Here is a 72,089-nt window from a genome sequence, read left to right as displayed (position 1 = left end):
AGGCTGCTGAAGCTAGTTACATTGTGCATGTATGTAGGAACTGTAAGACTATATGTGAATGGTTTCTTCCTGCCTAGGAAAGAGCCAAAATAACCTGGGATGGATCCCATTACACTGTTCTGAACCTGGGAATGCTCCCGAAAAGAGCAATTTGGCTGTATCTGCCCACTTCCCCCTTCCCTTCCTTGTGACCCTTTCCCACCTTCTATAGTACCCACTGTAACTTATTACTGTCATCACAGGTCTGTTTCTGCTTAGCTAGTTACTACTTGTGAAAAACGAAAAAATTACAATAAAAACTGCTTGAAACACTGGAGATATAGACTGCACATGGCAAAAGGAAGCAAGATTTTGGCTGAAATCGCCCCTCACCTCTTTCAAAATGCTCTTTTAATGAAATAAATTTGCTAGTGAATAATATGATGAAATATAAAGCTAGTCAAGGAAAAAATGTACTTCTATAACTTTTAAATAGGCAAGTTTAGCTTTTACATCATGCAGAGGGGTGCTATTCACTTGAATGAGTCTTAACCTTTCTTCAGGGTGGTGAAGCATGTAGTGGAAGAACTTGGTGTTACCTTTGATCATGTTAATTATCGGGGCAAGGTTTTATCTTTATGTATGTTCAAAACAGACAAAAAGAAAATAAAGGAAGATATTGATCTTTTAAAACTTCTTTTATGTATTATAGCATTGCAATTAGATAGAACCCTGCTGTTAAAGACTTGGCAGTTGACAAAAATATTTTAGTTAAAAGGCAATTGACAAAAAAAACAGCAGGTGAGGGTCCACTAGCCACTTGGATGTATGAGTATCTGAGGCATTTACTTTCTTGTGATTCATTCAGTATTACGGCAGACTTGGGAACTGAACCCAGATGTCTTGATTTCCAATCTTGTAGCGGAAAAGTTGGCTTTGTTTTGCATCTGTTTATCCCTTTTAATAAGTTTTCCTGTCATCATAATGTTCCTGGGGAATAACAGAAATCAGATCTATGTGATAATGTCCAAGAGCTACAAGTTTCTACAAAATCATTGGTGCGTTGGCCTTCAGAGTCAAAGAGGATATTGCTGTCTGTTATGTTTTCTGTGTGCCAGTGTGACTGCAAATCCCAGTGTGTACATGGCACCATTTCTCACCACATCTACTCGTGACATAAAGGGAGATCAGAGCTTCAGTCTGCTCAACCTTTCTTCGCTTTTCCTGCTGCCTCTTTTCCTGCGGCTCACTATGCTATTTTAAAATAAGCTGCTCCGAACTGAAATGAAGTTTCATGTGGCCTGGCTGCTATCAGTCCTTCTCCATGGTATGCAACAAATTTGGTAGAGCTATCCTTTCAAAGCCCTCATTTGATTTGAAGCTTGATGCCATCCAACTTCCTCACTCTAATAAATAAACCAAAAGCTTCCCTGGCTCTCCTGACACCTTTCACCAGCTACCCATCTAAGACAGGGCATCCAGGAGTCTACCACTGCAGTAACAGCCTTTGACCTTTTTGCTGTGCTTTGTCCACTGGGAGTATTTGTTCTTTGTATTAGCTTAAACAGGATAAGCTGACATGATGGTAATGTTGATGATTTCATCTTCAAATCCTGGTGACATTTCTTCACTTTTGAATGATTAAAGTGTAAAAAACCACACCTTGTAAACTCTGTATCTTCTCATCATGTTTTTTTTAAAATTCCTCTGCAAATTATTGTAGAGTGACGACTAATAAATTTTAGAGGAAAAGGACACAAAACAACACTTTGAGATTCTTAGGAACAATTAATTCCACTTGATAGGCACAAAGACAAAGGATTTTCACTATTGCTTTGAAGTAGCACTGTGCCTTTTAATTCCATAATCTGGGCAATTTGGTGTTCTATGCACCCCAAATTCACTGCTTGCATCCCTTTGAAGCACACAGCAACAAGACCCTTAAAGCATCAGAAAGACCAAGACCCTTCCCGAGACCGTGCGGACTTCAGACTTGAGTTCTACTCCCCTTTCTTTCCTCAACCTCTTACCTAGCTTTTGCCATCTTAAGCATCTGGTTTTTTTCATCCACATTTTCTTTCCTGTCCATTGAAATGGAAATCTCTCTGTGTCAGGGTCTAACTGACATGTCCTAGGCAGTGGTCTCATCTGGACTGCAGACTGACATCACGGCAGATCAAAGCAGACCATTGACTCATTGGTCATAGGCCTGTCACAAGTGGAACCCTTTATTTCTATTGATGGGCTTATTCTTCAGAAGTGGTCACTAACTAAACTGGGGAATATTTTTCAGCAGGAGGTTTCAACATACAAGATACTTCAACTATTCACTATTTTTTATTACAATATTCATGATTTATAACATGTGACTGGTTACTCAATCAAGTGTACTATCACAAGTTCCTGCCTGGATGAGAGATCTTCTTTAAAGAAAATAAGAAATAAGGAGTCTATTCCACAATTTATATATAATTTGTCTATCTTATTTTGATCAAATACTCCCACCTTTCCTATCTCCTGTCCACCTCTCTTAACACCAGATGGCACACTGAAACAAGCGGTGTCCATATCCTTCAAACAGTTGGAAACACTATGTGGCCTCCTGCAGAAATCAGGGCAGACTATTTCTGACAAAATACAACTTGTACCATATCTGGTAAAGTGTGTGTGACTTTTAAATACAATCAAAGATGAAAAGAAGGGATACAGCAGACATTTCAACACATATATATGTTTAATATTTTTATTTTTGGCATTGCTCAGCCTTGACATTTGGAAGGAAAACTTTGAACATACATTGCAAAAATTACTCTCTAGTTCTTTCTGGTATCATTGCAGAATCTCTAAACTGGGTCTAGTATTTACATAGAATCATAGAATCATCATAGAATCATAGAATCATAGAATGTTTTTGGGGGAAGGGACCTCAAAGATCATCTAGTTCCAACCCCCCTGCCATGGGCAGGGACACCCTCCACTAGACCAGGTTGCCCAAAGCCCCATCCAACCTGGCCTTGAACACTTCCAGGGATGGGGCATCCACAGCTTCTCTGGGCAGCCTGTTCCAGTGCCTCACCACCCTCACAGGGAAGAATTTCTTCCTAACATCTAATCTAAATCTACCTTCTTTTAGTTTAAACCCATTACCCCTTGTCCTGTCACTACACTCCCTGATAAACAGTCCCTCTCCAACATCTGGCAGTACATCTGACAGTACCTTTAAAAACTCCTTGTATATTCAGGCTTTTTTCTTTCATAAGTAGCTGAATTCATGAAGTCCCTGTCAGCTATATCACTCTGAATTTCTAAATCTTCCCTAATTACTACTCCTGACACTTCTGCTAGAAACATTTCTCTCTGTAATACATGTTTATGCTTCTGTGCTGCACTGGGATTTTTGACTGAAGTTTCTTTAAAGTATATTCTTAAACACAATGAGTTTCACACAGGGCATAAGGGGGTTTTATTATTAAGTTAATGATGGTAGTATTAAACACCTAAATATTAAAGTATTATTTGGAATGCCACATTGTGGGGGTTTTTTTGGTAAATACTACTCACAAAAAAGCCTGGATTTCAGTTTCTCTGTTTTATATAGACTAACTATAAGGAAAGGAGCAAAAGAATGTTCTTACATTAAACACAGAATATTTTACAGTAGTATCACTTTCAATATTGAGTTCATGCATAATAGGGCATGTAATCTAATAAATGTTTTGTTTAATGGAGGATAATGTAAAACAGATAGAAATAATGTCCTCTGTCTATTGTCAAGCATTTAAATTGGATCTCTACTTGTTGTTATATCTTAGGGTCTATGCCTCTAATGCTTATCCAAAGCACATCTCAAGTTTCATGTACTTTCTCTTTTCTTCCTATAGCCTTCCTCCTCCTCCTCCTCCATCCAATCCTTCAGTCTTTTTATCCTTGTCTTCAGCCAATTCCCACCCATTCTCCTCCTCTGCAGCAATCCGCCTGCTCTGGCTTCAACCCAAGTGAGTAATGAGCTGAAAAATCTCCTCTGCAAGCCCTGTTTTCCCAGGAATCTTTTCCTGGCTATTCTCCTCCCTAGCATTCTCCACAGTCATCTTCCTGAAATTTATGTGATGCCTCAAATTGCCTTTTGATAGTGAGGGTTGAAATTGGAAAACATTTCTGCAGAGAGACAGATCTGCACAAAATGGGATATAAAACACTTAACACGTCATCCTTGCATTTCCTTCCTCTTTCATCTCTAAGCCCTGTTGAAGAAACCTATTACATTATACTATATAATGACTATAGATGTTATAATTTGGACAATTATAAACCTACAAGCCCTACAAAATCTATCAGAAATCATATCCTGGCCTTCTCTGAGTATTGTCCATGCTTGCTTTTTTTTTTTTTTTCCCCCCTCTGTGAAAGTGATTGAATTTTCCTAGCCACAGACAAGCTAAAGTGGCTACAACTCCATTTATACTGAGGTATAAACTCACTTCTCTTACTAAACCCACAGTGACAGGACTAAATTCTCAAAAAGATTAGCCAGTTAAGGTTTTCTTAAGAGTGAAAATGCCACTGGATTTTTTTTTTTTTTTTTTGAGAGAAGTAATATTTATTTAAAAATTAAATGGAAAATCATTACCACCCCATTCAACCTCACTTGGCAAATGGTAACAAAAATGCCCGAACCAAACAAACTGGAACATTTGCAATGTATCTGTATATTAAATAAGAATCTCTATAGTGATATGAGTCAGAGTCAGGATTTAAATTCATATTTAGTGTTTTTAAAGACAACCAATGCATTTTTTTAATTTTGTGGTAAAAAACATCTTTGCAAGTTTCACAGTTTCTCCTTGCATAACAATGTCACTGCAAATCTGGGATCTGGTCTAATATCATTAATGCCAGTGGGAAAACTCCAGCTATATTTAGTGGAAACAGATTCAGCCCCAAAATTCCGTTTAGCCTTGTCTACAAGCCGCCATCAGTAGGCTACTCATTTATTTCAGTTTATTCTAATTTTCAGTATTTTTTCACATCAGTCTTAGTAACTTTTCTGTAATTCTCAGGCTATACCGATGAGATAAGGTTGCAAAGAGAAGCTCTCTTACACCATTAATAAGCATATCAAATTGTGCATCTGTAATTTTTGCAGCCATATTGATGGATGTATGCTGGCAAACGAGGAATGTTGGTGGCTGATGAAAGGTCAATGTAAAAGGATGGTAAAATAAAAATTATAGGAAAAAAAGCCTATAAGGAAGAAAAGCTTTTTTTGTTAGGGAAATAATATCAATCTCAAAGATAGAAGACGGGCTTGTGAAGAAACTTAGGAAGTAGCAATTGTTTTTCCAAATATGACAAAGGCTGTGCCATGCAGCATGGCATATGGTGTGACCAAGATATTCCAACTCTATCATCCAGATATTGAAAGCACTAGTCCTTACACTTGCCTGTTTGCTGTATGTAAAATATGACTTCCAGTAAGTCTGTAGCAGTAAATGACATACAAGAAGTTATGGGGACCATATATTTATTTTGTGAAACACTGTTTAACACATATCACCTTTCACCCTAGAGGTGAATTAACTGGTAAGAGGAAGAGAAGAAGAAGAAGGTGAAGTATAAAGCAAGGATAAAACAATCTCAGTTGCGCTTTGGGAGTTTTTTTTTAATTTTAAAAAATCATAAATAAATAGATATAAATATATATGATGGCGGTGTGTGTGAAATAGTATATTCACACTCTAAGGCTGGGCTGCTTTTGCCTTTCACTGTAAACTCAAAGTGGCTCACTTAATTTCCTAGAAAATTTCTTCACTTATGTGAATATTTCCAAGCAGAAATACACTCATTTTCCAGGGAAAGTAAAAGGATCTGTAATCAAAACCAGACGTATTTCTGAAAGGAAACTGGCTCATTTTTAGAATGAAAATATGTCTTGCGTTAGGGAAGTGTGATCATTCTTGATTTTGTGACTTCCACAAAGCAAAAACTCCAAACCCCCAAATCCTATTTGTGAAACAGAAAGAATAGGAATTTCTATACTGGATCAAACCAGAGGCCTGGGTAGTTCAATATCCTGTTTGTCACTACCCGAGAGAGCAGCTTCAGAAGAAAGCATGAGAACTCCCCCAGGGAGCTCGTTTGACACAATCTATCCCCCCCGCCCCCCGGATAATTTCTAAGGGTAATTCTAACTTCTAAAGTTGGAAAATGATATAAGCTCTTAAATTAAGAGCTTTAGTATAAGTTTCAGAAATTTAATATAACTTACAAGACTTCTATTGAAGGTCTTTTTGTACACTTCTGCTATCATAAGGTTGTAAGTCACCCTTGCTTAATTTGTTAGTAGTGAAATATGTGTGGGCACATATATTATTTTAAGATTTGTAAGAAAAAGTTGCCAGAAATTAATCATCTCAATATCTGCAAGTAATTAAAGCATTTTGTTCATTTCTATTGATGGCTCTGAAATAAGGAGGGGAAAAAAAGAAAAAAAGGGGAAAAAATTAAGAAAAGGGAGAACAATGTTCCCTGGTCAACAGTTAAGCAATTAAACCAACCCCCATGTAGCGACGGTGCAGCTATGTGATGCACGAATGCGTGGGGATGGTGAACAGTTGTGCCATAGGGCAGAGACGAAATGCTGCTCCGTGGGACGGGGAGATGCTGCGTCACTGCTCTGGCAATTGCAAACTGAAGAACATCAGCAACCGGCAGTGAAGCATTAACCGCGACGGCCTACCTGCAAGTGGCCTGATGCTAATGTGAAATGGCAGCTGAGAGCAGCTCCATACAACTTTCTCAGCCTCCCTAAGTAATTGGTAACCTCTGAACCCTGCTCACATGAGTAGCTTGGGGAGAGCTGCTCCTAGTTGGGCAGAGAGGTCAAGCCAAAGCCTGATTGTCTGGACCTTCAAACATGTGACCTTCTTCCTCAAAACTTTCTTTCTCACACCTAAAGATCATGCCACTGGCCCCCAGAACTGCACTTTGATCCATGCTTGGAGCTCTCTGTTTACCTTGTGTATTAAGCCCAGGCAAATGTTCTTGAACTGTACAGTATCAATTTTTTCCCAGGTCCTTTTAGTTTGGGCAAAGAGAAACTAGCCTGCCTTAGCAAACTTCTCCCTTACTTAGTGCTGACCTTGGACTTCTGCAGAACTGACGGTACTACTAATCTAATCCTGATGTCTGCAATGAGGTTTAACACTTGGAACATCTAAATGAAGTTTAACAGGAGCAATTTACTGAACTTTTAGGTCCAACATTTTTCTGGGGTATATTCTGCCTTTTGATTGAATATGACAGTATGTCCTGATTAGGCCAGTGTTGTGAAAAGTGGAGTCAAAGCCTTATTTCTGGAGGCTACCAAGTACTACGGCCTTCCCAATCACACTGAGCCTTGGACCATGCAAGCACTGAAGCTTTGCCAGGGCTCTTGAGAGGTCAAATCAAGTCTTTGTTTTTTAAACAGAAAAGTAAAAGAATGGAAGTCAATCACTACTCAGTTTTTATGGGCTTTAAATATTTTTTATTTGGAAAAAATATCCAAATATTCTAATAGCAGCACATAATGATTATTCTTTGCTTCCACTACCAACATTTTCTGGAAATACACCTCACTGGCTGATCATACTCCTATGTCCCAGATAAAGCTTTCGCTACATGTTTTTCACTAGCAGAAGTTCTCTTGTTGCCCAGCATCCTCAGCTCTGGCTCATGTTAAATATCTAATTTCCTTTAATAATTAAGAAGACAGTTTGGAGGCAATTATTGCTATTTCCTTCCTACCTATTCGTCTGCTCTACTATCAGTTTATTTTCCTGCATTTTGATTTCTCTTTTGGTGGAAATCATTTTCAAAGTAGGCCACTAATAAACTGGCAATGGTCCTGCTCAGAGTGGTATTAGGAATGACCATTCTGGCATTCTCTGATGCTGAATTTCACATAGCACTCACTGGCAAGCCCTAAAATTGTTGCAAGTTTTACCAGTACAAAAGGACATCCTGATACTCCAAAAATTTGGTACTCACTTAACCTAGTCAAATTCTTTTACAGTTTAGAAAGCCAGCTGCCTTGCAGTGACCGTCAATTTTATTGTACAAATCAATTTGTCTCCACTGACGGAAAATAATTGCAAAGCAAACAAATTATCCATGCTACATTGAACCCTATTCACTCCGGGGACGTGGAGCTTACAGCTTGAGAAGATTTTCCTCTGCCTGGCTCAAAAATAGAGCTTTCTATTAAAAAACCCCCGACAAAACATTAAAAAATCTTGCTGCTCTTACTCTTACTGCTGCTGGAAAACTTCAGTATATTAATTTTGCATTTGTCTAGGCATTAAGATGCCATTATGTGGAACTTTTCTGAGTATATTCGAACCCGAGTCTATGCTAGGGCTTTACATACTAGATTTTTAGTACAAAGAGCACTGTTGTTGAAAGTGCAGGATTTGGAAGCTGCTGAAGGCTTATAAAGTCACTCAGGATCTTATGTAAAAGCACAGTCCAGAGGCTTTTTATATAGGCCAATATCCACAGAGGGATTTAAACTCCTGAATAGACTGTAGGGTTGGAGTGCGTTTACTCAAATTTCACTCCTCCAAACCACCACCCTCTTTTCATCTGCCACTGGAAACATTTACATTCTGTCAACACGCCTAATGCCCCAGCAGTTCTGCTCCTGCAAACCCCCAAAGTGCCTCCGCTCAGGGTGCGGGTCTGGCTGCCCTGCTTGGAAGATGGAGACATCAGCCCTGTCTGTGCAAAGCGTGGGTGCAGGTGTCGTTTCCCAGCAAACACCTACCAGCAACTAGGGTTCCCCAGTAAAGGTGGACAGCCCCTGGAGCTGGTCCCAGCTGGACAGCCCTTACTTGAGCAATGCCATGCTCCTTCTTTCCCCATCTGACATTACAAATATTTAAGTATTCTGGTGAGAAGTAGAACAAAGTTAACTCCTCCTTAGGAAGACTGTGAAATAGGTTTCATCAACTCCTCCATGTCCCTGTGAAACCTCCCTGAGGACAGGGTAGCTTCCAAGGTGGTGGTTCCAGCCAGCTCCTGGGGGGGTTGAGATGAAGCCAGCACCACATCCCAATAAGACTTTGAAAAAAGAGGGAGCTACTTTTAGGGAAAGGTCTGCTCCTAAGCCCCAAGGAGAAGGAGGCACTTCATCCAGCTGGGAAAGTCATACAGATGCCAGAAGAAATACCTTGTGCCTTCAGCACTCCCTAAGGAGTCGGTAAGTCCATGATTAAAATTTTGTTGCCTTTGGGAGTCAAGGTCACAGTATCTAATGTAAGTGCAGCTCACTATCCTAACTGAAGATGCCCAGCTTCAAACCATACAGTCTTTACAGGTTCTTGCCCCAAAATCAGTAAGAAGAGATCTCAGTGCCAGGCCTTGCAGTGCCTTCCAATATCCAGTGGGAAAAAAATTATATCAAGTGACAATAATAACAACAACAATAATAATAATATATTTACTTCCACCTGCTTAGATTTCAGGTGCTGAGGGCAAATCTCTTAATTTGAAATATTTTCCAATTCTAGCTCTGTGGGGCTATTTATAACCAACATACAGTGGTATGGCAGAAAAAAAACTGGGTACTTTCAGCATTCTCTGCTATCAGAAAATTTCAAAATAAATAGGAACGCTTTACCTATTTTTAAATAAAAATGAGGGCTATATAAGCAGGCCTACTGCTGGTGTTTCCAGTCTGTCCCAAACATCACCTGGGTGGTAACTTCTTGTCCCAGTAAACCAGTCTTTGAGGCTGCATTTCATTCCAAATGTAACTATTTCATTTCACTGCCTCAGCATTTCAAATAGAGATGCCATCTGGTAAGAGATACAGCAGTAAGCTGCATTTTTTCCCAAAGATAACATTGAATACAGTGTTTGATGAAATACATCCCACATTGCTTCTGGTTTTTAAAGGTGGGGTTTCTAAGAAATGAGTCCTGTGGTGTCATTCTAAATGAATATTAAAGCCTACTGGACTGTCTGTTTATCATTTAGTGGAAAATTTTAGCAAAATTTGTCAACTTGTATTGATATAAATTTGTTGGGGGTAGGTTGGAAGAGATCTCAAATTTTCTAAATTGTGGAAATAGGCACTCATTATTAGAAACAACTTGTAAAATTACCTCCGCTGAGGAAATAGTTACAGTAAAAACCCTACTTCTTTTTTGACGCTGTAAAACCTACATGAAAGAAAAGCCTTAGGAAAGCTCTAAATGCACAAAATGGGGCATGGACTGGGGTAGAGCTTCCTTCTTCTTAGGTGTCAAAACCAACAAACCTTTAGACAAACAGCAGCGAGAAGCCAGACTTCCTCAGTTCCAATGTTCATCAACCATCTCAAGCTACTTACCAGACATAAAAGAAAAAGAGACGCCAAGAAGTCAGTGGAGGAAGTTACAAAATACTTGGTAGCATACAGCCTAAATTCTTTAACGACATTTTTAGTAAATGTTCTTGCTGCCAAATGCAGTTTGCTTCACCATCAGATCTGTCTCCATTAATAATGAGTAACTCCACTTCAAAATTATTCCTGTAAAGCACTTTCTTAATAGCAGACATCAGCGTTGTGCATTGCTGCAGAAGTCAGTAGAACTTGATTTCTGTGAATGTATGGAGTTCTTTATCTGAACATTTGCAATTTAAAAGATCACTGAGAACTATGAGAATTCCCAACAGAAATCCATCCCAAGAGAGAAGCTAATGTCAAATCGCTGGAAACACATTTCTGTGATCCTGACCTGGGAAGAACATTGCCCAATCTAATCTATGATGGGAAAATATTTGAAACGGGGACAAATTTCTCATTGACCTCCTCTTTCCCCACTGAGCTTGCATTCTTCACCTCCACTTCATAATTTTTCACGGAACTAGAAGAACAGCACGTATTTTCTCCATATGTTTCTGCTTAACCTCTAGTTGCATTTGCAGAGAGGTTAACTTTCCAAATAAGAAGGGGCAAGAATATAAGCTCCACATTTGTATAAGAAATAAGAAGGGGCAAGAGTATAAGCATACAGATGCTTGCAGGAGTAGAAAGCCTGAAAAAAGGGAAAGATTTTCTGGAATAGACTTTTCAGGAGATTTCCAGGAGATCCTTCAACTGCTCCCCAAATAAAGTGAAATATTTTTGCCTATCTCAATCATGTGTCACTTTACATCTACTTTCTGCTAAAATTATGTGAAGTTTTGGAAATTAATATTCTGGAGGGAAAAAAAAATGCATGAGGAAAAAAATAGACAAAAGGATTTGTTTCACCCACTCATTAACATCCCAAGAATGGTCTGTGAACCACCTTTATTATCACTGTAAGCTAATACTAAATATTACATGTTACTGATTAAATATCATAGAATAAACTTGGCTCTTACTGGGCATTTTAGATGAATTTCTGTTTAAACATCAGATACTTCTCTCTCTCTTTCTGCATCTCATTTATCTGCTAAACACTAAAAACATTAATTATGTGGTTATCATAACATCATTATGTAAAATGAACCAAGAGGAGCACTAAACTCAATCATGTGTAAAGTAAACAAACCGCAAACAGGCAGATGGCACATTTGGGACCTGACTCTGCCCTGTGAAGTCATTTACTGTTTTAAAACTGAAAGAGCAATGTCTGCATGGTCTTTGTCACTGTTTTAGCAAAATCATTTCAAAACCACCTTTTTGCTCAAACTGGTACAACCCTGCTTGCAATAGCCATGCTTCACAGGCTCTGTACATAAATTTATGAAGCATGGTTTTCAGACCTATGCTGATTTAACATTCAGGTAACTCCTTTACCTTTAATGTCTTTCCTTCCAATTCCCACCTGCAACTCTGAGGGATAAGGAAGCCCATTGCACTCACTTAATATTTCATTAAGTGCATTTTAAGTCCATGGTATAACCACGCACTGCTACTGGGAGGACAAAAGGAAACACTGTATTAAGATAATATTGATTCATTTAACCAGCATAAGATGAAGAAAAGGTCAAACTGGGGCAAAGCTGGTGCAAACAAATACATCCCTGGCAGTTAACTGTTGTGATTCAGCTACCGACAACTGCAGGAAGGGCATGGGAAGAGACTCAACAGTGCTCACTAAAGTGTGCCATTAGTCTGTTCTTTGGAGTCATCAGACTGCCTCGAGTTGGGTTTTGTCCCCTAGGCAATCATCACAATTAATTGGGCATGCAATTTATCATAGACTAATTAAGTGGCTTCTACTGCATTTATCACTGCTTGTAAAGTGAAGGAGCTCATTCTGGCTTTTTATTTGTATGACTGGCAAGGCAGTTTAAAGCACATGGATGAATCACTTCTAGATGGGTGTTAGATTCCCAACAACCGAGCACCCTTGGACCCAGGAGAGAACGGCAGTCCACCCCAGCGGTCTGGGGCAGATGCGTTTGCATTTGCAAGACTATTAGGTTGGTTTCTGCAGGAAAAGACCTCGATACGCTTATGGGAGCGTGGGCGTGTGTATGTGCATGCATGCTCATGTGATTATCTCTACTCTCCACTGACCTTTACTCAATCACAATCAAAATTTGCGAGAGGGAGAAGGATCTCAAAAGAAGGAAACCCTGCTAAGGCTCCCACTGAGAAGGCGACTTTACAGTGAGTTTAGCCCTGCTGGGACATTGAAGTTCTTCTTGGGAACTCTACTTGGAGACACAAATCAATAGGATACCAGACATCCTTGGTTCCTGTGCTCACAGAGTTACGTGTACTTACCACTGCTCCTCTGTGCTGTTAGAATTTTCTGCTGCCACCAGAATATTTGCTTTGCTCTTGCTGATCTGGGAGTAATTTTGCAGTCATTAAAGAGGTTGCAATTTCAAAGGAAATCTCCTTCGAACCAGACTCCATATTTACAGCTATGTCACTTTAAAAGACAAGGCAGGTCAGTGGTACCTGTATAGTCATGGTGGGGTACAGTTGCTTCTGAAAGGTATTTTTTCACTGGAAAGCTTTTGAGCAGAAGCTGTGCTGGCTTATTCCTACTGGCATTGCTAGATAAAGGAAGAACATTCACATTTGGCTGCCTTTGCTGGCACAACACAACTGACAACATTGAGCCAGTGTAGACATCCCAGTCTCCCCACGATTGTCTAAAGAAATAAGACCTGGCCCATCACTCCAAGGTCAATGTTGATGTAGCCAGTCAGACACTTGAAAAGCTCCAGGGAAGTGTGTACAATATTTCTTATTATTCTAGAGTTTAGATGTGTAGAATTGTCTGCAGAGGAATGAATTACATAAGGTGATGAATGATGGAAGAATTTGAATCTAAATGATAAGAGGGAAAAAAAATTCTTTCTGTGATTGCTATAAGAAAGCAATCTATTCTCTAGGAGGATAAGGCAGCTTAGCTACTTTATTCGATTATTAGGGCATCTTAGCAAAGACTTCTGAGTTCTCATAACGACTACTCCCATATGCCCCAAAGGGTTGTGTGGTCTGTTCTCAGTCTGTGCACTGCAAGGTTGACTTTACACACAGAAAATAAAGATTGCAAAAGCATTCCTCAACAAGGAGACATTTCCCATTTGGTCCTCAGCTTCTCATTGTATTTCCCACTCACTTAACTGCAACATTTATTTTTATAAACCAAACTGCCAGGAGCATGCCTGCACCACCCTTTTGCATTTTTAACATGGATTCAATAGAAGGAAACTGTCTTGTGTTAGGCTAGCTTCAAATCTCTGCATTTACCTCCCCGTTCAAATAGATTTTCAGTCATCATTAAGGGTGGAGGATGTATTTCATGCTATAGCTATACTGCACACTGCTATGTTGAGTGATGATAAGTTACCCAAGTTACCTTCCAGTCAAACACATGTGGACACTGGAAATTGTCTAACTGCTGCATTGAGCTCTTCAGAGCTCTTCAAAGCTTTTTGCCCCTCACTTTTTGATATGCCACAAGTTTCTCCTTTTGCAGCAGAACAGGAGCTAAGTTTATACTAGCAGCAGCAAGAGGAAAGCAGAAGAGTCCTTGACCTTTACTCCACCCCCAGAGGCGTCCCTAAAGAAAAATAAGACTAAAAGATATTACACAGGCTAGTGTAGCCTGAAAAACTTTGTCACAGCCTAGGGGTCAATATGCAGTATCTGCTCCATGTTCACCCTTTGCCAAAATCCAATAGCCCATTCCTACTCAAAAAAGCATTCAACCTTACATTCAATGAGGGGCACGTGGCCAGTTCACACCAGAGGGATTGCTTCGTCATGGTTTCTGGAAGTTGCTCCTAGTCTCAGTCGTGGGACTTACTTAGCTTTATTTAGGTACTATTAAACTACAACATCATCCTGATACAGCTAAGAGCATTAAAATGCTTGCAAACTGCCTCAGAGTAGAATTGAAGCAAAGTACTTGACAAGAGTTTAACATAATGGTTGACATCAAATAGCTCATGAAGACGTCCACAACTATATAATATGTTAAGGGGTTATTTTAACTGTTTTTTAGACATCAGAACTATATGCCTTTATATAAGTTAAGATTTTCACCACTATCCATTACTACGTTTCTTCCTGTAACAGAGAATTTCTTAGAAATCCCTGAGCCGACAGGTCTTTCAGAGGAATGAATGTAGTGTATCATGCTGCTGTTGTTTCCCATCGATGAAGTAGGCAGAGGATGGATAAGAAGAGGGTGAAGGGAGAAGAAGCACGGAAAGCAAAGCAGTGCGGACCTGCCTGGGAGCATATATACTGCACGGGTGGTGTTACTGCACAGCAACCTTTAAGGAAGTCTCTCCTCCTACCTTAAAGATATTCAAGCAGTAGCAAGATACATTTGAAATTGGAATTCTCTTCTGGATTATGTAGAAAGTTACATAGATTGTACCCACAAACTTAAAGGCTAAGATCTTCTAAAGAGCGGACATTTTTGGCCAGATGATCATGTCCATCTCTAACAGATTTATTTATCTGTCTGATTTTTCAAACTGCAATGGTCATTTTTGTATGAAGAAAAGCTAAGCACAATAGCTGACGCACCTTCAGGATTCTGACAAAGAGTATCTGCAAAAACAGCAACCACTGTACCTCTGCTAAAAGAAAACTTGGCTGTACAGACACTAGTTATGCAATGAAAAGATTGGTTTTTACAGCTGCTTCCCTGTGTCTCCTGAATATTTCTACCTGTCAAGTCTTAACCAAAATCCTTCTCCAATCAATCATTTAGGCTCTTCATAAGAAATTTGGAAACATGCTTCCTGACTTGTAAACTATTCTGGACTCAGACTAAGTGCCAGTCAAAAAACATCACGGTAAGCCACAGAGACTGAGGTCTGTTCTGTTTCTGCTTTTCTTGATTGAACATAAACCAGATGGAGCATACATGCTTCATACTGGTGATTGGGATTTGGTAGAGTTTTTACACATAAACATATATTTCTACATGATAAAGTGATATAAAAAGGACTTGAAGGGGTCCTTGGTAGAATTTGTCAGTATCCTTTAAAGGATCAGATCCCCAAATGTCACCCAGCCCTGGGGTATTTGAAGACTACAGATTTCTTAGTTTTGTCAGTAAAGTTCTCCAGTAACCTACACACGTTTCTGTGTGTGCCAAGAATTGTGCAAGAAATTGCCCCTGTGTGTCCAGTCTGGTAAGTGTATTTAACACACTTTAATAAGAGTGAACAACCCCTGAAAACAGGGAGCATAACCATGATATAATGTTCTGTCTTTCTGTCTTTTTTATTGAAAACATATTTATAAAAAAGCATAAAAAATATCAAGTAGCTTACCCAAAATGGCTTAGTGATCACAAAATGGTCCAGTTAGAAGGAAAATATGGGACCAAAGCACTTTTTATGGAGAGAAGAGCTGAAGATGTAGCAGCTATACTGTAAACACCAGGCTATTGAAGGCTCTGCCTTCTCTAGCAGGGTTTTAAATGCAAGTTGACTCAGCCACTGGAATTTTTTGGAGGAGGAACACAAGTGCTGACTGGAGCTAGCCTTTCAGGGGAGGTAGTCAGAGGAAAATCCAATTTGTGAATCCCAGTAGAGACTGAAACAGGAGCTGTACCCCTGAGCATGCCAAGACTGATGCTTTTGAGCAAGCCGGCAAGTAGACAATTAAGTGAGCATTATTAACATCAGAAGTAAAGTAACCTGCATACTTTTGGTATACAAATTGGAGTAGCTGAGCAAGGGTTCTGAGATTTTAAAATTTGGGCTTGTCCCATTCCTATGCCTAAAATCAAACGGCCTTCTAATCAGAAATGCATTGTCACATGTCCTCTACACAAATAGGACAAATGTTTTCTTAGTAATTTCAACTGACTGCAGTGATTTATTTCCTAGAGACAGACTGACCTGCATTCATATTTTTAAGTAAGTTTCTCCTTTCTCCATTCTTTTCTTAACAGTAGTGAAAAAATAGAAATATTGTCAAAAAAACTTTCTGATTTCCCAGTTAACTACTGGAGGGCAGAAGCATTGTCTTGAGCATTGTCTTAGCCACAATGCCATATCTCTTTCTTTTGTTTGCCTCCTGGGAGCCCCAACCACTAAGCCTTACTGCCGCTTTAACCAGCTCAGATCTCACCTTTGATTTCATTAATAATTCTGAAGGCTTGCACCTTGTGAACTGCCTAAGTTTGGTATTTTACATTAATAAAAGCAGCAGAACTAACTAAATCACTTTTTTACAGTACTATTTTTTGGCAGAAAACTCACATATTCATATTTTGGCCACATCTATGTTTCATTCAATTTAGCTGATAAAAAATTAATGAAGAAAAATACCTTAGGTTTTGTGATCCACGTGCTTTTAAAGTCTCTATTATTTGATTTGAAATAAGGCATATTTATCATGTCTTCAGAAATCAGAACCAATTTAAACAAAGGCAATATTAATTTTTTATTCCTAATGGCTCAAATATCTTTTTGATAGCAATAAAAAATAGTAAGTAGTGTATTATGTAACTTATGTAAGCCATTATCATTTATATATGTATTATATAAAAATACACCTTCGTGTGTGTATAAAGTAAGAGATGTTCCAAATGAGCATTCTAATTTTTAGAGTTGTGGTTTGTGAAATTATTTAATAAATGTAAAATACTTTTTCTGGTCTAGCTTTTCATTTAGAGGATTATCCATGTGGATAAGAAAAAGAGTAAAACATGTTGTGGGTTAAAAAAGGCTCCTGGCATTTCTTAAAGCCTAAGGAGGTCTCGCATCATGGGCACAGACATGCAGAGACATCTGGGGACCTGCCTCAGTGCTATCCCAGCCCTGGCAGCAGGACATGATGCCATCCCAGATCCGAGCCCTGACAAGAAGCTGGTTTATCAGTTCAGTTGAGCACTGCACAACTACCTTGCTTTGTTCTGCTCTCCCTAAAGTGCTGGCAATGTACCAGCTCAATTTAAGCATCTTTCCTTGGGAAATGTGGTTGAGGCTGCATTCAGAAGCACTTTGCTGCATTGGATTTGTGGAACAGATGCAGCCATATCACACCACCTTCATCTGCTTAACTCAGGCCCTGCCTAAAGCTGCTAATGTCCAGAAAAAAGACTTCTATAAAGTTGAGGGCTCCCTGCCGTGACATGTCCCACCTGTCTGGGGACAATTAGCTGCCAGCCACAGGGAGCACTGCATGGAGGTGACCACTGGTCTGATCCAGACCAGCATTTCCTGCGTTCCTCTCTATTACTACCCACCTGTCTCAGTGGCGGGTACAACTTCCAGTTAGTCCAGCAAGAGTTTTCCTGTGGGTGCAGTCATATCATCCCAAAAGTGCATTTTTTTCTTCCCCCAGGGAAATGGCCCTACTAGCCTTTGGGCTAGTTCCTTCATTCCCCTTGGGTGGCAGTCCTGCCAGCTGAAGTCCTCACCACCCTCCTGCCCTGTTCACATCACTCTGCCACCCAAAAAGGTCACCATGTCCCTTGTCTACTGATCATCTGCCCTGGCTTCTTATGATCAAAACAAGCCAGCCTGGATAACAAGTCTATGCCAACTTGGTTTTTGTAAGAGAGAGTTACATTTTTGCCTGAGCTGGCTGATCAGAAGGGGCGATAAAACCAGCCTTATCTATGTGTGATAACCCTTACCATTAGATGGATTTACTTCATACTAGCTCCTGTGCAGTTCAGCTTCTTTATTTCCCCTTGAAGTTTATAGTATATTTATGATTAGACTGGATATCGCTTCCTCTGGACTGCACAGGAGATAAAGTATTCTCCAAGGCTGAGTAGCAGTCATACCACCCAGTCCTCCAATACACAACCTATTGTTTGTAGAAGTCACCTTCTCCCTGGATTATATTAACGTATAAAAATGTGTTGCCTGTATTCCTTTCTTTGTACATGTACATGATCTATCTCCCAGAGATTTACTCCTTCTATAGGGTAAAGTTTTTTACTTGGCAGTTTGATTTTTTAATAGATTTATGGACTATTTTGTAACTGTATTGTGACTGACATTAAGGTCAACTGAGACATCCAAGGTATGACTTAATAATGTTCATTTGAATACTAGGTTACATGATTCAAATATATATTTATCTGAAAAATTATTACAGACATAAAATGCTACTTAATGTCAGTGTAAGAGCTATGCTGTCTTATTTGTGTTTTAGCTAGCGGTACATTGCTTTCTACAATGTATTGCTGCATATTTGTCTGTGATTTTTATCTATGAAACTTTATTTTCTGATGACAAATGTTATCTTTATTCCTGTTAAAGATGAATAAAGCAGTGAATTCTGAAGTCATTTTTTATTAATCTAACTTACATGGGTTTCACCAGTCTACTCATCGTTAATCATGCATTATTGCTACGACCTGCATTAGCTATTACATGTGTAGCTTTAATAGAAATTCCCATTTTAAAATGGGTCACTGCTATTGTACCTAAACTAATACCACCGTGCAGCTGAGGAGAGCAGACAACAGTAACCCATGGATGTACCCGAATGAAGAATAACCACAGGGCTGTTGCAGCTAGCCTACTAGTCACTGATAGTCAAGCAAAAATTAATGGAAATACTTGTTAGAAGAACTACCATCAGTTTCCATGTGGATGAAGAAGCCATAAGACCCACTCTATCATCACTTCCAAGCACAGCCTTAACCAATCCTTTAGCTTCTTCGGCAGCTAGTTTGCTGAAAGGACCACTAACAACTCAGTAGGAGACACCTCAGGCCTGCTTAAGCAGATTCACAAACAAACCTTGGCCTCATCATAACAACATTTTTTTTTTTTAAAGTCCTGATGATCAAAACCCATGTTAAACACCTGCATGTCACTCGGTGCAAAATTCATTGGGACATACAGACACTATGTGCTGAGTTAACCTTGGTTGGCTGCCTCCATGGGCTTTCTGCAGGGTCACAGCTGCCTTCAGGATATATACACCTGCTCCAGCATGGGGTCCTCCATGGGCTGCAGGTGGATATCTGCTCCACCATGGTCCTCCATGGGCTGCAGGTGGACAACCTGTGTCATCATGGTCTTCACCACAGGCTGTAGGGGAATCTCTGCTCCAGTGCCTGGAGCACCTCCTCCCCTTCTTCTGCACTTACCTTGGTGTCTGCAGGGCTGTTTCTCTCACATCTTCTCACTTCTCTAACAGCTGCTGTGCATTTTTTACCCTTTCTTAAATACGTTATTACAGAGGCACCACCATTGTCATTTTATTGCAAGCAATCAGCAATAGCATTAAAATTAGGGAAGAGAGTTGCAGATGTGAAGCAGGAGCAGGGAGCACTCCCCTACGGAGCTGAACTACCCCTCTTCAACATCAATGGTGCAAAGGAGGTCCCTGAGCATGGGGCAGCCACTGCCCTGCATGGGTAATATGGCACAGAGCCTGGCTTATCGGCTTGGACTCAGCAGCAGCAGGAAGCAACAAGCAAAACGAATTTGGGAAGTTCACACGATGCGGCGTGAAAGGGTTGTGATGGCTGTCCTGCTACGGAGCGGGCAGTGCTGTGCGTGTCACGCAGCAAAGCTCAAACAGCTGCGGCGCATCGCTGGCTCTAAGTTAGGAAATACAAAGCCTAAAAAGTTAGGCAGAGTTTTAGAGCCTTTACTTACCAAATTTCTGTGCCAGAAGTTACCATTTTGTTGTTAAAGTTTCTTGTAAATTTACCTCTTCAACTGTCCAAGGTTTAATTTCTAATTATTGCTGGTATTTTTATACATGCTGCTGTAGGATAAATGGTGGCATCCAGCATATATTGTATAGCATGTATTACATTGACTAGTCTGAAGCTGCTCAGTGAATTTTTTGCATTATGGCAAAAAAACCCCTTTCCTTAAAACAGTAAACTAAATCAAATACAGTAATTCAAGACTTTTATCCAATTATTCAAAATAACAGTTACTAATGAGGTAGAAAAGAAGAACAAGCCTGTTTTTCACACACTAAATCACAGTTTCTAAAAGGAAAGGAATAGAAATTAGAAAGATCTTCCTCAAAACATAACTGGGTGCAAGCTGTAAGATTAAGTTTCCACCCTGCAGGAAACTGGTATTTCAGAATTATGCTTCTGTGTGAATCATGAGAAGCTAAATATCTTGACTTCATCAGAATGGAATTTTCCACTGCCTCTTTCTTGCAAATTTCATTGAATTACTATTTTTTAAACAGAAAAAAAAAATCCTAAAAATGCTTAATCAGATCCAGTGTAGAGCAATGCCAGTACTAATTGCATGAAAATAAAGAATATGTATCTTGTGGCAGAAAGGGAAAACTGAAAGACATGCATGTGTGTTACATTACTGAGTGCACAAAAATATTTAAATTCCATTTTGAAAGAAGGAAATTCAAAACAATATCAGCATCCTATCACTATTCTTTTAACCCTATTGTTAGAAGGTGATATAACCCTTTAGAGAAATTTTTAACTTCTAGGTCTCTTCTCTCATCATTTAAAATAATCCTTGATAACAAAGATTAGTTACAAATGTATACTGATGATTTTTTTTAATGTAGTTCTTGCCTCCTTTTGAAGTTAAAAGACCTATATACTAAAATTCTAGAGGTATTTCAAAGATATATATGTAAATTTATAAAAATATTTTTTAAATGCTACATCCCTTTCTATAATTCAGTTCCACACACACACTGCAGTAGCCAGCACCTGCCAAAACATCGTGTATTTATAAAATTATTTATTTACCTGTTCAGTGATATGACCACACCTTGCCAGCTGCCCTTAAATGCTATTAACGTCTCCAAACGGGGTGGGAAAGAGGTGTTATGCTTCCAAGCTCTGGCCATAAAGGCAATCTGGGTCAGTCCCACTATTACAGCAGGATGCTTACTGGCCGTGCACTGCAGAGGTGCTCGGCCTCTTCCCGTATACCACCATGGTCACACCGACACCGGTGCTGCTGTACCAGTGTGACACTGGTGGCCTCTGGGAGCCAGGAGGAGCTGCCAAACTGGGAGGAAGTCCCCTTTTCATCATGCATACATTTAAGCAGACCTGGAGTCAAAAATGACATGGCCACCAAAAAGCCCCCACAGAGGAGCCCTTCTTCTGGTGTTCCCCTGTGCGTGATGGGTGGCTGGAAGCAGCACACCTCCTTGCTGACGTCCAGCTGCCTCATCAAGGAAGCCAATGTGAAGCCCTCTGGCAGCACGACTTGAGACTACACGATGTCAGAAATTACAAACGTCAAACTGGATCTCTCCCCGACATGCTCTGAAGACAAAGACAGCAGGGGAAGTATACTACAACCTCCCCATCCACTCCTTTTACATTGTGGTAGCTTCAAAAGACAGATCTCACACAGCGAAGGAAGGCGGCGTGAGAGTACCTCTGACAGGAGCTTTGTAAGAAGGTGTTCTAGCTTCGGCTCAGATTTCCATCCCAGCCACCTGAACGGCTCCATTCCCTTGGTTGTTCCTCGCCTCCTGAAGGCTGAATCTGCAGTGCTTCGCTGCTGCGGGGGGGATGCCCACCCATCACAGAGGTCTTCCAGTCTGTCTGCAGGCATCACCACAGAGACATAGAGTCTTTTCTCATTTTGATGGCTGCTTTCGTAACAGTTAAAGACATCTCTGGCTTGTTTTTGAATTGCAGTGCAATACTAGAGTGACGGACACAAAGAAATGGCACTGGCTTGGCAGACTCCGCTCGACAACTGGTTCTCAGGACTTCAAAACAGACTGCAATATTGTTTTGGAGTGCTTCCCTTTAGCTGCTAAACTGAGGCATGAAAAGGAGAAAAACTGTATAAACACTATGAAAAATGATAGCAGGAAGAGCTTCTATTAGCCAGTGATTTTGAGAGAGTTTTATTTTCAGGCACTTAGCTTAAGACAGTTTTCTCTTCTTTTCTGTCTTTAGGAAAATAAAGATGTTCCTTCATATATGTGGGTGGCCCAAGACCGGAACATCATTTTGTTACAGGAGATGAAGATGTCAACAGCTGCAAATTTTTCTGTCTTTATTATTATTATTATTTTTGATCTAAAAAAAATTTATGAATGGAAGAAACAAACCCAAAGCTTCTTTGGTTTAATGCATGCTCACAATTTGTAATGTATCTTCTGATACTTCTTGTATGTATTCTTGAATTTTTTCTGTAATATGAATGTAGAAGAAATTGCACATATGACATAAGCAGACCTTTCTCTTGGCTCTTTATGCTTGAAATGTTGTTAGATAGCTTTCCATGCTTTGACTTGTTGGGAAGATTCATTGCTGGCAGACCGATGAGGTCTGGACAGTCGACAGGTCAGAACATTTATTAATGTGATTGCTTTGCTCAGAAAAAGTTTGGCTCCATGCTCGAGAAGATCCCCTCTGAAATGAACGTGGAGACTAGGAAATTAATTATTAAGGAGGATGTTACAAAAACATACATCAATACTGTTCAATATGTGGTTGGAAGGTAATTGAAAAAAATTATGTAGACTCTGACTTAAAAGGAGAGGGAGTCTCATGAACACACACTGTAATTCCTGACAGCACCGTCTGGCTGCTGAACCTGTCACGCTCCAAAGCAGCACTGGGAAAAGGCCAAGCCCAGTCTGTAAGGCAGGGTTTAAGCATGAGGAAGACTGCTAGGGAACTTTGGATGGTTTTCACTTCTTTCCTATGTTACTTATACTTCAGCTGTAGGAGGGCACGTTTCACCAAAGCATTTCAATCCCTCTTCCTATTCAGAAAGTATTTAATATGCTCCTAACTTTGTGTTCCATTAAACTCTGCACATGAGCATCTTCCAGAGATGTGCATGAGAGAGCTGATCACTGTGTTCATTTTCATGAATCAATTACAGAGCTGTCTACAGCTGCTTATATTTCATCACCACTTACAATCCTTTTAACCATATTATAGTTGTGGGGTGGGTTGTGTTGGATTTTTTTTTTTTTAACAGAACTATCTGGTATTAAACACACATTTCTTGATTGACATAAATATTGAAGAAGATTTATGTAATCCAGTCCAGGATACCAGTTCAATCTAATACTTTCTCGCCCACATAAATGTAGAACTGAATCTGTATTATCTCAAATAAAAACGGAAGGGTGATACTAATTTTGGTTCCATTGTTATTTGGCTGTTTTTTACCAATTTCTTCTCTTTCTTTTTCTTTCTTTCTTTCTTTTGTCTCTCTCTCTCATTCTCTCTCATTCTCTCTCATTCTTTCTTTGATTATTTATTTATTTATTTATCACTGATACAGATGTCTGAAATCTAATCTAAACTCAAATGGATTTTTGAGAACCACCCAGGAAATTCTGGCAGTCTTTTCCATCTCCAAGGAACCGAAAACTGAAGATTCTATCTTACAAAAAAATAAAGTAGTTCTAGAAGACTGAGGCATAACTTTTCCCAAGAGCCTCATAGTTGCTTCAATGTACTTTAATACATCCCATCTATACAGGCTGTTGCATGTGAACTAGGACAAGTCTGATCTTAACTTTCTCTCTGCTGGGCACTTTGTGGATGAGGTAGAGAGACAAAGGAAAGTTACTCTTGCTCTATCATACTGATTTCACATTAGTGGTATAGTAGTATAGAATACTAGTTTTTCAAACTCTCTCAAACTTAACACATCTTTACTATCTTCCCAGAAAGTCATCTTTCCCCAGTCTTGACTGCCATCTGCTATTTCAACATGAGACTCAGGAAAGAAGTGGATTTTGTGCACAGTCATTCTGTTTTGCATTTCAGCTGGCTTGAGTTTACTAGGATTACTTGAAAAAATTCTAAATAGCCCTGTGAGAATCTAGGAAATACTTATAGGACGCATCTTTCTAAGTGTGCAAGACATTATGTGCATAAAAAGAGCAGCTAATAGCCAGCAATTTGGCATATTGTTCTGATTTTATTAGCTTTACCACTGTTTTCACAGGATGATGGCTTTGAAAAAACGACCACTGAAAAAAATGGCAATATCTGTTACTGGAAATAATGTCTGGAGGTGTATCTCTTGCTCACTTATCTTTGGCATATTTAGGATTCAGGGTTTCTTTAACTGATCAAGCCTGGGCAAGGAACACATCCAAGTGCATGTAGTACATTCACTCCCATATAATTACTTTCTGTTAATGCTATGAAATTGTTTTCTTTCATTTTTACACAGTCTCCAGACCTGCAGACATTCAAGCACATGAATAACAGACTCCTAACTTCAATCAGATTACAACTGGGAATAAGGTATTTAGGCATGTGCAGCATCTGGCTGTAGAATTAAGATCATCTCTTGGGTCTTCTTAGGCAATTATAGTATGAGATATGTGCATATGGACTATAGGATTCGTGCAATGTGGGCTTCTTCACCTAAGTTTTTAGAAATCAAAGGGCAATCCAGACAGCTAATCCAGCAGGTTCTGCAGTAAGTACATCAGCTCCAAACAATCACCCTGTTCACACACTGCGGCATTTAGATGAGGAAATACTGAGTTCATTAACCAGTTCAAGCCGGAAGGAAGTGTGAGCCTATATGTTTCATCAAAATTAAGGATATGTTTTTGGATCATCCTTAAAAAACATAACATCTGATGTCTGAGAGAGAACAGCATCTTGCAAGATCACTATTCACCTGGCTTTACCCAACTATCTGGAAAAGTTTGTGATTTCTTTGGTGTCTACAAGTTTCATTAACAAGTTCATAGACTCAAAACAGTGCATGATATTAACAACCTTTGTGTAATATGTTGCAGTTTAACCTAAAATCCTCACGAATTATCTCATGTATTTTTCTATGTCATAGAATGTGTGTATTTCGAGCAGTAAAAGTAGTTTTCAGGATTTTGCTGAAATAGATTAAAAATGTATTTACTTAACAGATTAAAAAACTGTTCAAATTATATTAACATTTGAACATCATAAAGACTGGCCATTTGGACTCCTTGGAACAGATTTTACTTTCCAAGCATTTTTCTTGATTTGATAGGCCTACTCATGGTGCAAAATATTTCAAAGGAGGAATGTGGTAAAGATTTAACACTTTTAATATGTATGTTTTCAAATGATAACTTCTGAATATTTACTTGGGAAAATATGTTATTATTGATACTGATCTGCCTATGAGCAGCCCACCCTACAAAACACATTACTTACTTATTCAGATGCAGATTTTTTTCCAAATTCCTAATGGTTTTCTTTTTCTGTCCAAAAATCAATGCTAATATCACATAATGGATTTAAAAGAAAATAAAATTGTGAGCTGTAGAAGAAGAGTTAATGAACTGAACTTAATGTGCTAAAATAATGTAAAAAGAGGAAAGAAAAGAGTTTTCTGAAAGTTGTTTTTAGTATATAGTCACTAATGTGTTAAGACATGTACCAAAATACATTAAAGGATCAGGAATATTTTCCTGCAGGTACTTAGAACCTAATAAATAATGAATGTGATGATTAACTACATGGGCAGAAGTACACAGCATTACCAAGAAAAAAACTACGTAAAACCTGGCCTTTGAATGGGTGTGCACCATGGTTTTTAATATATAAAAACACTTGAACATACTCAGTTGTGTGTGCAGACAAAACAAAAGAAGTAAGCGCACTTGAATTAACTTTGTATTTTCAAATGAAAGATTTAAATATTGCCAAGAGCAGTGAGGGCATCTGGAGTCGGGTGGAAGGGCAGCAGAGACAGGTGTGCAGAGCACCGTGACGCCGTTCAGTGCTGCTTGAGCAGCCACAGAGGTTTGTGCAGGTCTAGAGAGCTGAAGTAAGACCACCACCATGGCTTGTCCCTGCCCGGTGGTGACCCCCCTCGAGCCTCGGGCTGCCTGTGTTGGGCATGAGGGTCAAAAAGTTCCAGCGGGTCATATGGGTCGTACATGTCTTCCATCGACCGGCGGAGGAGCTTGTTGGGCCAAGCCTCAACAGGTCGTAATACAAAGTCGACTCGCCCAGCTCGTTTCATCTTGGTAGGAAGAGTGACCCTCTTCATCACCCGGCTATATCCTGCTGCTTGGGCGCTGATTATGTACGTCCCCGGAGGAAGGAGTCGCCAGTAGTCTCCATCAGCAGCTTAGGAAAGGTAAAGGGACAACAAAACTGAGCTTAGATTTTAGTTTTGCATCCTTTATAGTTACGTACTCACATACACATGTATGCACAAGCATTTATGGGGCAGGTTTTCAAAGGATCTCGGAGTCGGGGCAGCTCAGAATTTGAAAAAAATTCAGATGCAAACAGTTGAACAACAAAAAGAGGCACCACCTGTGAAATTCTGGCCTTTGGGAGCTGATGGAGTAAAAATCACCTACAAAATGTGAGTAACTGCTGTGCCTGTATCACAGGGAAGGGAAGATTCCCTTCATGCTGCTTTCCCAGGGGTACAAGGAATAACTCCAAAGAAATCAAATGAAAGTGAAAGCAGAATCCAGGCTGCAATATATATATAATGTCTAAGGAGCTAAGAAATCCCTGCTTTTATTGTATTACATTCAATTACTTTGCAGACATTATAGCACGTAAGACTATGGAGTCGGAGCTGCAGCTGGTATAAATTGCCATTAGTGTAAAACGGGTGTAAATTTCCTCCAGCTGAAGGTTAGAGCCTGCAGGCAAAAGCAGGCAGTTTTAAAACAGAATATTTATTCTGCATTTTATGTTTCCTTTATTTTGAATGATAAGTTTCTCAACTCAGTTAATATTGCATTAATGCTATTTTCTCATGTAATTCCTCGGTCTTTTTTTACCATTGAAATTAAAAGACATTTTAACCATATGACATCCTTAACCCCACCTAACTCAAGAACAAATACTCCTTTTCCTTCAAATGTAAACATATTTTTTATTTAATTCTTAATTCTTTAGAGGTTCACTGCCAATGGAAAGCCATTGTCTGTGAAGAAGTTGGAAAAAGACCCTAATTCATGCCAGAGTATCCCACCAGCCTCAAGAATCTGCACCATCTCCACTATTGTATCCCCTTTAATGATAGTTTTTTTTGAAAGCTGGAAAGCATCCACTACATTATAAACCATTCTGGCTTTCCAAATTGATTCAACAACTATCATTAGAGCAAAATGTTACCATTCATGTCTTCTATTTTGCACTCCTATGGCCTACCCTGTTCTCACTGAAATCAATAATAAAATGAGAGCATTGATTTCAGTGAGAGCCTAAAAGCTCAGAACTTTATGACTGTGAAAATTAACAGTTGCATATGTCTCAGTACATGTTTACCAGCTGGCGACAGGTATAAAGTGAACATAATTCAACGTTCTAGGGGTTTTTTTTGTATTTGATATAACTATTGACCAAAAATTGCATCTATTTATGCATGAACAAAAAAAGGTTATAGGCCCTTCAGTCACTGCAGTTATTTCAGTTGTTAAAGTCAGTGTGGATCCTACTTTAACATCTACACCTCATGCTCACAATATTTCAACTAACTTATTCTGTCAAGGCTCCGCACCTCCACATGCTGAGTTGCAGTCCCTGAGCAGGACAATTGCCATATTCCCCCAAACATGAAACATAAAGGTGGATTTCTGAATCTCATTGAAGACACATTGGCTTAGATGGACAGCAGACAGTTCTAGGTGAAAGTTTTAAGAGCAAGGACTGCGTTATCCCAGAGACACAATAGACGCAACAGCCAGTTTAACATGTCTTCTTTTTTGTTATTCTAGAAACAAACTCACAGCTGAGTCTTCACTTCTCCACTAAGGTGCTATTTCTATCAAATACGACAAGACTTTGGCAGGTCAAGCTCTCAGTGCTTTCACCCTGCCCCAAGAAAAAACTCAAACAAAAAAATATTACCTGTGGTGACATCATGCTGGATGCCCCTGACTGAAATGCGAGCATTTTTTATTGGGTTGCCAAACTTATCAGACACAATTCCCTTTATCCCCCGATGAACCTGGCAAAGCAAAGTTAGATGGGAATCATTTGTTACAGTACCACCTCATCATCTTCTACAAGGAAAGCCCTGTAGCGAGGAAACAACTTTCAAGAGGTTCAATCCACTACAGAGGCTCTCGGGCGCTAACGCCCCTCCACATCACATCCTCTATTTTGGGAGCTCCAAAGTGACTGAGGGAAAGGGAAAACTGAACACGAGCTTTTCTGGGCTAGGTACGTGGCTCTGCATTGAGCAACCCGTCTCTGCACAGATTGCTGGCACCTCGTGATCTGAGCACAGCATTTAAGGACTGTTTCTGAATGTCTGCCATAGACCCAGAACCACAAATAAATGAAAAGTTAAGGCTTTAGAAAACAACTTGAAGCTCTGTCCACAATGAGAAGGCGTCACTGGTGCTGAGTGAACTTAATTCAGCAGGAAGCAGCACTAAAAGATGTGTGAAATAAATCAGAATCAAGCAGAATTATTAGCTTTCAGACAGTACCACTTATCAAAGAATACACTGCCATCCTGGCAGTAGAATCAATTAATGCAGGCTGTATAAAGAAACCAGGTCTTTAGTATTAGTAGAAATACAGTTTTCATTTTCTTTCACCACATCTAAAAGGATCCCAAACTGCTTAGAGATAAAGAACCAAAACTGAACAACTGTCCTGTGATAGACACACTGTTACTAATGGAAAGTAGAGCAGAAGCATAAGAATAAAATAAGAATGAGATGGATACTTCTACATTAGTGTTGTCTAATGTACAATCTTTAACACAATATTTGTTAACAATTCTCAAATACACTGATGCACATTAATCAATATATAATACTTAATAGAATTATTGATTTGTTAATATCCTTATTTAATACCAGTGAATAGGAATAGGTGAGGGAATTCTTTAGCTACTTGGGACTCATCATCACTCTGCTGCCTACACTTCACTGCATATCAGAATGTCATGATAGCAGAGTGCAGAATATTCTTTTTCCCTTCTCTACAAGCACAGAACCCAGCTGCTTGAGCTGATGAGAAACGTGCTTGGTGACAAACTAAAGAGCAATGTGAATTCTGTCATACAAGGAGGTGCGCAAGCAGCTCACTATATTTGAGGTTCAATAAAACAAAACAAACAAACCAGGAAAAAATCCAAGTATTTAACATTAAACCTCTTAAGGTTCTTTTTGTGCAACCTTCTGAAATGAAAACATTCTCTATTGGAAATTCTATATGACCTTTTAAAATGAAAGGTAATGCCATTTCAATTTTTCCCCAGAGCTGCTATGATCAGCTCGAGCTGTTCTTCACTTCAGTCTTCTTTCTCTTCCTCTCATTTTTCCCTCCCCATTATCCTTTGTCATAAAAGAAGAATAGAAATAAAGAACAAAGTATCAAAACAATGAAAAAAATATATTTGCTTTTCTGTTGGAATATAGAGATGTTCAAAAATAAATGTTAAAATATCCAACTTTACAGTAATTCTTAATACAAAGCTGGGAAAAAAAGGTCTAGTTTAGTGACAGCAGTTATTTATTTAAGGTGATGCTGTGTTGTCACTGGTCTTGTTAAAAAGCTGTTCCGTACTGAGTGGAGCTATTCACTGGAGGGTTTAGGAACAACTCAGTATAAGGACTTGAAAACTGTCCCTTAAGAACTATTATGATGAAGCACTGCAATTTGCTTTTCAGCATGGGCTTGAGGATTTATCATATGGATAGTGGATAAATCTGGTCAGGAGAATCATCTCAGACCCAAATTTAATTTACAGTATAGACATACTCAAAGTACTATGACCTCATCCAACTTCAATAATAATTTTGCAATTACAACATGACAGGGTAAAAATGACAAAATTGAAATTTCTTTAACAATGTTGATTTGTTTTGCTTTAGTAAATATACTATGTTTGGGTTTGCCTCAAGTCCATGCCACATAAGTTTGGGAGAGTGTTTTGATACCACTTCTGAACGGGGAAGAGAGATCAGTGTTTATGAAAATGAATTCTATTTCTCTGTGTTAAGCCAAGTAGATTTGTACACACACCAAACAGCCTGGTATATATCAGAATAAGAAAACTTTGAATTGGTTATGGCAGACTTAATCCTTATTGGTAGTAATTCAGTAATCCTTATCTACAAAGTTGTTTTGCTTACTGTCCTGCATTTACTCAAAAAGCTTTTCCATCATAGACTTCTACAGTATCTCACACTATAAAAATCTTTGCATCTTGAAGACTTCAACTGCAATATATATGGATTTAACCCAGCTCCATTTGGATTCACTAAAACTCATTTTCATCAGACAGCTGTAAAATGAAATGAGTTTGGTGGTCTGTACTGTAGACTTTATTGAATGATAATACTTACCACAAGTAGCAAGAGGTTGCTTAGAAAGGCCATAAAAACACTCCTAACAATTTTAAATTACTGCGTACTCTATCAAAATAAGGCATGACAGAAAGCTAATCTACTAATGGCTGAGAGAAAGATGAGCAACTTCTGTTTCTGTGTTCACTTACTTATTGTCAGTGAGGTATTTGTTTTTGCTGAGCTTAAACTTATTATTAAAAATGACATTTAAATGGCATGTTGTAATGCTCACAGACATGCAGTTGTTCCTTTAGAAGATCAGGCTTCAGATCTTTTTAAACTACTTTGATCGGGAAATCAAGCTGAAAAGTGTGGAAATAGCATTTCTAGAAAGATACTTAGAACCCCTCCATTTCATCTGAATCTAAATCTCCTGCTGCCATGCAGTAGGGTTTGAGCCACAAACATGGAATATAGGAAGGAAACCATTCCAAGAAGCTCTCTGAAAAGCAGATATTGTTGTTTTATTCTTCAAGGGAAAGGCCCACCTTAAAGATCTGTTCCAACCTAAATGATTCTATGATTCATATTTTTCTGAATATGTGGGTTTTCTCTAGCATTACATTTTGGACAGTTGATTTATAATGCTGCACAAAGTATTTACAGACAATTCCCTTTTTCACTGTTTTCAAGGCCTTTACTGTCCTCAATCTCCATCCTTCCTGCAAGACAGGCGAAGTATTATCTGTGGGTCCTGCTAGACAAACTGAGGCACCGGGGCCCCTGGTGGAGGGTGACGATTGATTAGGTGCTGTCTCAATAACTAACTGGGGAAACAGTAAAGAAACAAATATTGACAAAGAACGAAGAAGAAAAACCATAAGCACAAAGGTCTGTAAAAGCAGAGCCTTACCATTTCCATGTAATTCAGAAGGGCATCTCTGTTTTCATGCCAGATTGTAAACAGTTCTTCCTCCAAAGGAAACTTTTCACATCCTACCTCCACGGTAACTTCAAAGCAATTCGTGTGAAGGTAATTAAAATCTGCCATACCTATAAGGTTTAAAAAGAACAAGGAGAGATCATGAACAAGCTGTGTAACCTTTAACTGGAGCTTTGTTGTTGCAGTCAGCTGAATGTGACCCTTGTGGGTGTGGATTAATATATCGTAAAGAACATGCATGGCCAATATATAAAAAGTATTCAACAACTTCAGAATGCTACAACTCATTTCAACTATGAATTAACTAATGACAGTGAGACTTCTCACAGGTGAAAATCATAATTTTGAATTATTATTCACCTGACTAAGAAGTAGTGATAGAGAGATAAGGATTGGTTAATCATGGTAGTTGGATAATCAGCTGTATCAGAGGTGATTGCCAAGGGTCACTGGCAAAGAGATGACCTTTTGCCATTAGTATGTTCAAAACTGTTTCTGTACAAAAGACATTGGATATAATTTTCAGAAGAATGTAAGCCTGAGATATTTAAACCTAATTTTCACCCATGCCCTAAAGCTCTCTAAATGCCTAATTTCAACATAATTATTTAGGGGTCCAGCTGAGTCCTATTTGAAAACACAACTGAAGCACTGCTGAAAATCTTATGAACACTGATATTTCACCCATGCCAGTATTTCAGGAATACTGAAGAAAACTATTTTGGGGAAATCAAATTAACAATCTAAGCCCAAATGAATGGGATGTTTGTCTCTGTTGTAGTTTTTCCTGAAAAAGGTTTCATTTAAACTGCACTTGCATACTCTGCAAGATGGATTCAAATTCATGCTGCTAAGGAATGAGAGTAGAGCGTTAAACGTTTCAGATTTTCATTTATTTCCACATTTCAGATTTTAAAACTAGAATGATATTATATGCAATAAGAAATTTGACCCCTGTATAACTTGTTAACTTTTCTTAGGTCATTTCAAGGCTGAATACATTACATCGTGTCCAAATAGAAATGTTACCAACATACATTTTGCTGCTTAAATCCCTTCCAAGTTAGTTTTTGCAGTTTTGCAGTTTTGACCTAAAGCAATCTGAAATGAATAAAATTATTTCTTTCAAACCCTTGTGTCTCATAAAGGTCATATAGAGGTTTTACCTCACTTGATATGATGGTAAAGTGGTTTTACCTCCAGTGAAGCTGTACCACTCAGCACCATTTATAATACCTCCGCGTTTTACAAAATTTCCACCGCAACGAAGTTCAGATCGGTCTGAGATGACTGGATGTGCATCTGCGTAGGCTTTAGCCAGCATTTTAAACATCTGTAACAAAAGGGTTTGAAATAAATTTGCTTTTACAATCCATAAAGACCATTGCTGCTAGCAACCGTTGCTATTGCAAGCCCAGACAATGAGGCACCCCGCATCCTCAAGGCTGATGGAGGGGTTGAACCTCCATGGAAGGATATTCTGCCAGGAAGTTTTCACTTGTTTTCTTCTCCAAGGTCCTTCTCTGCAATCCAATATATTTAGCCAGAGATAACATTAAATACCAGTGGATTTTGTGATAATTGGCTTCAACTTATAACCTGGAGTAGGAGTAGAGGGCTTGTTTGGTTGTACTTCAAGTCCCAGGTTTTAAAGCTGAAATTAGCTCTCCCCACTATGTTTTAGCTCTTGCTATTTTTACCTTTTCAAAAATACCTACACCAGCCTCAGCCCAACCAGATCTTTGCATTGGCCACTGCTGTTTAAAATAGACAGTGTCAATTTACTTTGCACTTATCACTCACACAGGACAACCTGCCAGTTTGATCTCAATGACAGTTGCCTCTTTGTGGGGCAGAAACCATTCCTAAAAAGCGAAAGATAGGATGTGGTGATGGAGGATGTCACCACTGATTTCCTAAGAGTGTTGATACTGATGAAGAGCAGAGGAGTCACCACTCAGAGAGGAAAAGTGACAGGTACATGTAGTGAAGACAGAAGAAACAGCAGTAATCTGCAGAAACCATTTCTTCAAATCAGGTTCCTGCCATTTTTCTCCAATGTTTATTCCAAATTTGTAGAGAAATCCCCCCTTCTCCTTTTTGTCTATTTGAACCTCATGTACAAAAGCTATAATTTCAGATTTCAACACTGAAATGACAGCAATTATGAGGTGCTACTAGATCCTACTACTCAGCATCATGAGTTTCTTACATATTGCTGAAGACAACATGTGCAAGAATTTGGGTGGTTAAATCCTATTTTTAGCAGTGATCCTAAAACTTTATCCTTTATGTTGTCAACAAGAATAAAGACCAAAATGATCAAGCACACAACTTAAAATCTAATATTTATGAATGTTTCTAATAATCACAAATCTGAGCCAATTATGGAATCAGGTAAGTGACCGAGGAGAGGTGGAAAGAGAATGATATGCGTCAAGACAATTTACCAAAATACTTCTGATGACCAGACACTAGAAATCCTGATTTAGCATAAAATGTGTTTGCATTTTCCTTGAGTTTCTATGTGTCTAACTATTGCTCAGCCCAGATAATTAAGTCTCCTTCAAAGTTCTGTTGGAAAGAAGAACTTTTACTGCCAACAGTTTGGGGCCAGGCCCGATATCTTTAATTTCTACAGGAATTTGGGTCCCAGTTCTGAACCTTCTGTGGAAGATATTTGCTAAAAGTTTAGAAGGTGCCTATGTGACTCAGGAGTGTTCCTCACCTTTCCCAAAGACATCTGCAGATGTTTCATTTCCAATGACCAAGTCTTTCTTCTCTTGTTTCATACTAAGAGGCATAAGGCTTTTGCCTGGCCACTGGTGCAAGTGCACGAAGATGGGTGGTAGTGGGAAGAGAAAGTAAGAAATCCCAAATCAAGTGAACATGATTTTTTTAAAAAAGTTAAACTTTTTTAAAAAAAGTTAAAATGTGCTCAGATAACAATACATTTATAATCACTTAGCAGCTAAGGTATGACTAGTCATGGACCTCCAAAAACTGTAGACATTAAGGTGTAATACAGAGGAACAAAAAGGGAAAAAATCATGGAGGAATCCTTGTGACTTTGGAAGCATGATGCTTCATTTGGTAAATGAGGTCAGTGCTGTTACCTTGGCCAGCACTTTTACCCCACTGACTGTCACAGGATGGGATTTTCAGGGGGAGGGAAGGGAGTGTTTCCATTCACCAAAGAGAGTGAACTTGACTTGGTGTACACCTTTCTGCTCTCGTGAACACTGTCATCAGTGCAGCTTCTTGTGTAACACAAAGCAACAAGAGCCTCCTAAAACATCCATCTCCACAAAAGCCAAAAAATGGGAAAGTTCAGTTAGGTGAGCTGAACCAGATGCAAGAACATGAGTGTAAGGACGTGGTCCAGCTTTGAGACTCCTTGGTCCCAGCAGTACCAGCCCAGGCTGCGATGCAGGCTAAAGAGGCTTGAAATCTGCCGCAGCTGCAAAGAGGATCCTCATGCTACCACACATACACCATGAGGGACGCAGGGCGGTGGCAGCACCCAGATACATTTTCAAACAGGGCAACCTGACTTGAATGTACTTCACAGAATTTGACATTTTAGTTTCTGGCCATTATATCTGCACTGCAGCGTTTCACCCTGGGCTGCAGCCAGGGGTGCAAACTTGCCTCGTTTCCCCTTGCGCAGCAAATTTGACAGGTCAGCGGTCAGAACAAGGGTTACAGCTAATGTATGGCAGCTAAACCAAGCTGCAATATTTCAGGATGAAGGTTCCCTGGCAGCAGCAGCTGCAGATGACATTACTTAAATGCAGGTCACTTCACAGGTACAGGTTTTATAACTTTCTGAGTAAAATTTAAAGCGATACTGGTAGTGTTGTTAAGGTTCCTGTGCTGACTCATTTGAAAAATTGGTTTTAATTGAGGACACCCCCAGCCCTCCCCTGTATGTTTTAAACTTCCAGGTTTGTAGCTATCTTCCAGGCTTTGCAGCCACTGACTATGCAGCAGCCACCGGTGTGAGGTCCTGTGGCTCACACTGTCGCAAACCAGGGATGCCGTTAGGGCTTGCCCAGCTGTGCACGGCATTGGGATGCAGCACTTTGCGTGTGTGACTGCACCGCTTCGCTCAAAGCTCATGTGCTGGCCCTGACTGGAGAGGACGGAGGGACTGCTGTCCTTCCATCCCACAGGTGATAAGGCACACATGGCCATATTTATCCACCATCTACATGTAAATCAGGATGCCCCTAGCCCAGGCAATATGATATAAGTGCACAGCACCAAGAGCTTCTGTAGCTTTCGTTACCACCCGCCAGACATTTCTTACATGGGCTTTTTCCTGTAGTGCCTGGTCTATTTTACTGCTAAATCATCATCACACACACATAGTCAGTAGGTATCGTACAGCTCAGAAAAAAATGGATTGATATAGAAAATATTTAATAGTCATAAATATTTAAATACTAAATGGGTGCTGGTGAGAACTGTCACTTTAGAAGAAGTCAGCCCAGAGATATGCTCAAAGATAACGGATGCTTCAAGTAAAAAATCAACTTCTGACTGTTTTCAACTGCTGTTCATTGTATAAAGAATCATTTTTTCTTAAGAGACCAGGGACATTTTTAACATATGCTAGAAGGCTGAAAAACTAGCTGTGCTCCTAGTGGGCATGTCAGCAATGAATACTAGATTGAGGAAACCAAAGGGAAATAGGAAAGATGGCAAAAAATTTCACAGAAGATTTACAGTGAGTCCCAAATGGGGAACTTTCCAGGGACAGAGAGGCAAAAAAACATTCCCGTTCATCTGACCTGGAATAAATGTTACAAGGCTGCCACCATATGGCAGCCAGCCGTTTTTTGGTTGATTTTTTTTTTTTTTTTTCTTCCTAGAGATTTCAACAGAAAATACTGCTGGTCAGGCTTCTTCCTTTACTTCTGGAAATCAGTGGTAAAAGTATCACAGCCTTCACCCTTTAAATAGTAAAATCCTGGCCTTTTCTAACTGTGCCTTGTGTAATCGTGTTTGGTCTCACAAAACATGGCTAAATCTTTACAGATCAAGCTGATATCGTGTGTAAATGATCCTATATTTTAAAGCACATTAAATAAGTGTATAAATAATATTATATATATGTATATATACATGCATTATATATATAAACATGTGATTTATTACATCTTTTGTACATACATGCATACATATACACACATGCATACAATCAAATAAATATAAGTTTGTTACTTGTTAAAAGAAAAAAGTTTCCACTGTGCCACACATGGAAACCATACTGATATGCTCACCCTACAAAACCAATATTACCTTCTCATCAGGTGTAGGGGAGAACATTTTTTCTTCCATAGGATGCCTTGAATAGTCATAAGGATAGGTCACAACCAGTTCACCCCCATGGAGACTGGCAGAGAGCACAAACGGGATAGACCTCAACCACTTCATGACCGCTTTCGTCTCAGGAGCCACCTGAAATCCAAGAGAACAAAAGCTGTGAGTAGTCATTCAGCTCCAAAGGGATTTGGTCCTGGGCAGGATGAAGCCCAGCGGAGAAGAGAGTGTTTTGAAAAGCAGAATGATGAGGGTCTTTGGCTCTTCCATCCTCAAGTTAATGATAGAAAAACATCAGTTTGCTCCAGGGAACAGATGAGACATACTGTTCGCTGTGGAAAAACTGTGAAAAGAAAGAGAAAGTCTGACAGAAGAGTAACTTTTTTATTACAGTGACATTTTCAGCAGTTCAAAGTGATGAAGACAGCATTTTAGAGTTGAAAAATTGTAGCGTTGTACCACTATTTGCAAACCAGACTCCTTATCTAATTTCATTTATGAATCAGCAGGATTGACTTTGGGTGGATAAACTGGAATAGGGACGAGTTTGTAATAGTCAGCACTTGTTGGAAACACATCGTCTCATTTGCTATCCTTTGGTTCGGGCTCATCTGTAAATAAATGAAAACTAATGTATATAAAGCACAGCAATGTCTGCAGTTTACCTGCAGTCAGCTGCTGCAGATAAGTCACAAAATTTGTCTTTCTGATAGCCATGCCCAGTGACAGCGGCCGAGGGAGTGGGCACCGGACTCCCGAAGATGCTCAGGCATCCACCTTCCCTCAGCATGCCGGAGGCTCCTTCATCCCCTCTTTCTGAGGAGTAGTTTACGGACTTGCTCGGGTGTTAGTTAATTCTTAGGGGTAACAGTGTCATCTGGTGGCCGGTCCCTGCAAGCCCAGCCACACGCCGGTGCCCGTGGAGGAGATGAGGCTCCCAACCCTTGCAGCTGCTGAAATTACCAGGGGAAAAGGGGGTGAGGGCAGAAGCTCCTAATCCGGACTCTGCTTTGCACAAGTGCAGATATGCAGGTTTTAAAAAACGAGCAAGATCTGTTATGATGGTCTTAGTCCAGCATCTATACAGGGCTGCTAACATTCCATATCGCCCTTTACCTTGATTCCATCAGATATTAGGAAATCAGCCAGCCAGGACTGTGGAGTGGCTAGTAACTAGTACCAGTGAATCAAGTCAGCAATGTTCAGGAAAGAAAACCCAGACCAACCAACCAATCAACCAAAAATAAAACAAACAAACAAACAAACCCAAATAAAGACCTATACATTAGGGTTGCAACAGTAGTAATTCCTGTTTTCTTTGGATCAGTCCCTGTTCTGCTCCACAGGTAAACGATGGCTTCGGTGAAGCAGTGGGTAGCACCAACTTTGGCGTGCAGCAGAAACACCACTGTGAAGCAAATTTGCACCATGGATGTATTACAGCTTCCCCAGCAATGAGGTAGAAAGCAAAGCATCTCGGGGAAAAGGCATGTCTAAATACAGTTTTATCTGGAATGATTGAAGAAGATATCACCCTGCCCATTCCTGACCTAGGCAGGAGGCTACCTCCCTTCCAATGCGGTAGTTATTAACTGAGTCCTCCTAGTTTTCAAGTTTTCTTAAAATGCCATTCTGTAGTTGTTGAGCTGAACTAGTGCCTCCAGCCACTGCAGCTGTGCTATTTGAAAAGGCTGTACCTTGTACTTGGGAAGAAATAGGAACCGTAGGGTTCCCACTGCTGTAAGGTGAATCATTAAATCAGTGGTTTGTGGCTAGCACATGGACACCAGGCAGATTGTGCCACATGTTCTCAGGCAAAACAAACCAGGTCCATTTTATCTATCAACCCAGGGGTGGCCTCTGAATCTCCGTGTTGCAAACCTTTTTGTTCAGTACGCAAGCCTTTCAACCTCAGTGTTGTACAGAAGCAACTTAAATATAAGACGATATACGTAACAAGTAAAGTCTGACCAACTCAGGAACACACAGAATGCATGTTGCACATCAGAAAGCGAACCAAGGGGTTTTGTGTATATATAGGGACAATTACACACAGAATTTCTAGGAAGGGCATGACCTGGAAAACATTTCTAAAAAGGCACATAAAGGGGACTCAAAAAAAAAAGGACAAATGCTCTGCACTTTTTGCAGTCTCACACACCCACTCATACAGAGGTGAGAGTGCCCTAGGATGGTCTGATAATGATCTTCATGCTGAGGAAATTTGGGACTGAACCAGCCACTCTCACCTGAACCCTGAAAGCACTTTGTTCATCCTTTGAGCCCATCTCTTCTGAAGAACAGAAGACCCCAGGCAGCTTGTAAGGGCTGTGAGTGGCACTGCCTGCCCCACGGGCCCCTGCTTGGGGGTTCACAGGGTGGCTGAGGAGCTGGCAACAAGCCTGCATCCTCCAAGCCCCGCAGCACCAGCAGTCCCCAGGAGGCTGCTGCCCCAAACTCTCTGCAGCTCCCGGCGCTGCCTGCAGCTGCCCCAGCTGCTGCTGCCCAGGCAGAGAGGGCATGCCTGATGCCAGAATCAGCCCCGCTTTCAAACAGGAGTCTCAGGCCTCAACAAGAAGAATTTTAACTTGCTTCTGCAATTCAGTGGGCAAGGGTGAAATGCACGGTTTTCCTCAGAGAGCTCTTAAATTCAGTCCTTCCCCCGATTAGCCGACTTGCTCACTAGATACCTGCACAACCCGCAGGACACCGCTGTGTCACAGAGCCAATGTCTTATTGAAGCGAATGTTGTGGAAAATCAGAAGTTTCAATGTCACTATTTTTATCCTAATAGCATTTCAGTGACATCATTTACAGTGATTAAGGCTTTGAAATGTGCACATCCTGGTTCAGCTCCACCGGATGATATCAGATGCTATCTGTGTCATTCTGGCCTTTGACTATTCATAGACTTTTCCTTTAATGTGGGTTTGTGGGTTTTGATTTTTTTTTTTTTCACCAGGGCTCTTGCTTTTAAGTCAGAGGAGATCAATTTTAAAGTATCCATCTTACAAGAACAATTTGGGGCACAATTAGAAAACAGCTAAATTATTTCTGCATAAGTACAGGGAATGGCCACTACCCTTTTTAAACCTGAATCTCATTTCTGTTAATTATACTGCAATTAGTCACTGTCTCCATGGCTTTCAAAGATTTCTTTTTTCCCTTTTAGAAGCAACCAGACTCATTTTCCTAAAGACTATGCCAACCTCCACTAGCACAGACTTCCAAATTCTGTTTGACTCAAGCCAATTTAACTGACTTCATTTCAGATGAAGCCTGAAGTCTCTCAGTCTAAGCTCTCAGACCACTTATTAAAATAATTCATAATAGTGGGGAACAAAACGTGCTGTACAGCAAGGGTTACGGGGAGACAGGAGCTCTCCTGAGTTTATGGGATTGGCTGGGAGCTCACTCTCCATTTTCTGATCTTTATACAATGCCCTGCAATACTCAGATAATTACTTTAATAAGGCAGGTAATAAACACTATTAAGTAAATGAAAGCTGAGAGGCTGGTGTTGAAACATCCAATCTAATGTTTTTGCATGCACAAAGCTGAGTACTGTAAGAGCCACGGGTTCATCTGCCTGACAAAATTGAAGCTCATTACGGGAGAGCTGATTTGGCTGTCCTGTGATACCACCAGCGGAGGAAAGGGACTCGAGGCTGTGAGGCTGCTTACTGCCAGGTTTCTGAACCACGTGAAACAGCAGTCATCAAGGAGATTTTGTGGTGCCATGCAGGTCACAGGCAAATTGTTTCCCTCCTTTGTTCTGCAAAGCATATAGATTTGGAGCCACTTTGGTGTTGTTTAGGTCAGGACCTACTTTGAGGTCAGGAGGACATCTAGAGCTTCCCTGAAGTTTGGTGCTCTGAGGAATGAATCATTGGACCATCACCTTATTTCAATTTCTTCTTAAAAACCAATAAAATGTATGCAGCAGAAGGGATGTGTTTATAACCCTGGGTCTGCACCCACTGAGGCAGAGCTCAGACAGAGGGTGATGGTGTGCCAAGGCTTTCTGTTCCCTTGTCGTGGTGACAGAGACTCCAGAGTGACCAGCACGCTGCAGCTGGGGCAGAGCTGACCACAGGAGTGGGGGTAACTGTGGGAGAAATGTTAGGCTGTCTCCATCCAGCCCTCTATAAACTGCTGTGATATCATACAGCATCTAAGAAAGCTAACTACGTGGTTGTAAAAATGACTTCTGCAAGTGGCTTCCTACCACTGACCATCCCAAAGACCAGGGCAGAAGCAGGACTCAGAAGAGGGAGCAGGGAGTTTAGAGCCAGAAAATTCAGAGAGTTATGGGGACTCTGGGCTGCACACTGTGAGACAAGCTCACAGCTTGCACCAGGCACTGGCACAAAGAGGGGTCAAAGCCACATTTGTCCTGCCTCAGTGGTGCTTGGGTCTTCAACCCTGGACCTCTGGATGCAGAGAGAGAGTGAGTACATGGCTGAAGGGAGATCTCCATCCTTTCCTTCATACCTCAAAGTCTGCTGTGCAGCCACTACATCCAGTCCAAAAGGGCAAAAGCAGCTTTCCTGGACACCTCCTCAGAAAACCAAAGGTGTTTTCAATGACTTTTTTAGGCATGCCAGGCACTCCTCTAGCCTGTCCGCACATACCTCAGGGGACAATGCGGCCCATGAAAGAAGTCTCAGGAGACTGGGACCCTCACTACTGATTCTGCAAAGGGCCATGCAAAGAAAGGACCCTGTCTGGTAAGTGAGAAGTTGCAGACACAATTTGACTCAACAGCCATATCTTCATGGACAGGCTGGTGACAGTGCTTGGTGGCTGAGCTATACAACCTCGGCAAGAACTGAAGTAAGTAAGTGGCTGCGAGTTCATGTTCCCAAGACAGGGAACATCTCCCTGTAACATCTCCCCCAGGAAAGCACATACATTGATGTGGGTCAAAAAGCTTGGCAGGTAACAGACCTGCAATTGCATGGAACAGCCAACCTTGACCAGGTTGAGAGCAAGACAACACTTGCTCTCAAATCAGGAACCCAGTGAGAAGCTATGACCAAGATGGGCTCAAGATGGGCTCTGCAAGAGGGTCTGAAATAGCACAGTGACTCCCACTAAGTTAGAAATATATATATGTTCGTAATGACTGTTATTTTGTTATATATTTTTGATTTAGCATATTCTTCTGAGTAAACTTTATGTTACAAAAGCTGGCATGTTCCTGGTAACTGAATAATCTTGTTTTGCCCTATGGGAATGGGATGACAGATACTGAACTAAAGTGAGCCATCTTCAGAGAATTGCTGTGAAACAAAGGCATCCTCAGCCAAAGTCCCAGCTTTAGAGGATGAGGAAGAGGGTTTCCTAAAAAGAGAACAGGGGTGGCTTCAAGCCTCAGTCCTACACGGGAAAGCAAACCCACTGGGACACCAGGTAAGACTCCATATACGTCGAGCTCAGAGCTCACAGCTCAGGTCCTCTCTGCAAACAATGTGGTTTCAGACTAGGTATCTGCAAGACTGGGCCTAACCCTGCTCCTGAGATTTTTCATATCCGTTCATACACTGTTCATTTGTTGAAGAAAACTTTCAGTTTGGTATCTACACACGGTTTTTAGATATACAGCTATGAAAACTATTATACACAAGTAGGGTGAATCAAAACTATTCTCTCTCTAGACTTTTCTCCTAAAATCACTTTTTTCCCCATCTTTTTTCATTTGACCTCAAACTCTGCTTCACATGCTCTCAACCCTTCTTTCCTATCTGAGGCTCTGTACTCTACTTGCATTTACCAGCTCACTGTTATCTGTCATTATTCAGTCAAAAGTTGGAAACTATTGAGCTTGTGACCTTATACTCATGTAGGAATCTGAGCTGGGATCTCTACAATTACATGCATAAAAAAGAATAAACTTCTTGAGATTAGTTATGTCAAAAAGCAATGGTCTAATGCATTACTGAGCTTTCACAGCCTTGCATCTTCATATGCACATTACCCTGAGGAAGTGGGGTGCTTTTATCCAGTTTTCAGTACTGTGAAATGGGGTACCAAAACACTGGGGCAGCATCAGAGATGCCTTTGGGATTTAGACCTCGCCTCATATGAGATCACCTGCAGCAGAGTAGAATACTGAAGTATGGTCTCTCAAATCTTCTGCTAACACAGCAGCTGCTGAAACAATCCTGTTCCCCACCTGTCTGAAGCTTTGGGCTAACAATGAAAATGGAATTAGAATAAAATGAGTTTAAAAGCAGCAGAAAAGCAGAGCTCCCAATATCAGAACTATTGATTTGGCTTCCTGAGTTTCGTCTTTTAAGGGAACTAAGTTCCCATGCAAGTTGCAAGCATCACGGGCTGCTAGACTGCCAGCAACAAAGGTAGGACTGACCTTTGCATTCCTGGAGAACACATGACATGAAGCCTAGTGTTGATGAGTGCGAGGCCCTGCAGTTCTGCCTCCGTCCTGCTCCCTGGGACTGGAGGCAGCAACTGTCCCTTCCAGCACCACTGCAATCTGACAGGCTGTTTCCATTGCTCCAGCTGGTTACTGTCAATTATAACCATCCTTTTTGTGGAAAGCTGATGCCCCACAACTTAGAATCATAGAATCATAGAATCATTTTGGTTGGAAGAGACCTTTAAGATCATCAAGTCCAACCGTTAACCTAACACTGCCAAGTCCACCACTAAACCATGACCCTAAGCACCACATCTACACGTCTTTTAAATACCTCCAGGGATGGTGACTCAACCACTTCCCTGGGCAGCCTGTGCCAATGATTGACAACCCTTTCAGTCAAGAAATTTTTCCTGATATCCAATCTAAACCTCCCCTGGAGCAATTTGAGGCCATTTCCTCTCATCCTAGTGCTTGTTGCTACACCCACCTGGCTACAACCTCCTTTCAGGTAGTTGTAGAGAGTGAGAAGGCCTCCCCTCAGCCTCCTTTTCTCCAGGCTAAACAACCCCAGTTCCCTCAGCTGATCCTCATAAGACTTGTGCTCCAGACCCTTCACCAGCTTCGTTGCCCTTCTCTGGACACGCTCCAGCACCTCAATGTCCTTCTTGCAGTGAGGGGCCCAAAACTGAACACAGTACTCAAGGTGCAGCCTCACCAGTGCTGAGTGCAGGGGGACTATCACTGCCCTAGTCCTGCCGGCCACATGAAGCCTTTCTCCTTTTTCCAAGGCAGAAACCACTATTGCATCAAACCTGTGCAGAGCTTAGTGCAATGAGAGCCAAGTCCATAAGAGGCCTTTTAACATACTACTGCAGTTTAAATCACGAATGATGAATCATTACACACTTGTGACCCCCTCCTAACAGTCATTATTCTTAATATAAACTGCAAAATCCAAATTATCCACAAATTTTCCTAATGATTTGTGACACCTGCCTCTTTGGCCAGACCTGCATCATGATTTTTCATGCCATTTCTGAGCCTGTCCAGTTTAGTCCTACTTATAAAACCTGATTACCAGAGACCAAGCAATCTCAGGATTTTAATTGCTGAGTTGCTCTGTAGTATATGTGATTTATAAAATCTGTAATTCATACCTTACCCCACCAGTAGGATTGTGGAATGGGGATGTGGTCAAGGCGAGCCCCACGAATCCCAGCTCTTCTGTAAGCCTCAGATGTCAAATCAGGGAAATTTCTGTTCAGGTCCAAGTTCTGAGCTGTCTGTCGTCCGATGACCCATCCATTGTAACCAGCTCCCTAATTTATAACAGAGAAGCCAACCTCAGAATAACTTCCTGTCTCAAAATACCACTTTGTGGAAATTGTTTAAAATGCCATTTTAATCAAGGGGAAGTTTTAAAAGAAGTAAACTAAAGATGTCTAAACTGTTAAAAAATGACACTTATTAATAATTTTTATGCCCATGATCACTAACTCACTAACTAGCATGCAGGAAGCATTTCACTCATCACTGATGTGACTCATGAGAGGAACACAGCAGTTTCTTACTCAGCACAGAGCAGCATGCAGAGTGAGTTACAGGAGGAGAAAATGAAAATACAGCTGACGCTTCAAGACAAGATCAGGCAGGATGCAATAATCCCAGCCTCAAGCAACAGACAGAGCTCACCACATGAGCAAAGCAGAAAAAGAAAGGTCCTATTTTCATGCTAATGGAGCTAGCGATAAAAGTGAGGTGAAAAGAAGAATGTCAGGTAACATATAATAGAAGTTTTGCTTTCACAGATCCCCCTCAGACACCAGCTGATCTCTGAAAACTGCCATCCATTGTGAAAGCATGATAATAGAGAAAATATTCACATTTTATTAGACCTGCTCTTTTACAAGAGGAACACTATCTATTCCATGGTATTAAACTGCATTTCCTTATAAAATAATTTAACAGTCATTAAAGTGAGTCAGTGGGCATTTTGTTCTAGAACTGACAGCGGAGAGTGCTAAATGTGTGAAAAAGTAACAGTCATTCTCACGTCATCACATGCAGGGAGCAAAAATGACAAACATGGCTCCAATTTCCTCTTAGCTCTGTTCACGTAGCCTTTGGAAAGCAACCTGTCACCAAACCAGCCTGGGATTCTGGCTGCTGATCATTAACACTCCCTCCCATATGTGACACTCCCCTCCCAGTTTGTCCTTTCCCATGGGGAATTTTAGAAACATGAAGCACTGAACATTTCCTTATAAAAAAAGGCTTTTACCTCTTCTGCAGCCAGTTCATAGCCATCAGGGTTGAGTGAAGGTAGGAGATGAATTCTGGTGTTATTAATCAAGGTCTGGATGCGAGGATTACCCAGAAGATACTCTGAGCACAGATACTGTGCAAGGTATATTAGCAGTTCTTTCCCCACAACTTCGTTTCCATGCATATTGCCAATGTACTTAAATTCTGGCTTGACTGTGGAATATGAAGTAATGAGATGCTTTAATTTGATTATGCCTGGATGGTTTCTAAAAGCAAAGTAACCCAAATAGCTTTCTGATGAGTCAGAAAGTTTTATTTACACTAATTTAATGCATACGTTCCTGTAAATAGCACACCAGTTCCAGGTGAATTTCCCTCCATTACAAGTCAGTTCAGTGACAATTTAAATAGTGTGAAATAAAGTAAGTCCATACTTTCAGGATCCCAAACCATAGGAGGCAATCGTTGCTCTGAGCTTTTGCTGGACTCACCATTATTGTGAACAAAGAATGCTGCAAACAAAACTGTCAAGCCATGGCTGGGAAGGAACAAAATACACCCCTGGCACTCTCACTTTCCTTGGGCACCTTCAATGACTCATATTGTCACAGATCCTAGAAATGACCTGCAGATGTGTAATATATTACCCCTCTATTTGGAACAGAAATTAGGTCGTGCATGAAAAGTGGCTTTTAGGCTAAATAGCCTTGCAATGAGACTATTAGAAACATATAACTTCACAATTCCCCGCAGTTATTCTCTCAATTTCCATCCTTCCTTAGAGACTAATGGAAAGTAGAAAATAGATGCATTTTGGAGACACCTTTTTCTGTCTATCCCTTCATCTTTGTCTTTGATCCTGGCTGCCTCAAGCACTAGACACTGGAGGAGGGCTGGCACAGAGCTATTATGCCAGCTTGCTCAGGCTGGCAAAATCTCCGGCTCAAAAGCAATTTCCACCCTCGTTTATGCTGTCCTGAGCAGCATGAAGCAACAGACTTAGAAGGAAATGATAGGTAACGTGTTAAACTACCATCTTTTATCATGCCATATCACAGTTTTAATTTAAAAGCCTGATTCATAGGCTTTGTGTTTTCCTGGCAAATGGAGTATCAGCTTAAAAAGACACCTGCAACTTCTTTTCTTTACACAAGAGAAGAAGGATGATAGGGCATGAAATAGTAATGTAGAACTTTGCTCTGTTAAAGTTGTCTACTGGGATCTTCATTAAGTTTAAAGGCACCTCAAAATACCTCTACACCATGCAAGGCACTGTAGCCAAGAGTAAACAGAGCTAACACCAGTCTTCGCTGTCCTCTCTGCCTCTCCTGTAGTGTAGCACACAGAGGACACATTAGCTTGACCTGAGATGGTCATCTCAATAAAGTATTAACTCAGATGTAGTTCAGATCTATTATGCTGCTGAGGCTGTTTTGATGCTGGAGCTAGTCTGATGAGAAGCAACCTGAGGCTCTTGGTATGCAGCGATGGCCACAGCTGTCCACCAGATTTAATCAGGTACTATATCAGAGCTGGGAGCTGGTAACTGGAAAATAATACCTAATACTCCCCAAGAAAATGGTCTACGTTTTGAAGAATTTAGAACATTTAAAAATCTGGCCCTTGCTGTCTCAGTGATGAATCTACAAAATAGAGATCAGCACTGTTCCCCTTTGCAGACAAGTTGTGAAGACTCATATCCTAAAGGCACTATGGTAACATAAATTCCTGGTATCATTCAGCTGTTACACTGACAGGTATTGGACTGCCCTCAGTCGCTGTTCAGGAGGATTGTTTTCTGTGCCGCATCGCCCTTTTTTGATGTCAATGTCCTTCTATATCTAAGGCCTTCTTATAAGTTGTATGTATTTTGGGATCTGAAGAACTATGTTTAGACGAGGGACAGGAAGTGTGTAGGTTTTGATGGTACAGTGATAAATAAAAGGAGGCTGAGGAAGTGGTTGATGATGGAGAGGGCAGGTCAGTAACAGAAAACTTTCTCAACTTCTTTGTATGCTGGGCACAAATAAATAATAGCCATATCACTGCAACCAAGTACACGGTCATACATCTAGGAACAAGAAACGTCAACCATGGCCTTAAAAGGAGATCATAAAAGTTAGGAAATTACAACTGGACTGTAATTGCTACAGTGAATCATCAGCTATCGCTGTAATTCAGGAACACAAAGGAGGAGAAATGGTTTTGAATCGATGCTTCTCACAGTTTAAGTGATACCCTGTTACAAGGACCTGTTTTCACTCGGATAGTCCAGACTTCCCTCAAGCAACCTGATCAACACTGATATAACTCACGCAGTTCATGGTGTCCAGGCTTGGTTGAAAACTCAATCACAAAAAGATCCTTCCCATCAAAACTGCGACCTATGCTGTAAGTTGTTGCAATATGGGAGCACTTAGAAGCAGTCTTCTTCAACGTGCTCACCATTTGGGAATATGAATGGTGTTTGAACTGAATAAAAGTTGCCGGCAAGTCTGAAGTCAAATCTTCCTCAACATCTACTTCTCCTGCAAAGAAAAATTATCACACAATGTTTAAAACCATGGTACTCCAAGGACTGTATGAATGCCTGCACTTTTCTGCAAAATACCTTTTTCAGTAGTAGAATTACAGAAAATACAGCAGCAATCGAAACCTTAAGTCTATGTAGTACATCCTAGACTGTTTATTGTGGCATATTTTGTTTGTAAAATCATACTAATGCATTTGCACACTGTATTTGCTGCAACCTCCAGTTATAATTTGGCCTTTGGCATGCTTAGCACATTTTAGTCACAAAACATATAGATTTTTCCCTTTGAATCTGGTGGATTAGATTTATTTTTTTATGAGATTCAGCTGTCTTCAGCTATCTGGATCTTCTTTGTCCAAACAAAAATCTGTGACAGTCATTAATGAGATTATTTTAATGATCTGTTAAGCTTGTCAAGTAGTCATGAATTTATGAGTGCATTAAAGTTTCAGTTTTTAAATAAAATATTTCAATTATACAGACAGCTATCACACAGGGCAGGGCCTGTCTAAATGCACACTAGCAGACCAAACATCTAGCTCTGAGCTGCCTATCTTGATGCTCTTTGTATATGAATGAGAGAAATGGATGCTTCTTGAGCACAGTTTAATTAAGTGTTTAAAATAGATGGAACAAAATGAATCACACCTTACAGGTGTTTATAAAGACGACAAGCTGAGATGACAAGCGGAGAGGTTTTATGCCATAGACATGTCAAGCTGAGTGAGATGAGACCCTTCCCATCTAGACGAGTAAGATGTGTCAGTAGACCTTCCTTCCTTACCTCGCAGCTTTGCCAGCGGGTCAAAACATCCCTCTTCTTCCCCAGCAAAAAAGCGGTCGCAGTCTAAGAAGTAGGGCCAAGCCATGTCTATTGCATCAAAGGCAGGGAGGCAATTTTTTTTCAGGTTGTCACAGACATGCCTGCAGGGCTTTATAACTTTGTCCTTTTCACACTGTGGTGCCAGCACCGAGCAACCCAGGAGCCTCAGGTCTGGATTGCATTCTCCCTGGAGCAAGTTGTGCAGCACACTGATGAGGATGTACTCAGAGCTGTACTCAATCACTTCTCGAGACTTCTGATCCAGAAAATTAGGATACATTGTTTGAGTATAGGCAACATCAGTACAAGAACTTAAGGCAATGTCCACGCATTTTGCTATGAAAAGGAGATGAACATATGAAAAATAACTTGCTTCACTGATACTCTGATTAGTTCAAAGACAACATAACAAATAATACATTCAATGAACTTTTTTTTTTTGTTCATAGATAGACTGGAGGTAGTTTGCAAGACTCTCAAATGAATTTGATGTCTAACACCACTTATAGAAAGATGATGGAAAGTATGCTTGGTCTGGAGATTGATTGTGAACAGTTTGATGCAAATAGATGTCATTCAGAATTCAAATGGTATCTGACAATTTGATGGGGCATCAGGGGTTATCTGATTGATAAGCACTGTTCCTAAAATAAGATTTATTTTCATAGAATCGTAGAATGGTTTGGATTGGAAGGGGCCTCAAAGATCATCTAGTTCCAGGTTGCCCAAAGCCCCATCCAACCTGGCCTTGAACACTTCCAGGGATGGGGCATCCACAACCTCTCTGGGCAACCTGTTCCAGTGCCTCACCACTCTAACAGTAAAGAATTTCTTTCTAATATCTAATCTAAATCAACCCTCCCTCTTTCAGTTTAAACCCATTACCCCATGTCCTATCACTCCATGCCCTTGTAAACAGTGCTTCTCCATCTTTCCTGCAGGCCCTTTCAGGTACTGGAAGGCCGCAATTAGATCTCCCCAGAGCCTTCTCTTCCTCAGGCTGAACAACCCCAACTCTCTCAGCCTGTCCTCATAGGAGAGGTGCTCCAGCCCTCTGATCAACTTTGTGGCCTCCTCTGGACTCACTATTGAATTTCGTTAATTCAATACCTGAAGAGCAATTAAAAGACAAATCCCTGCCCAGAAAATACTGGAGTACTGGGCCTACATGGGAGTTCATTTAACAAATAGCTTGGAAACCACCAAAATTCATAAAGCCTGGTTTCCAAAGGAAAGGCTGTCTCATACTCAGTTAAATCTTATCTGATTTAAATTAAGAATACAGTTTGAGCTTATTAAACACCAGAGAATCCATAAGAGAGAAAAATCCTCTGTCGAGGTATTAATTTGCTGGTGTCTAACACAGGGAAAATTCAGATTCCTGAATAAAGTGTATTTGTGATATCACTCACCTCTGTCCTTGCCTTTTATTATGGATTCATTGATGAAGTATAAGATCATATAGATTTTTTTCTATATCAGTAGAGGGAAGGTATCAGTAAGATATCTCTCTGCTCGGCCCTACAAAATTTGTAAGACTTTAATATCTCTGAAACTGCAGCCCCTCTATGAAGTTTGATTGAAATTGCCCAAAGAGATCAAAAGTTACTCTTGGACTTGACTCACAGGCAAGGTGGCCCATAAATGTGCTTACACATACATCCTCATAAACCTAATACATTTTAAGAAATCAGGTTAAGAGGTCTTAGGAAGGACAAATGTTGGTAATACCTTCAACGCACTCAGCTCAGAGGTCAAAAGGGAGTAGAGAGATGTCTCTTCATAAATTTACTGGCTATTACACTAATGGGCCTACATTTGAGCCTCCTTCTCTTGCTAATGTCTCTGGCTGGTAACAAATACCATTATCACAGTAGCAAAATCCTACATTGTGTGAAAGAGCAACAAGACCTACAATAGCACCAACATTAGAAAACTTGTCAGGAAATAATGAAGAAATACTTAAGGTTTTGAGATTCTCCAAGGACAGCGAACAAAGTCACATCATACCTTTCTGTACAGTTTGGCATTGACCTGCAAATAAAGAGGGAAAAAAACAACCAAACATTATGGGGCAGGTATCTGTGGTACATCCTTCATGTTAGGAAGTGTCCAATCTGGTAGCCCCACAGGGGCTGCTGCAGCTCTATGTCCTGAGGTCCAGCCATACCAGGGAAAAGCAAGTATTTCCAACAGGCACGTATTACATACATACACAAAAACACAGTACAGGCAAACACAACCAGCACCAAAAGCATCATCCTGTTCCCCTTTCTGGCTAATCAGGATGAAAGACCATTGATGGAAAAGAAGTACAGGTTCATCCCTTCAGTAGCTCAGCTGAGCCACACTGGATCCCCCAGTACCTAGGCTCGGTTTACCCAGTAGCTGGACCCTGGATCCACTAATTTCCCAGTTGCCTCATGCACTGACACACATGCTGGTCTCTCTCAGCCCAGGATCACAGCCACTCAAATACCCAGCTCCCAAACCTTTTGACCTGTCCACTGCTAGTTCAGCTTGGTGTTTGCCAGCAGTTGCACAGACTGACATACATACACAAGGCACATGCACTCTTGTGCACACACAAGACACACAAACCCTCTGACCCGTGGTCTTACACCAGTTGCCGGCATGGGGAGCCCCATACACCCCCATCCACACAGAGAAAGAGACCCTCACCCAGGCAAAGAGTTGGAAATGGAGCTTCATAAGAGAACAGGACAGACTGCAGGGATCAGGCGCAGGGCATGGCCAGACAAACGCACTGACCAGCCGGTCTTTGATCCATTTTTAAAAGGGAGGACTTGGCAATATATCTGAAGGGTGGTTGTGTAAGAAATCAGGCCTATGTTTGAAAAAGATGTTGAGCTTCCCAGCCCTGAAAACTGGACAATATTTCTAGGCTTGCTTAAAGACTGTAAGTTAGGTGCCTAGGAAATTTCACCAAGATGCCTTCTGGATCTTCCCCTAACAAATCTATTGGTCCCACATAGTGCTGGGCATACCTTTCTTGTAAAGCAATTAAGCCTTTGGTGGATATGAGGGGATGTATTTCTTCCCCATCCTACTTCATCCTATCTCTAGAAACTGCATTTTATAATCCTTTTAATAACATCTTAAAACTAATTATTTCCCTCCCCAACTACTCTCACAGGAAAGCTTTTCCAAAAGCTCACTCCTCTAATGGCTAGAAATTGCCTTTTAATTTCCTGCCTGAAAGTATTCGTGGCCCGTTTATATCCATGTGTTGTTGTGCCAGCATTGTCCTTTAGCTTAAATAGCTCTCTGTGCTCCCTGGTGCATGCCTTCATCGTGTTTTTGCAGAGAGCAATCAGATCCCCTTAGCTTTCTATTTACTAGGTCAACTAAATGAAGCTCTCTAGATTTTGAAGGAACGTGGTTGGATGACCCAGGAGAGGCCTCTTTTGCTCCTTCAGCCAGTGATTCTATATTGCCCGTTTCTGATACTGGTAACAAAAGAAAAATATTGCTACCAAGGTATCATCAGAGCTGTTTTCACCAGTGCCTCATGGGAGCTAAGTCACTATGTGCAAGCTGTTTAAACACCAACAGGTCTGCTTTCCTTGTGATGTACTGGGGATCTAACTATGTTGCTATTTCTTCTAACTCTCACTGTGGGGACAGGCATCTAGCTTCTTGCTCAGTGAATTGAGTATTTGTCCTCATAAGACCAAATTCATTATGTTTTCTTTTTTTCCTACTGAGGAAAGTTTAAACTTCTACTCCTGGCGTATTTGTTTAAATGTAATCATCTGCATATATATTGCTAATGAGTTGATCATTCTTTAGCCAAAATAAAAACATTATAATGAGAACAAAATCAACCCTGGAATTCTATCTTGAAGTGAGACATTTAATTGGAAATGAGTCTGGGTCTGTATCATGAACTGCCATTGATCCACATTACCTCATAAAATAAACGAGGGATCAGAACTAGCAGAAACAGCCCATCTCCAACACCAGCAAGTTCTGGTTAGCAGCAAGCTGGAAAAAATTATAACCATACACACTCCTTTCCTGGCTTGGTGCATTATGCTAATAGCAATAAACAATACCTGGTTCATCTACAGTGCCTTCCGTTATAGGATTTCAGTGTTTCCCTTAGTTAGGCACAATCCCCTCAGTGAGTTAGTTATTAAGGTCAAGGCATTTCTAAAAAGGCTTCATCTCAGCCAGATATTGCATGTAGTTTTACATCTGGGGATAATCAAGGAATAGCATTTTGTACAATGCTAGCTGGGAAAGAGAAAGGAGTGATCTCTTGTTAGTAAAAGCTCCAATAATTAATCCTGCAGATAAAATTGGATGCCACTACCTCCCTGAATCTGGATAGTCTTATATCCTAATGCCATCACACCCACAACAACTTGTGACGCCTTGGACACAAGTCTGAAGCCTGCCAAATGTTCCAAATGTGGATGGGACTGGCTTGAGTTCAGACACGTCCCAACAAAGAGCGTGATACTATCTCCACTTATAGCCAGGGTCATTAGCAATGAATCCCCTCATTACCTTGAAGGGTGGCTAAGAAATATTGGACACTTTTTTTTTTTTCCATCCTCAGCAGAAAATGACTGTATTGTAGCTATTATTTTAAACTAGGGGGTCATGTGTGCTGAGCACAGCTCTTCATGGGTTCGTTTGGGGAGTATGAATGGTCTTTCTATAACTGCTCACGTTTCCTTAAAAGTAAGAGGCATTTCCCCTCTGCAGGCTCTGTGACCAAACTACAAATGTCCTTTTTGTTTGTCTTTCCAACGTGCACTGATCAACTAATGAAACTGAGGCACGCACAATCTCCCAGACCGCTATTACTGTGCAGGAGCACTGTAGCCATCAGTCACTTTGATACGTGGCACAAACCTGTTCTCAATGGTGTCTCAGTATTCTGCTTATTCAGCTGGAGCAAAAAGGTATTCTGGCAACACGCTGGAACAAGCAGAGGAAAGCAAAGGGAAAATGCAGCAGGCGAGGTCTGGGCATGGTGCTGCTGCTTCCCCCTGCTCTGGCTCTCCGAGCAGCAGCAGTCTTGCTGTGTTTAACAGATGCCTCTTTCTGCCCAGCTGGCCAGGAGAGGTGTCAGGAAGCAATGGATAGCCGATGGGAGAGACACGCGAAATTTCCTTAAGTCCTATGCTGTAGCTGGGTTCACAAGAGGACTGGATTGTTTTGTGAGCAGAAGTCGATGTTAGCACAGGAGAGGTAAAGACAGCTCTGGTTTCAGACTGTCTGCTACCTGGCTTCTACACTTTGTTATTTGTTACTGTACTTATAGGGAGAGGCAACCTATTAAGCAACATGGCTATTTTTCATTAACAAAGACACTGACTGAAGAGGATAGATTTATTTTTCAGATGAGGAACCCAAATCCATATAAACCTTTCCCACGGCAACTGAAGTTGTTCATCTCAGTATGTGACAAGCAGGGGTGGTTCTTCAATGCAGGATAAAGCTTTTCGACTACTACTGGCCCAGGATGCCCCTCACAAACTCAGCACTACCAAGGCTCACTCATTGACTAGCAGCAAAACTGACTCCTTCCTCCTGGGTCCTAATCCTAAGCCTCACATTTTTGCAGCACACCATGCTGTCTTTCTCTGCCAGAGACGTCTATTGCAGCTGCTTCTCCCATCTCAGAGGCATGTCTGCCCAAACTGTAGCACCTCTCCCCACCACAGCCCCTTTGCAAGCTGCCACGTGAGCCGTACATCAGCCATAGCTCTGCCATGTAAACACCCAGGAGCGATGCAGCCCGAGCTTTCAGGTTATCAGGAGTTAATGTACATAAAAGCAAGAGAGAAAAGGTCTGGTTTATACCAGACCTTGCTTTATTCCAAGTCTTAAATGTGTATGTGTGCTGATGTGATGTTTGGACTTTTCCTATGTTTCCTAATGCCAATGCTTGCATATGTTTTGGAGGGTGCGGCTCTGCAAGGGCCAAAGATAATTCTCCAGTGCGTGTACTTATATAAATAAGTGTGGATGCACGTAACTGGGCCAGAGCCTGCCTGCCTGGAGAGCAGGCGACCGGCAACTCTCCCAGGCCAGCTCCTGAGCTGCAGCTGCACACCCTGCTCCTGGAGCCCTGCACCCGCGGGTCAGGGTCTCTGCACACAGACGTGACCCCAAATCTGCTTCCCCACCCATTATGGTTCATTTTGTCAAAGCTCTGGCGATGCCAACTAGAAGAGTTCAGCCACTCCCTTTCTCGTTTTCGTAGGAGGAATGACAGGCAATGGTATACAGAGTTTCTCAAATCTCCAGATTGACTTGCAGGCTTCAGTTGATGCTGCTTCTGTGCTTGAAAGAGCCTAAACCTCTTCCATTTTTTGAGCAGAGGCTTCCCTGGGCTCAGAGGAAGAGAGGAACTTCTCTCACAGTTCCATCTGCAGACAGGTTGGTACAGAGAGACCTTTTTCTTCCTGACCCAGAACAGCCTTTTCAATTTTTTTATGTTTATTTTTGTACTCTAGCTATTCCACCAGAGCTACAAAAGTCCTTTCAGTAGCACAGCTTCTATTTAAGGTTATGGGTAAAATAACTTATTGAAGAAGAGAAAAGCACTTTCAAGCTTTCTGAGCCCTCTCTATAATATACCCTTCTGGTTTTAATTTGCAAAGGCAAGCTTGAAAATCTACAATGCAGCACATACATATTTTACTGCCAAGCTTACATTTTTTCCCCTTGATGATTCAGCACTGAAAGAAGCAAGCTGCTGTGATTAACCCTAACCCAGACAATAGAGCTCAACAGCTACTTCCAGTGCCATGGCTTGGCCGGTTGCCTTTTCGAAAGCAAAGTCAACAGGAGACTTGTGCGCTTGAGGATATGGAATAAGTCCAAGGGCCAGACTTAGAGTCAAAATATCTAAATCATTCAGTGAGGCTTACACAATTGCATTGTTATGACTGACAGATCGAACAAGATTAGATAATTTATCTTGTACAGACCAGCACACCCCCTACCAGCTTTCTGGGTTTCTTACAATACAGTTTTCAACTGTAAGACATATGTATTCATTTTAGTCTGTTTATAGTCAAAAACTCTGCTTTTCCAAAGCATTTCAGTTTCCTATCATATTAGTATCATTCTCCTTGCAGTTCTACATGGTTCATCGAGTCAGTCTTTGCAACGATAATCTGCCTTGTAACGCTAAAGAGACAAAACTTAGTATCAGCTGTAATATGCAAACGCTGCTGTGCTGTACCATTTTGCAACAGCACCTGCAAATGGCAAAGCACAGGCTGCCTCTGGAGCCACCTCCCGGCTACGGCAGGAGGACAAGAGCAGGAGAAGGTTCATTATGGAATACTATAACGGATCAGAATCGCCAGGAGGAGGGTGGAGGAGGAGTGGAGAAGTAAGAGGACTAGTGGCAGAGGAATGAGGAAGTCGAGTAGCTTGGCTAGGGGGAAAATGGTCGAGCAGAAAGCCCAGGAGAGAAGGCAGCTACATATCTAAGGCATACATGCAAGGGCAGAAGTGGAGAAGATCCCCAGCCACAGAGAAGAAATTCCCGGAAAACCGGAGGAGAGAGGAGTGATTGCAAAAACCAGCCCACGTGGTTAACTCCTTTTTCTGGATACATCAAAGCTTTTGTGACTAGAGAACTAAATTCCTGGTACTAATCTTCCACTCCAGCAATTGCTGTAACTGCCCCAGGGGCATGATGTGTTTGCAAATGGGCAGAAACAGTATGCAGGAGCTGGAGCAGCGAGACAAGCCCTTTTTTAGCCCTGTTCCTTCACATGAAGAAGCTTGAAAGCACCTGAAAGAGATTAATGCCTAATCTGCCTTTGCTTTGAAGAGCAAGATCACAGCAGGAAGACGCAAGCCAGTGTTCGTTACTAATCACGCTTCTTTCTAACCTACCTGCTGCCTGGCACTCAGTTAAACACCCATTTTTATCGAATTACTGAAGATGTTCCCACAGCAATGACACTGCAGTCGGCTCTTCTGGGACTGTTCCTCTCCCAGGACCGGTCTGGGACCTGCGAGAAGATGCTGCAGCTTTCCCATGGGTGATGGGAGTTCACGCAACCTGCAGACCATAGGTCAAAATCTGTGCAGATGCAGACCCAATGGCTCAAAGCAGCCTCAGTGGTGGCCAGTAGTCCCCCCTTGTTTCTAATTGTCCAGATGCAACTCAAGCAGGGCTGCAGTGGTAGGAGCCTAAAAGAACTGAGGAAGAGTATTGCTGTCTGCCTGTCTGTCCCCACCACCTGTCTTGGTGCCTCTAGTGACAGGATCCCTGGTGCCACCCCAGCTGTGTCTCTGGCCAGTAATTGCTGCTCCAGGGAGTCCTCCCAGCTGAAAATCCTGAACAGAAGCATAACGCCAAACAAAAAAACCCTCTAAGTGCCCTTTTTTGGCCTCATTTGAGATGTTTTTCCAGTTGTGAAGGGAAAAACTACCAGCTGAGAAAACAAACCACAAGGAAACAACAATGACAACAGCAGAATGGCCCTGGAGTTGCCAAATTGACTGAAGACTTGTTGGGCTGCGCATGTGCCTGGGCTGCTGCTGAACATGCATTTGCTGTTTACCAAGATGATCTGGAGACATCTAGGGACCATATCTCTGTGTCTGGCCAACAAAGTAAAGAGAAATCAGTGCACATCTGGGGAATGCTGACATTAAAACAACAGATGGGGTGAGAAGGTGGAATAGGTCAGGAAATCTCTACAACTGTCATCTGAAGGATCAAATTTTTGTCAGAGTGACTGGAGAAGTGAAACCACTTATTAGGCTGGTAATCTGGAACTGTGATGCCTCCATAGCTTTACTTGTGACCATAGACTATAGTTCAGTTCCCACTGTTTAAGGATGCAGTACTCTCTAAGCGCTTTGGCCGATAGCTTACCACAGACAGATGCTTACCTTTGAGTCAGTTCAAGTCTGTTGAATGCCACTGGACAGAGGATCATGTCTGAAAAATTGAGGTTTTTATCTTTGGTGCTACAACCCTTCCAGTGCATTTGCCAAAGCACCATTCCATCCTCTTTAAACTATGCAGCCCCCTAGCTAGAATAACTGTTTTTTCATTAGTTTAGATGTATGACAACCATTGTAATTAACAACACATCTGGTTCTTCTGTAGGTAGTTGAGTTTTAGCCAAATGTCTTATTTTTATGTTACAAAAGATTGACAGTTCATTCAACAGCCTTGACTACAAATCTTAATAACACTGGAATTTTAAATCCTTGTCTTAATCACATATTGTCTCCTAGAGAGAGATGTCCTGTTATAACCCTGTAAAACTGAAATAGTGCCAATTAAGTCAATGGAGTTACAACAGAATAAACAAAGGGATTGAAATTTCAGATTTATTTCTGCAATGGGCAGAGCAACTCTAAGTCCTTAATCTTCATTGACCTCGGACAGCTGCATCCGACTGGGAGGTTGACTCTGTCAAAAGAAGATTCAGCAGTCACAAAAGCCCTGGGTCATAAAAGCCCAACAAATAAACCAGGATGTGACCCACCAACCTCAAACATCATGTTCACAACAAGATGGGTGACTTCTGCATGGTACCTCCATGCTCAGCTTCTCCATGTCTAGAAATGTTAAAGGGGATCAACCACTAGTGTTACTAAGTCTGACTAAAAGCCTAGCCGTGCCTTAGGGCAGTGAGGGGTTTTGACTTCTATCTATTTACACACCCAAACTTTAAAAATGTCTGAACAAGTATTCTGAAGAAAACTTCACCTTCAGATTAAAATCATGCATAAACTATTTCAGTAGTAAAAGGATATACCCGTATATTATATTTTCAATATAAACTTACTTTCCCCACATAAGTGGCTTTTTCTGATCCCATTTCCCGTGTTAAATGTAGCTGAAGATCAGTGTTGCTGAAATAATAATTGTGTAGAAATACTAGAGTCAGTGGTGGGAATCCAGAGCAGCTCACATGACTCGGTGATGAAAACCAGGTTTACGAGAACTGGAATTTCTCATCTTGTGAGTGTACATGATGTAGACGCTAGTTCTGCATTTTTTTGTTTCGACAAGACTTGGACACATCCATCTCGGGTGCAGCAGGCGAGATTCATACAGCTTGGGCTTTCCCACACGTGGTGGCACGGTGCTGTGGCCACACTTGTGGGCTGTGCCTGCCCATGCCAGCCATGGTGCCAGCCGGCACCGCTGGCTCTGGGGCAGAGGAGCAGACCCCAGCCAACTGCCAGGTCACGCATGAGAGCAGCAATAGCTGGAGAGATTCTGCTTCTGTGTGTGTGCACAGACACGGGTTTCACCAGGAAAGAAGCACTAGAAATGTGTGCAGCAAGTGAACTAATGGTTCCATGAAGCTGGGGCCACCATGAAGCTCATGGAAGGCAATGGCTTTTCCTTTTGTCACTTAGCAATAAACCACGGCACACTATGGAGACGGGAACACCAGAGAAGGAGAGGGGAAAAGCAGAGCATCTATATTGGAAGGCAGTTTTTCAATCCGTCCGACTTTACAGAAGATAATAAACTTTACTTGATGCTTAGAGAAGAGCCAGTGCCACAAAAGCTGTAATGGGCTCCTGAGGAAATACAGTGCCCCTGCCTCCCAAGCTGCTGGCTTTTCCCTCCCCAGCTCTCTTCCTTATTGCTCCCCACTCCCTCCCATCCCCAGTGGTTCAACTCAGAGACCCTCAGGATGGGGCAACATCTGGCTCAGGAGCAGAGCGAGCCAGGACGATGGGAAACACCAATGCGTGGGGGAGAGGAGGAGGCCCACAAGTGACCATTGCCAGCCAGGGCAGCCCTGGGAGCAGTGCTCCAGCTGCTCTCCCACCTCTGCAGCTTCAGACCAAACAGCTCCGGTCCTCAGAAGTGACACCTGACGGGTTATCCCATGTACCCCAAACACCTTCCAAACGCTCGGACAGGGAGCGGGGAACGGCAGAAGGCTCAGGCATCGCTTTTGCGTTTAAACTCAGCCCAGCTCCGGTGTCTCCCCAGAAGCCGTCTGTACGGGCTGAGGAGCCCACACGGTGGCACCACAGACGGCGGCGCGGCCCGGAGCCCGTGGCGGAGGCTGCGCTGCGGCGCCCGGTGCCCGCTGCCGCCCGGCCCCGCCGGGAGTGGGGAGCCGGGCCGGGGCAAGCCCTCGGGTGCTGCATCCCCACTCACCCTATAAGCCCTGGGGGTTCGCACACGGACGTGAGCACTGCCCCAGATGTCCTCGATAAAGCGCGCTCTGGACACGAGTGATCAGGGAAGGCTTTACCGGGGTTCCTTTGCCGCCTTAGCCTGGCCCCGGGTAGCATCTCAGTGGCAGGGCTGGCCCCAGTTGCAAGGGAAGTCACCTGCTTTTGCTGTTTCAAGGCATGTGACTTCAGCCTGCTCCTATTCATTTTTATTTTTATTGTCAGTGACGGTAAAGTGCTGTATTTAACTAATTACCACTGGAGTACATCAGTCAGCAGCAGAGACTTGCACAACTCTCGGATAAAACAGGAACCTGTGATATTAGCTCCCTCCACCAGAGTCTGGCCACCTTTCAGGGTAAACATGTTAAGTGGTACTTTTCTTACCCAGACTAGAGGCTAGGAGGCCAGTGAAACTCATTATGGTCTGGAAGTGCTGCCTTGCAATGGGGAAATGTAGCATCTTACCGCTGGGGGAATCAGTGGCTTACTGGCTCCCCAGGGATACAGGACACAGTAGGGGAGATGGGATCTGCCCTCTCTCAGGGCCGTGGTTCCCAGCTGCTGCTCAAAAAGCTCCCCACAGTGTGTGTGATGCCTGTGTCATACTGTGGGGCTGGTTGACCGTAATCATGTCCTTATTTTACTAAACAGAAAAGCATGAAGCATTTTGTAAAGTCATGGTATTGTTAGCCATGTTTCATTTTGATTTCTTATTTAAAAAGAAAAATGAGTCACAGCAGAGCAAATATTACTGAGAAGGCCAGGCAGCCTGCAGAAACCAGCCTCAGCCTTGCTGTGAGTCAGTGACAGTGGTTCCTGCTGCCCTTCTCTCCTGCAGAAACAGCTCCAGGCTGGTTTCCTCCTGCAGAGCATCACAGGTCTGGCTACTGAGGTCCACAGACATCTGCACAAGGGATCCCAAAACAGGGGAGAAACTCCCACTGCTACTGCTGAAGACATAAGCTACTGCCCTGGATGCTGAGAGGAGACCCCTGCAAGGTCTCCTCATGAACATGTTCAGCACCACAGCCTCCTTTCTTTTTGTGTGGCCTGACATGACCTTATCTCCCCTTAAGAAGTCTGGCAGGTCTCTCAATGTCCAAGCTGCAACATGCCTCCAGTGTGAAGTGTGCCTGTTCCTCACATTGCACCCCATGTAGTGACGTTGGCAGCTCGTTTTCCCTACCACTAGCCATCCTTCCAGGGCCACTTTCAGCAGCCTAGTCCCACCACGTGCAAGGTGTATTTCCATCACCTGCCTTTCCTCAAGCCCTCCCATAAAGACAGCACAGTTGCCACCACACACAAAGCATTCTGCCACAGCAGAGTTACCCCTTGATGATCCCTACATTTGTGGTTGCCAGGATTGAAACCCCATGGCACAACTTTGATCAGCTGGAACCGGAGCAGAATCATACCTCACAGAGAAAGGGCATGCTGCAAACCACACAGCCTCATCCTGTAATTGGCTGTAAATAGTCTACAACGCTTCTCTTTGTGCAGCTTTATCCAAAAATAAAATCCCTTCAGGCTGCGGTAGACCTCACTTTGATGTTCGTGGGAACAGCACTCTCAAATTATATGCAGTATATGGCACATGGACTGCATTGTGTAGCAGTTCAATGCCAGTGACAGTCTACAGTTTATATTTAAGCACTGAAATATAGCTGAACTTCCTTGGGTAACATTAAGGTCACTTTCAGGTTAATTTATCCCTTCCTGTATTCCCATAAAATAAATATTTTTCTGAATCATTTTGAGTCTGAACCCTCTGAAAATAGTTTTCCTGGAATAGACTTTGTCACTAGACTAGAATTCACCTCTCCACTATTCCCACATAAATGAAACCTAAATTAAGCCCACTTGATTAAAAACACCATGTATTTTCAAAAGATACCGTTAATATTTTTTATTAATCAGCTGGTTACTGAACCAAAAGCTTGTTCCTACCTAACATTTATTCTAATGGATATATCTGCTTTTCCAGGCAATCAACTTATACAAATTCCATATTGCTTATAGCAAGATAAAACACACCCTACAGCTGTCAGATCCTAATAAATCTCATACTTTGGACTTGAAATAAGTGACCTAAAGCTAAATGTAAGGAGAAGATTTTTTTTCTTAGCAGAAAAGCACACAGAAGGTTGAAAGTTCATCTTCTTTGAATCTGACTACCACGTTCCTAGAAGGCAAGGCCAGAGATGGGGCAAATCCTCTGCATTGCCCACGACAGCGAGGGGGATCCTACCAACTGGGAACGCCATAAATTGACAGAAACACACATCTATCTACATATAGTCTTAAAAGAAAGCGATGGGGAAACATTAAGTTCCCATACATCACAGACTTGTTTTTCTGTTGCAGAGCCACACCATCTCTTGTTTTCCCATCCACAACCCCAGTTTCATCACTGGCAGGCTGCAGAATTCCAAAGAGCTGATCCCCTTGTCTCTAGGGGACAGTGACAGCTCCTGCCTCCCTCACCTTGAAGCTGGAGCCCTTTTCTCTGCTCATCTCCAGAAGAAGGAAGGAGAGAAGAAGGGGGACTTTTGGGGTGGTTAGCCTTACCTAGGGTCTCCTGGCCGGTTTCACAGCGGGGTGCTGGCTCGGTGGCCCTAAACAGCCCACCGAGGAGGAGCAGGAGCCTCAGGACCATGCTGGAGCCCCTTGCACAGGCAGCACAGTGATGTGGCACTCGCTGCCTGATGGAGCGGCTCCTTGCTCGGAGCCTCAGCGCGGCTCTGGCTCTCCAAGCTGCAGAGGAAATCAGTGCACTGCAAGGGCATGCCCACGTCTCACAGTATGTGCAGTCCAGGCGTCAGATTTCAGCTAGCATTTGAGCTTGGAAAGCAAAACGCTTCGAGACAGAGAGGGAGGAGGAATGAGCTCCCCCTCCCCTCTGCCTTCCAACCGTTTCCCTGTTGCAGCTTGGTTTACAATCTCATAAACAGTTTGAGAGAAGGGGGGTCCCTGCAGGGATGCGCCTGCCTGCTCCTCAGCCAAGGGTCCGATGCCTCTGGGCTTCATGCAGCAGTTTTCCTAAGGGACAGGGGACCTTCCTTAAAGTGTGTCTCACTGAAGTCGAGAGCGACTGCCTGAAGAGAGCAGGGAGAAAAGAGACAGAGAAAAGCAAACAATCGAAAGCAACTTTCTGCCCAAAGAATGGTATTTCATAACACACACTACATGACAGTGTAGGGACTCTAAGCTGCATTCGCTCCTGCACAGTGAGAAGGGGAACCCACAAAATAGCCACCAGGATCCCCCTCTGCCTGCTCCTCCTGGCCATTTTACTTAAGATAAGATCCAGTTTACACAAGCAAACTTGGAGGGATATTAGTCTTTTCTGGCTATTCTGAAAAAAATAATAGCACAAAAATGTAGAGAAGATTCCAGAACAACAATACAAGCTTTAACTGGATGGTAAATTTATATTAAGTTTATCTTAAATAGATTTTTTTTTAGGTTTTTTTTTTTGGGGGGGGTTGGTTTGTTTGTTTTTAAACAGATAAATATGCATTGTATGTTTTTATCCCTGTGCAACAGGTATGGTGGAGAAGCTTGCCTTAGGGTGTGAACTCCTTGTTTCTTACCTACACATCAAAAAAAACCCCAACCCTCTTTTTTTTTTCCATCTGTATCACAGGAAAAGGGGTTTTTCTTCAAAAATCTAGACCAAAGCATCCTGATTTCCAGGCAGTGCATGTTCCTTTGAGGACAAATACCTGCTTACACATGAGAGCAGAGAATCTGTCCTTGCAGTTGGAGCGCGGTGGCTCCTGCTGATCACTATCAGAGAGATCGGTAGGGAGTTATGGTGCTATATGATAATGTAATCAAATAAACCCTCCTGTAGGGAAACACACAAAAGAGGCTGACAGGGCAGGAGAAAACTGTATGCATCTCAAAAAGCAATTGATGTCCCATCATATTTGGAACAGGTTATATTGCTAGAGGATTGGGAAGCTCCTCAGTAAAGTAGATCCTTTGCTGCTGGACTCTGCAAGGGACGGTGGCTTTTCTTGACTCCAGTATTTCCTACCAGATCTGGAAACTGCAGAGTCTGCCCTGGGACCAAACAGCGCCAAAGTCCATTGGAGTTCATAGAACAAATTTCTAAGGAGAAGGATATTATTCAGCTGCCTTTTTTCTGCCCTGATGACACAGCAGCATGTCTGGACTCTCTCTCTCTCTCTCAAAAGAAAAAAAAAAAAAAAAGGTAGTACCAGCACAGCTCTGAAGGTGTAGTCTGCAAGGGCAGGAGTACTTCACCTCCACAGCAGCCTGCGGTCGCTGCTTGGAATCCTGATCCGCCACATTCATGCCTGATGTGCTCACATACAGCTGAGGGTGCATCCAAGCCCAAGCCTTCCCGTGTGCCTGGGACATGCTTTTCACATTAAAGGGAGTTTCAGGCTGCCCAGACCTAACCTAAGTGATGAAGCTAAATTCCTTACAGCAAAAAAAGTGGTGGAGATTACACCTACAAACAGAAGCTGACCCACAGTCCTTGGAAATGCTGATGTCTTGTAATTTTCTGTAGCCCTTAAGAGTATGGAGTGACATTTCTCCCATACATCCCAGTGCTTTTTGAGGTGAGCTTTGCTGCAGAACTAATCCTTCAGAAGTTGTAATCCAGTCAACTTTCCCTTTTTCTTGGGTTTTTTTTTTCTTTCTTGTTTGTGTTTTTTTGTTTCTACCTGTAATTTCTCACTCAGTCTCCCATCCTTCACCCTAGGCACTATATCCTCATGAGTGTCTCCTCCCTTCCACCACACTTCAGGCCACCAGTTCCACTTTAGATGCCGCATACTTTAGGATCACATGTTTTAAAATACCAAAAAAATTAAGTCCACTTTACCAGGACCCTACTGTGATACTCTACATTCATACTGTGCTCCATGCTTTATCTCAAATACTAATGAGACAAAGTCCCATCGCACTGGAAATGCTGATTCGGTGTCATTTGGGAATGCCCAGTCATTATTTCCCTGAGTTAAATGACTGTGATAGACATTATACCATTTATTGTTCTAAAGATTATTGCATCCATCTAATATTATTTGTAGCTTGTCTATGCATTGATTTCCACCACACCACCCCCAGTTCAATGAGCTTATGAGCCTTTACATCATATGAATCAGAATCAAATGGAGACCATATTTTCTCTGCCTTGCATAAGGCAGTACACCCTAGTGATTAACTTGGATGAGCTCTGCAACAAAAAGAACATTGTGTCTCATCATCATAGCAATATGCTCAGCCTAGTAAGCCTTGCCAAGGGTCAGAACTCCTTGGCCTCAGAGCAGGGATTCCAGGACCAGAGCTACTGCCTTTACACACGCCAGCAATGTGGTACCCCCACTCCTGTGGGTCACCTTCGGTCTCTTTATGACATTATCTAGAGCTACTGAGTGGCTTTAAGGGGCCATCATCTCAGATGACAGAAGCAGAATTCTACCCACTCTTTGTGCTTCCAAGGCTATATCCTGCCCCATATTAGTCATCCACACTGGGCTGCCTAGGAGCCCTTTAAAGCTCTTACCTTTCCATTTTGATTTTACTTGACTTCCTTAAAGGATGAAGAGGGTGTACTGGGCAGGAGAAGAGACAGAGGCTTTTGGCATTGCTGTCAGAGATTACCCATACCTGAGGTTTGCACATCCAGGTCTATTCTAAATGTGAGAATGGGAGAACTGACTTGGCTCAGGGTTAGTTCATGCCCTGCAACACCTGGGGCATGGTGTGCCGTGTGGCCTCTATACACACCAACATACTGCCAAGAGACCTCTGTACAGGTGTGCACAATGAAGGAGTTCTTGGTTCAGTAAGTTAGGGACTATTCAATATAACAGTATAAACAAGTAATAAGGAAAGTGATAAATTAAACCCACAGACACTCAGGAATTAACAAGTAGGTAATGAGGGAGACATTATCAGGGACCAGAACATGTTGGTACCTGACTGATGGGCCATTAAAGCAACGGTTCAAGCACAGTCTTGAAGAGGGTCAACCTGAACTTTGTCACTGATAAGAAATATGAAATGTGATTATCATTAGTATTATGGGATATCAGAAGGGACTTTGGGGACCATGCAAAACGTATTATGGCATGCTTAGGGGAAGGGGCAAAGAGAAGAACCAGAGTGGATTGGGAAGCCACAAGTGTAGCAAATCAGAGAGAATGGAGATAAAGGGAATGACAGCATACAGGCAGGCTGCTGGGCAGTGTGCTCATCTGACTGAGCCCTGTGGCTGGTCCCTGCAGTCTAGCCTATTTTCATACTAAATCCTTCTTTAACTGTTCTTTTTTTTTTTTCTCCTGTGTAATCTACCCCTCTGACCTAGGTGTGATTGCTGAAAGGTCAAAGTGCCAGCAACTGGAGAGACCAAGGTGTGAGCTGCAGCTGAAGAGACCTGGCTGTGTTTATATTTCCCAAGTGAATATAATCCTATGTCCGTATGTGTGCATGTGTGGTTTGCTAGCAAACTTCAGTCTGCATTAGCAGGCAAGTAGGAGAAAAACTTGCATCTGGAAAGACTCAAGGTCTGAATCAGTGGCTGAGTGAGGGGCCCAGGGTACAGACATGGACTGAGAGCTTGTGCTGATATTTAAAGGATCTGTGAATGTAAGCATACTTGTGAACCCAGAGAGTGGGAGCATGTGTCTCTTCACTAGTGAACTTCAATTCTGAACAGCCAGCGAGAGGCAACGGGACTGGGCTCTCTGTACTTATTACATGAGTGCCATTGGTAAAGGCAGGGCTCTGCCTGGCATCATGCGCGTGTGTACCTGTGTGTTTGTGCATGCCGCTGTGGGACATGTGCTCATCCTCACTGCTGACTGAACTTGCAATTGGGAACAGCAGCAGCCGCACCCGTGGGTCTGGAACTGTGGGGGTGCAGCCCTCCTGGCCACTCTGAGATCTCAGGATAAGCCCCATGGTGCTGCTAGTTTGGATACAAGTGAAGTGACTTGGGTGTCAGGCACTCTGGCCACACCTGGGCCATCTGCTGCCTGAATGGTACATCAGGATAAGCCATGCATCCTTTAGGAAAAACTCCCATTCTGCTGTTATCTAGGGCAAGTGCAGCAGCCTGGAGCCGGCGTGGCCAGGCACCCCCGGCCACACCTGGGCCACCTGCTCTCCTAATTGTCTACCAGAATGACCCAGCACAAACTGTGGCCAGAGTGGAGAATCCTGACCAAAGCCAATCATCTCCAGATCCAAAAAATAGTGATCCAAAAGCGAGACCCTTTGAGCTCTCTGGGACAGCAGCATGCTGTGTGACCCAGGATCTCCCCTGAGCTGGGACACCTCTCAGGGCAGATTTCACCAGGATTCAAAGATCGTCCATCAACAATTTTGTGAGAACTCAAAGGCTCGCTCTCTCTTTCATGAGAACTCCAAGATTTCACGAGGTTCACCAACTGTCCGTTGATGAATTCTGGCGCATAAATGTGAGTAATTCATGAAACTCATGAAAATGGAAATTTTAATCATAGGTTAATGTGTATGTGTGCAATTTGGTTCAGATCTGTTTGCTTGTCTGTGTGTGTGTAATTGGATTCAGAATTGTTTGTCTCCCTGTCTGTACATGTGATTTTATTTAACCTCCGTCTGTGTGCACAACCCTGCTCTAAGTTTCAGGCAACCCTTGCCATTCTCAAATCTTTAACTAAGTTGCTATTTTGATTGTAACAAATTCTATTGAATCATTGTGTTAAATTGGCTGATGATTAAGTGGTGTTAATAATTATACAACCCAATCTTGTGATCTCTCTCAAAAATATTAATAAATCCTAAATTACTGCTAAACCAAAGCTGCGTAACAAAATCTTATTTGTGACAGGGATAGAGTCACCCCTGGGCATCAGAGCACACTCAGGAAGGGGGAATCCCCAGGTCCCCAATTGCCTGGATCTGGCACCCACAAACATCACGTCCTTAACAAGCTCCAGTGCACCAGCTAAATAAAACCCTCACTTGCTGACATCTGAAGAGCTCCTAACTTCTTTGTTTCTCCACTCCCACAGACCCTTTACATTGGAGCAGGATGTCTATTTGGTACCAAGATAAAAAAATTTACAAAGTAGGGTAGATGGGAGTCTAAGAATGACATTAATGTAATTAGCAACAAAAATAAATTTATCACTTTATCACCACCATCTATAAATGTTTCCATGGTTGCATGACGTAAGGCATGGACAACAGGAGGTCTAGAAGGGTTATTTCAGTTACTCTTACCTTAGATTGCCTGTTCTTTGCCTGCTTTCCAAGGGATTTGATCCTAGGATTTATAATGTGTGTTTCTGAGAAGCTTTGTCCATTCCCCTGTGCGTGGTTGCCTCCTCGGGGTTCCCCTGTAGACCTGAATCTGTCTGAGGTGGACAGTAGTTCAGCTACTGCTCCTCCCACCCATAAAATATTTCTAGCCATCCAGCATTTATACCTTGTTTGACTATTTTTCAGCCCATTATTAGTACTCTGTGTATGTCGCTTGTCCTTCTCGTGTATTTGTTAACACTGACTATATTGAATGGGACGACTAGCAGGTATTGCACAGGTGTATGACCAAAATATAAAAGCATTAAAAAGCAGCCAGGGAAGGTATGGTTGGGAATAGAGGGACTTCCCCATCTCTGCCTTTTCATTTCTGGGTTTTAGTAAACCTTGTGGGCTTTCCAGGGAGCTGACATCAAGTTGTGGCTTAGGCTTAAATATGATATATTCACTCCAATTCTAAAAGAATCTTAAAAATGAACAAACAAATCCCAGAGTGATGAGCAGATGTAGCAGCACCATCTGGGTTTAATCGTTTGCACTTGAGTCACTACAATAAGGTTAAGTTAAATAATTTTACTAGCTCTTATTGCTGACTACCTCTTTCCTGATCAGACCTTTCTGTTAGCCTACAATCCACAGTACAGCAGCAATCCAGAAATCCTCAGACAGGACTAAATACCAAAACTGGTTTATGTCTTTGGCAGGTACTCAAAGTGGGATTAAATACAGCACATTTAACTTGCTTGCATTCTTATGATTCTTACTGTTCTCAGAGAAATTTAGTAGAGGGATATATCAAACTCAGACTGGTTTTCATTACCAGGTTCTTTTTATTTTGACCCTGCTGATAGGAGGTTGAACGATAAACAGAAGCAGTGCTGTCTAGATAACTGTTTTCTGAAGGACATAAACAGACTGAGAGCAGATCAAAATGCTGGTTCATTGCTCGTTATTCTCTCCCCCACTAGGTGCTAGTGAAGCTGGCAGAATGGTATATGGCAACACATCTGTTCCAGTAAATAGTTAGGAGGTGTAGTTTTAGGACTTTACAGTAGTTTAAATTAATCCAGGATATATTTTCATTTGCACAGCAGAAACCAATCCCCATCCCCCTTTTCCCCCCCCTCTTTCAGTTTCTGCAGAAAAAGGGAAAGAAGAGGATCTGCTCTCGGGATGGACAGGGAGTGAATTAGCAACAGCAACTTTAAAAAAAACCCAAACACACCACCAACTGTTCTGCCCATCTACCTTACCCCCCTATGCCCTGTTTGTGCTTCATGCAATAGCAGAGATCTGAGGCCCACGAGGGCTTCTCTTTCAGCTTCTAGGTGCTAAGTTCAAAGAGGAAAGCACATTTGTTCTCTCAACAAATATTTCTGTTCTGGTTTCACCTGGGATAGAGTTAATTTTCTTCCTAGTAGCTGGTATGTGCTGTGTTTGGGATTTAGTATGAAAATAAAGTTGATAACACACTGATGTTTAGTTGTTGCTGAGCAGTGTTTACAATTAAGTCAAGGACTTTTCAGCTCCCCAGGCCCTGCCAGCGAGGAGGCACGAGCTGTCCGCAGGAGGTGCCCAAGAAGCTGGGAGGGGGCACAGCCAGGACAGCTGACCCAAACTGGCCAAAGGGATATTCCATACCATATGACGTCGTGCTCAATATATAAGCCGGAGGCAGTTGACCGGGAAGGGCCACAGCTTGGGAACTGGCTGGGCATTGGTTGGCAGGTGGTGAGCAATTGTGCTGTGCATCACTTGTTTTGTATATTCTTTTCATTATTATTCATTCTTTATTCTCATTCATCATTATTATTCTCTTTATTTTCTGTCCTATTAAAATGTTTTTATCTCAACCCACAAGTTTTACTTTTTTTTTTTTTTATTCTCTCCCTGATCCCACTGGGTGGGGGGAGTGAACAAATGGCCGTGTGGTTGTTTTAGCTGCCTGCTGGGTTAAACCACAACAATTTCTAATTCAAATTAAGATTCATGTGGATAAGAAAAATGGCTACTTTACTGTAAAGATACACAGACTATTCTGAGCTCTGCATTTAAGAGAAGCAGATATTTTGGGTTGTTTTTCGGTGTCTTCTGGGACCATGTACATTATGCTTGGAGAGCTTTTAACTTTCTCACTAAAAATTTTTTTAGCACTGCCTTTTATCTCAACTTTAAATTTGTTCTCCTTATGACCCACAAGATAAAACCAGCTTTAGAAACTATCACACATAAACATTGAGACCAGAAATTTGATGGAGAGACTGAGAGTAGAGAAAAAGACCACACAAACAAGAGTTTTCCTGTTTTCCTACACTGTACCGTAAGAGTTTAACCTAGAACGAATCATGGACAGTAACTTTCGACATGTATCAAATACTTCACAAATTCCCTGCGGCCTCTAGTAGTTATTTTTGATCATTATTGACCAAGTCCATATCTGTACGAGTGCACTAGGGGAGGAGGAGTAATGTTCTGGTAGACCTCCCCAGAGCAAACAAGTCTACCCATGCTTCAGAAGTTAATTTTCTTTTATGGCTCCAAAATTGGACTTTAATTATTTTCTTTTTATTTCTGATATTTTGGTATGTTTTGCCAATTTCTTTCCCCCCAGTTTTTCCTAATACACCAGAAACAAAAGCAAGTAATGAGTGAGTGGGTTTTTTTCCCCTATTAATATTAGGTTCACAGAGATTTCTTTCCTCCCTGGTTAAATATAATAAATATAAATCAATAAATTTGCAGCTCTTGAAGAAACTTTAAATCATTTAAATTCAATACAAGTACTGGTAAAGCCCTGATAGAATTTAATCTGGCCAGGGATGTCAAGGACAACAAGAAAAGCTTCTATAGGTATATCAGTGATAAAAGGAAGACTAAGGAAAATGTGGGCCCCCTCCGGAATGAAACAGAAGACCTGGTTTCCTGGGATACGGAGAAGGCTGAGGTAGCCCGGTGAAGTTCCCACTGACTGGAAAAGGGGAAACATAAACCACATTTTTAAAAAGGGAAAAAAGGAAGACCCAGAAAACTACAGGCTGTGCCTGGCAAGATCATGGAGCAGATCCTCCTGGAAACTATGCTCAGGCACGTGTGAAATAAGGCGGTGATTGATGACAGACAACATGGCTTCACTAAGGGCAAATTGTGCCTAACAAATTTGATGGCCTTCTATGACAGAGTTACAGCATTGGTGGATGAGGGAAGAGCAACTGATGTCCTCTACCTGGACTTCTGCAAAGCATTTGACACTGTCCCACACAACATCCTTGTCTCTAAATTGGAGACACGTGGATTTGGATTTGATGGATGGACCACTCACTGGATAAGGAATTGGCTGGATGGTCGCACTCAAAGAGTTGCGGTCAACGGCTCAATGTCCAAGTGGAGACCAGTGATGAGTGGCGTTCCTCAGGGGTCGGTACTGGGACCAGCACTCTTTAACATCTTTGTTGGCAACATAGACAGTGGGATTGAGTGCACCCTCAGCAAGTTTGCCAACACCAAGCTGTGTGGTGTGGTCAACAAGCTGGAGGGAGGGGATGCCATCCAGAGGGACCTTGACAGGCTTGAGAGATAGGCCTGTGCAAACCTCATGAAGTTCAACAAGGCCAAGTGCAAGGTCCTGCACTCCTGCTGGGCGGAGAATGGATTGAGAGCAGCCCTGAGAAGGACTTCGGACTGTTGGTGGACAAGAAGCTCAACATGAGCCAACAACGTGCACTTGCAGCCCAGAAA

The 72,089-nt window shown here is 41.7% G+C and overlaps 1 protein-coding gene across 2 annotated transcripts; it reads right to left on the bottom strand.

The window, feature by feature from the left end:
- Positions 1–25,904: 25,904 nt before the first annotated feature.
- On the bottom strand, positions 25,905–62,898 carry CPZ (carboxypeptidase Z). 2 transcript variants are annotated; one of them, XM_075752587.1, is made up of 11 exons: positions 62,634–62,887; positions 50,901–50,924; positions 48,852–49,226; positions 47,850–48,062; positions 45,551–45,747; positions 44,427–44,588; positions 36,864–37,022; positions 32,754–32,889; positions 31,527–31,666; positions 28,215–28,314; positions 25,905–26,468 (listed from the first exon to the last, which is right to left on the bottom strand). In XM_075752587.1, exons 1-11 carry the CDS (start codon positions 62,719–62,721, stop codon positions 26,113–26,115), a joined length of 1,950 nt encoding a protein of 649 aa, XP_075608702.1. In that variant the 5' UTR covers positions 62,722–62,887; the 3' UTR covers positions 25,905–26,112. The 2 variants fall into 2 exon arrangements, with proteins under 2 accessions (XP_075608702.1, XP_075608703.1); XM_075752588.1 differs by lacking the exon at positions 50,901–50,924 and having other exon boundaries at positions 62,613–62,898.
- Between the last annotated feature and the right edge of the window lie 9,191 nt (positions 62,899–72,089).

Source organism: Balearica regulorum, chromosome 4 (genome assembly GCF_011004875.1).
Source record: "Balearica regulorum gibbericeps isolate bBalReg1 chromosome 4, bBalReg1.pri, whole genome shotgun sequence".
NCBI classification, from domain to species: domain Eukaryota; kingdom Metazoa; phylum Chordata; class Aves; order Gruiformes; family Gruidae; genus Balearica; species Balearica regulorum.
The sequence above is the reverse complement of the archived record's forward strand: the minus strand, read 5'-3'. Positions and strand labels throughout refer to the sequence as shown.

What these genes read in the sequence shown, in the direction of transcription:
- CPZ (XM_075752587.1), bottom strand. Translation starts at nt 62,721, where the DNA reads ATGGTCCTGAGGCTCCTGCTCCTCCTCGGTGGGCTGTTTAGGGCCACC. An exon ending in ATGCCAAACTGTACAGAAAG is followed by an intron (nt 49,227 to 50,900) that starts GTATGATGTGAC and finishes TCCTTTTCATAG; the next exon opens with CAAAATGCGTGGACATTGCC. An exon ending in ATGAACTGGCTGCAGAAGAG is followed by an intron (nt 44,589 to 45,550) that starts GTAAAAGCCTTT and finishes GTTATAAATTAG; the next exon opens with GGAGCTGGTTACAATGGATG.